The 72,089-nt window shown below is 33.0% G+C and overlaps 3 protein-coding genes and 1 pseudogene across 4 annotated transcripts; 3 read left to right on the forward strand and 1 right to left on the reverse strand.

Moving 5' to 3' along the window:
* Positions 1-2,649: 2,649 nt before the first annotated feature.
* LOC124353187 (AP-2 complex subunit sigma) lies at positions 2,650-18,533 on the forward strand. 2 transcript variants are annotated; one of them, XM_046803061.1, is made up of 5 exons: positions 2,650-2,782; positions 7,149-7,298; positions 9,430-9,603; positions 12,748-12,844; positions 17,050-18,533. In XM_046803061.1, exons 1-4 carry the CDS (start codon positions 2,780-2,782, stop codon positions 12,820-12,822), a joined length of 402 nt encoding a protein of 133 aa, XP_046659017.1. In that variant the 5' UTR covers positions 2,650-2,779; the 3' UTR covers positions 12,823-12,844; positions 17,050-18,533. The 2 variants fall into 2 exon arrangements, with proteins under 2 accessions (XP_046659017.1, XP_046659016.1); XM_046803060.1 differs by lacking the exon at positions 12,748-12,844.
* A 4,723-nt stretch (positions 18,534-23,256) lies between these two features.
* Positions 23,257-35,513, forward strand: LOC124356312 (zinc finger protein OZF-like). Its single transcript, XM_046807502.1, has 5 exons — positions 23,257-23,411; positions 24,926-25,077; positions 30,324-30,476; positions 31,961-32,080; positions 34,402-35,513. The coding sequence occupies exons 2-5, from the start codon at positions 24,946-24,948 to the stop codon at positions 35,242-35,244; spliced, it is 1,248 nt and encodes a 415-aa protein (XP_046663458.1). The 5' UTR covers positions 23,257-23,411; positions 24,926-24,945; the 3' UTR covers positions 35,245-35,513.
* Positions 35,514-37,803: 2,290 nt separating this feature from the next.
* LOC124353188 (DNA-directed RNA polymerases I and III subunit RPAC1-like) lies at positions 37,804-54,941 on the reverse strand. Its single transcript, XM_046803062.1, has 9 exons — positions 54,751-54,941; positions 49,248-49,289; positions 48,821-48,934; positions 46,526-46,658; positions 45,095-45,214; positions 43,735-43,917; positions 43,026-43,148; positions 39,130-39,246; positions 37,804-37,942 (listed from the first exon to the last, which is right to left on the reverse strand). The coding sequence occupies exons 1-9, from the start codon at positions 54,790-54,792 to the stop codon at positions 37,824-37,826; spliced, it is 993 nt and encodes a 330-aa protein (XP_046659018.1). The 5' UTR covers positions 54,793-54,941; the 3' UTR covers positions 37,804-37,823.
* Positions 54,942-64,734: 9,793 nt separating this feature from the next.
* The window catches only part of LOC124353189, a 21,775-nt pseudogene continuing 14,420 nt past the window's right edge, over positions 64,735-72,089 (forward strand).

The raw sequence follows: 72,089 nt of genomic DNA on the forward strand, positions 1-72,089 counted from the left end.
CTCGAAACTTGCCGGTTAAATGACAATGATCTCTCACTTTATTATAACTCTTATCTTTCCAACTATCAGGAGTAAAACCATACTGAATTGACCCAACATCATAAGCAGACCATTCACAGATATGACAAACGTTTGAATTTTGATACGAAATTTCTTCTTCTTCTGTCAATTTCATAGGTTTCATGTTCTTAGAATTATATTTTTTCGCTATGTATTTCGATAATTTATTGAGTTCTTCAAACAATTTTGTCGGGACGTTTTTCAAATCTTCTTCATTTTTGGCACGATAACATATCGGTTTGTAGATGCGATTGGTCACATTCGACACTAAATATAGAGTAAAAACCATAAGGAATGTGCCTCTGAATCTTGGTTGTAGTCGATCTTTGTGGATTGTTCTTGCATGTCGGAATATTTTCTAATATGCTCTCAAAGTCCATATAAATTACGTACGGATGGTTAAATTTCTTTTGATAATTAGTAAATTTAGTTGTTTGACCTGGAAATGGCATAATTGGCTTACAAACTTCATGATTTTTACAAATTTCTAAGTGATCTGTTAAATCTCCAGATTTGTAAAAATGGCTTAAACATCTTCTACACAAAAATTTTCTTTCTTTATGTTTAGACAACTGCGAAGAAACAAGCTTATTTAAATCGGTTATCAAAACATAATGAGATTTATCATCTTGTTTAACATACAATAAATCAATGTTTGTTTCAGCGTCATATTTTTCAGAAATTTGTAACGGAACAATGTTAATATTTTCATCAAAACTGTAGACATTGATAGACATTGTTGGATACTTATACTTGGAATTGTAGCTTCGTTTTTCAAATATTTGTATATCTTTCAGAGACATTGGATACTCAAAACCTGAAAATATTTCGTCATTCACAAATTTTTCGTATTGCTTTACACGTTCACAGTCTCTTTCTGGTTTTTCAATAGCACATCTTATTGAGTAAATAAAGCAAAAATCATCTCTATTTTTTATATTTATACAAGCTTTTTTATCTTTGATATTCTTTGGTAAATCGATGTATGATCCTGCATTCATCATTTCGTGTTTGTTAAGGCTCAAAACTAGTTGTTTACAACTTTTAAATGTCCATCCGGAACCTTTATTTGGATTATTCGTTTGTTCTCGATGTGTTAATTTATTAAATTGCTTAGTAATAAAGTCGTTTACGTCAAAGATTTCGTCTGCTTTGATAGTAAAATACATTAGACATGTTTGCGGTTCACCATTCACTAAAGTTCGTTCGTATTCACATTCCAAAGAGAGATAGCCCTTCATATTTTTAACATTTTCTTGAAATTTCTCGATTAAACTTTTAATTTCTGACCGCATAATTGAAAGATATTTGTAAATTGACATGGAATTGTCGTTCAAGTTTGTTAAAATGTATTGCTTGAAAAGACCGTGTATTGAGGATAAAACTTCTACATCAATGATATTTTCGGATTTTACTTTAAGAGTTTTATCAATTTCTTCGATCATTTCAGACTTGGTTTTATCGTTAGTACCGATAGCCAACTTTTCAGCTATTGAATGAAGTTTTTCATCATTAAATAGGTCGAGATTTTTCTTTTCAACTTTGAAATTTCTCTTTAATTCACGTAATTTCTCAATATTAAACATGTTTTCGTGATCGGCAATTTTATTTTCTCTAGCCCACTGTCTTAAATAATTTAGTTCATTATTGTAAATTTGCTTGTTTTTTTCATGACTTTTAGAATTATAATGGCGATCATAGTTTTTTCTTAAAATTTCTATTTTGCAGAACGGACATGATATTTTATATCGCGCTCCATTTAGATAGAAAAATTTATTTAACTAAATGGTGCTTGTAAACCAACGATTGCGCCTCTCACGGCGTGATATCACTACGGATATGACGCAGGCGAAGCGATTATCGTGATGGTCGGTCTGTAGTAGCACACCTCGACTGTCATTGAAGATTTTTCCTTTATTCGTAGCAGATTTGACAACATTTTACAAAGCACAGCTTAAGAAAGTAGAAGCTCAGATTCGGTTAATTTTTCATTCCACAGAGTAATGTACCGATCGCTTTTGGAGACGAACGACTGTAGATTCGGTTAATTTTTCATTGAGATTTGCTGTGTTATTTCTCAGCTTCCTTTATGGTACATTGAACAGTATTTTACATTGCTTTTCGGTCGGCTCCGAAAGTGCGCCAGGAACCCCATATTACTATCTACTAACGTGGAAATGTGTTTAACATTTTTAGGAAAGAATATTTTGCAAATCCACCATGTTTACTTCTTCAAATGAATCACATATAATTGAATCTGGGAACACATCTTGAAATTTTTCACAGACGCAAAAATATAGATTGGATATTAAAAATATAAGATATTTACATTTTTTTAATTTTTCACAGACGCACAAATATAGATTGGATATTACAAATATAATATATTTACATTTTAATTTGTCTGAATACAGTATCTTACTTTACTAAATACTTATGGAATAAAAGTTACCTGTATAAATGTGACTACTAAACTGTTAACAAGTAAATTTAGAGGACAAAATATATGTGGCTTCCTGATATGAATGCCAAGCCCAAAAAAAGAAGAAGAAAAAGAGCTTTGACACAACTGTCGAACTTGAATGTTCTGGGGTGTGTGTTATACCTATCGAAGATCGAACATTGTAGTGGATTGTGTCTTTTAGATAGAAGTTAAGGTAGAGTTTTTATTAGTTATCTGTAGTTGCTCTCCAATTTTATCCTGTAAATCTGAAATACAATGGTGAGTTTCAAAATTATTCTAAACTAGCCTAAAACTATTTACTGATGGAAGTGCTACTACCTGTCAGATTTCAATATCTTAAAATAATACTCAGCCCATGGTCTGTTGTAGAATATGTAGTAGGCCTACTTTTTGTTATATATCACAAATTAGTTGTAGTTTGGCGATCTTACTATTAATCATTTAGAGACTTCAGGTGTTCTATTTAATTTCACTGTCCTGTAAAAACAATTTGATAAATGTATACTTTAACCACTTCACAATGTTTGTTATTTTTCAAAAGGAAAATACTTCAAAATTAGGATAATGTTTACTTTAGCCACGCTACCTAAAATGATCTAAAACTACTTTTAACAACTTAAAATAGCCTAGTGTACTTTCGGGTCTAGAAAGGGCTGCGGTATAATAAGCGGCCACTGTGGCAATCAAATCAGCTATTGTTTAGAATTATTTAACTATAGAATATAAAAACATTTGACATAAATAACCATAGTTAATAACTGCCAGCTTTTTTTCACTTACAGAATTAACAATATTGTTTAAAATTAAGTTAATTATTATCAAAGTAAAATCATTTGCATTGTGGGTAGGGTATGATATATGGACCCGGTTTTTTGTATCGAAGAACCACGATGCTTAATATTCGCATCTCAAATCCTAAACTATCAATCCAAATAAAAGTATCTATAGTCCTCAATAACAATCATGTTTGAAATTAAAATATGAATTTAATATTTACAGTGGTCAAACAAATTATAACAAAAATTAGGAAAACTGAAGACGACCATATTTGCTCCTCTCACAGTTACAGTTGTTTCTTTCCCACAAATTTCACATAATAGGTTTTTCGGTATGAGTCCAACATGTTGAAGCCACGAAAACATGCCTTATCATCTTTCAAATCAATGTTGTGTAGTTTTCTAAAATTGACTGCCATTTTTGGTAATTGTCACATTAACGGCCGGAGCGGCAAAATACGAGTTTCACATTATTAACTTATTGGAATCGTCCTACAGAACAAAACAATACAATGTTTGACGGGGTGGAAATGAAAAATAACGAAGTTCTAGAACATCAAAAATGGAACAACTGTTCAAGCGCGGAGATATATTTCCATGTTCTACATCCACATCGGACATCACGTGACTTTGATTCATCCTTGTGTTGACGTCATCGGATGCGGGGCCATCTTTGCGAACGTAAATGAAAAATAATACTGAAATGAGCAGAATTTTGATCCAAATGAACAATGTTTTTCTTAAATTTTCGAGCTACAAATTAATTAGTTGTTATCGAGTTGAGACGAGTGCCTCCAGCCAGCAGCGCGGGCTTAGGCAGCACCCTTGGTGGATGGTTGATCCATGATCGTCACGCACTCACTCGATCCAAACTACAGTACACGATATCTAGTGAAGCACTGACTTCTGCCCTGGAGCGTTCAGATAACAGATACGCTATCAGTCCCAGCCGCAGATAATATTTACGACACACCAGTTCACTTCGATTGGTCAAACTAGTGGATGGTTGATCCATGATTGTTACGTACTCACTCGATCCATAGTGCTCATCCTCATGAACAAAAAAAAAATATATATATGGTTCTAGGGGGTGCAAGTGACAAATAACATGGTTTTAGGGGGTATATACATAAATTGTTAAGTTTTTAATGTTTGGTTTGTGTGGTACCGGTATATGTCTTGATATTAGTATACCTCAATGTTATCTGCAGTCGGGACTGATAGCATATTTGTTATCTGAGCGCTCCAGGGCTGTGGTCCAGTGCTTCTCAAGATATTGTGTATTGTAGTTTGGATCGAGTGACTGCTTGTCGGGTAGACTTTAATAAGCGACCTACACTCGTTATTCGATTGCTCTTATAGAATTGTTCGATTGTTTTTATCTAAAGGATAACTCGATATTACAATTTATTAACTTAGTATATGATTTCAACTTATTAGTTATAGTAATTTTAATGTAAATAAACAACAAGAAGCAAATAATATTTTGAGACTTTGAAAATGGCGATGAATATGAGGAAAATATACAAGATATTTCTCACAAGTGACGAGATGTGTTTTAAGTAGATTTAACATGTGGGTTTGGCTCCTGGTAACTCATCCAGAGAATTCTTTCCTCCATTTCACAAAAGCAGCTACTTATTAATATCAAGCTGGCCAAGTTATAAATATTGTAAGTTTTTTTTATGTCTAAGTCTAGACCATTAGTTGTTTTGTAATGTTATTGTAAAATTTATATATTTAAAATTGTAATGTACGAGATTCTTCTTGTTATGGTAATTTATTGTATCTCTTAATGTGTACGATTTTTACATACATCGAAGATAATAGCAATCGAATAACAAGTGTACGCCGCTTATTAAGATCTCCCGGCTGCTTGTCAATCATGGATCAACCATCCACTAGTTCGATGAATCGTAGTAAATTGTGTATGTCGGAGTGTTTTGTCTGGCATGTTAGGAGTTTAAGTTTTGACCAAAACGAGATTATTTTCTTTTAATGGTAATTGTTCTCAATTACTGTCCATTTACATATTAATATTGGGTTTTTATATGATTTATTACATTTTTTACACTTTACATAAATTTCTTTGCATTACTTTTCAATTTATATTTCTGATCAGCCCCTCTAGAGTTTGATATTTTACTGATAGATACTATTTCGAGGGATGTTTTTTCTTTTGTTGACATCAGCGTGGGCTTCGGCACTGATGTCCGGAGGCACTCGTCTCAACCCGATAACAACTCATTAATTTGTAGCTCGAAATTACATCACCATTTGGATCAAAATTCTTCTTATTTTAGTATTATTTTTCATTTACTTTTCAAAAGATGGTGGCGCATCCAATGACATTATCAGGAGGTTAAATCAAGGTCACGTGACGCCTGACGCAGAAGTACAACATGGAAATATTGCTCCGTGTGTGAAAACTAGTTCCTTTTTTTTAAGTTCTAATACTTTGTTACTGGTAGTTCTCATTTCCACCCCATGAAACCTTATATTGTTTTGTTCAGTAGGACAATTCCAATAAGTTAATGGAAGTTAATTATTAAACATTGCCAGCTATCTTTATTTAGACTAATGATGTTGTTACCAGCTTTTGTATTTCATTTATGCAGGAGAAGGCTAGTGAGAACCACAAAAACGATGGCAAACAATATGGGAACAAATTTTTAAATAGGTAGAGGATAATGATCTTGCTCCTTTAAATCCGAAGTGTCCAATTTTCAGTTTGTAGTGAGGAGATGAAAACTAGAATCGAAGGTGGAAATCAAATGTGTTTTGTTGCTAGAAAAGGCAAAACAAACACGTTACAATAAACTTACTTGAGAAGACTTTTTACACTCTGAATTTCGTTTAATGAGCATATTAACAATCATGTACTATTTTAGTTGGAATCAAACCAACTGTGACTTTTTTTAAAATGACTATAGTATTGATCTCATCAGTACGTGCAGAAATACTATTGCAGATCGGCTATAATTTTGTTGAGAGATTTGTTTTGTATGCTTATAAAAATATAACTTCTGTAATATTATTTTCTATAATCTATAATACCTATGTTTCTTTTACATATTAAAATTTAGATGTACAATGATACAATCGTAAAATCGTTAAATGTAATTCATTAAAAGTATAATCATTTGTATTTTATTTGAGTAATGGCCACAAGTACAATGGCAATGTTCATGTGTTATTTGTGACACAAGGTGTCAGACTTGTTTTATATTTGAAAATAGTAGAAAGTAACTAAATGTTACACTGCTTTGTTTGTTACATTTTATAAATATACATAGCCTAGACGGGAAAAATGGGATAAGGTGTGTGACCTTTTGACATTTGGAGTTTTGCCTCTACACGCTAGTCCTTTACACAGAACGTAGCTGTGTTAGGAAGGATTGATTCAATTCTAATGTTGAATTCAGCTCCAATTCACCGTCTGCTTAGTGCAGCATCATAAATGTGACGCTGTCACAGACTTGGCTCCTGGAATCTGGATTTAACGTCCATCTGAAGAGATCCAAAAAAGTTGGTGATGAAGAAGCTCAAAACAAACTCTTTGTATCGTTTCCACAACAGACACGCTTAGACTATAAAATCAAGTGTAATCTAGATGAATAGGTATTCTCATCAGGTGCACAAACTCATTGACTTTTATATAATTAAAATAATGAAATCATTTGATTTTTTTAAAATTTGGTACAATTAACATAGAAATCCAGAATAGCTACTGTAATGAATTTTTAGAAGTGAATAGAATTTATGTTTGTTCCGTAAGGTTTGTAAAATAATTTTAGACATTCTATCATTACTAAAATTGATTTAACAATGTTCATATTTTCTTACAGATTCGATTTATTCTCATACAAAATCGAGCCGGCAAGACCCGCCTGGCTAAATGGTATATGAATTTTGACGATGACGAAAAACAGAAATTAATTGAAGAAGTTCATGCTGTAGTCACGGTTCGAGATGCTAAACATACGAATTTTGTTGAGGTGAGTTTGTTACGTTACACCCGAACTGATTAGTGTAGCTTCTATCTAGTAAGACTTCATCACACTTAAGCATATCAAGGTTGTCCACTTGTAGATCTCACTGATTATGATTTTATGAGTATTTATAGATAGAGCTGCACTTTTCACTAATCTATAGGCTCAAGGGGGTGACAAGAAATATCTTAACTAAGCTATGTATAAATTTAAGAGCAGTAGCGAGGTGTTAGTCGTTCTCCATCACAGAACAATTTTCCAAATTATAATATTAATACAGTAATTGGAATTTCATTAAGTGTCCTCTGCACTTTGATAAATTTTTGTGGATTTCGGTGACATTGTGCGGCAGTCTCGGCATGGCACAGCACTTTTGGTAAGCTGGCACCACTTCAAGCATATCTCCCTTCCCTAACTACACTTCAACCATATCTCCCTTCCCCAATTACACTCAACCATCTCTATTTTTCTGATGATTGATCTCTAAGTTTATGTGATTATTGTTTTTTTATCGTAATTGTACTTTTTGATATAAAAAATATATAAATTTAAGTTACTTTACTAAGATGGTGTTTTATTTTAATTATGTTAATTTATGACAACTTATGTAAGGCCCAACTTAAAAAAAAACTGACTGAGCATAAATGATTTTTCTGCATTTAAATACTTTAAATAAAATGCTCTTTATATTATTAACCTAGGAAATACTATTCCTAGATAACATTTAAAGCTGATTAATACTTGTTACTGTTGTTGCTTGTTGGTGGTTACTTTTAAACGTATTGAAAAATTGAACTAAATTATATTTCCCTTTCGTAATTGCAGTTGTCAATCCACAAAATAAAATTACTTCATTTCTTACATTTCACATATATTTACAAAAAAAGCTCGGACTGAATACTGAAAAAAAAACAGCAAACTAGGTTGAATCTTCAGAGTACTTTACTAAGCACTAGCTGCCAGAACAATTTATTGAAGTAGGCCGATTAAAATAGGTTAATGGCAATAAAAATAAATAGCAATAACCAACTTCTTGAATTCAATACTTTCTTAGATTACCAGTTCTATAGTCCAAAGTATTACAATAAAACTTTATACTAATACTAGCAGTTGCCCGCGGCTTCACACGCAATTTCCTGTTAAAAAACAGTACACTATGTTCATGTATTCTTATTCTATCACATTATAAACACTCCTGAGGTAATTGATAGTCGTTCCTTCGTGAGCCTCTTTGGCGCATTATGATATTTCTTGTCTCTATCTTTCGTGGTTTTTTTCTAGGTGTTGACAAGTTATTCAGTACAATATATGGATGAATCTCAATAAACTAATTAGGTTATAAATAATCAATTTCGGTCTGTTAAAATTTCTGTGTAAGACATTTCCAGTATTATTGTGGAGTTTGCCTTGTGCTCCAACCAAGAAAATGTATCAACGAAAACCAATTTCGACCATAAAGCGTCTTCTTTTGGCTCTTTTAATTTACCTTCGATCTAACCAAATTCGATTACCTTATATGTGCAAACATTCACGGCTTTGTACAATGAGGTTGTTTTTATAACGGCGTTTAATAGTATTGTCATTACATTAGATAGTTTATTGATCACTGGTGCAATCTAAATTTAAAATTAGGCAATAACTTATTCTATGCAATCTGCATTACACTACCCGATCAAGCACTTTACAATAATAATTTTCTAAATTTTAAATGTAAACAGATGTTTCTGCCTCTTTGGTGAACTTCAGCTGAAAATATTCACAGCTGTTAAGTATCAGTTCACTTTGTATTATGTGTCATAGCGCAGTCTGCCATACCGAAGGTAAAACATTCCAAAATCAACAGCAAATTATTAATAAAAATTTAATTAAATAGACTATTTAAATAGGACCAAAATTTCGTCAAAATCGGTCCAGTCGTTTAGGAGGAGTTCAGTCACATACACATGAACACAAGAAATATATATATATAAAGATTTACATCCTAAACTTCCTTTTTATAACCAAATGTATCTATTTATTATACAGTTTTTTGACAAAGCGGGCTCAAATTAAATTTTCGTAAAATACATAAAGTGTGCTAGAAATACAATTTTTTATTGCAGTCCAGACATCTATATCACGCACATTTTGTTTTCAGTTCAGGAATTTCAAAATCGTCTACAGAAGGTATGCAGGACTGTACTTTTGTATCTGTGTGGACGTCAACGACAACAACCTCTGCTACCTTGAAGCAATCCACAATTTTGTTGAAGTTCTAAATGAATATTTTCACAACGTGTGTGAATTAGATCTTGTCTTCAATTTTTACAAGGTAAGTTTAAAAAAAATGTCCATTAGAATTCATCATAAGTTGTGGACAATTCATTCATAATTTATAAACCATTATCATGCAAAAGAGATTCATCATAAGTTTTATTTTGAGGTAAAGTATATTTCTTTAGTTTTTTCTGTCACTTTTAGGCGTGACTTTTTAAAGTTATTTCTGACAGTGTGTCAAAGATTAATTAAATTATCATTCAGAAAACTTATCTTTTGGTTTATACTGCCAATAGAACCTACACTGGGTGTAGCAATAACAGATGCTACATTTGGGCAACCCAGTGGATACACATCACAAACTGCAAAGGGATAAGTCGTTACAGGATTAGATGCAGTTAGAATTTACTTCAGTTTCATGTCTTAAATGAAAAAAATTACAATATAAGTGTTTTATGTATTATTTTAAACAATTAACTCATCGACCGTGTGCTTGACCAACGTTTTCTAGTTAAATGATGCCTGCTAATTAGCTATTCATAGTTATGAAACGTACTAAAGCATTTAGTTCACATTGTGTAATCAACACAGAACGTGTTGAATGTAAGTTTTGTGAGTTTCTATTGTAGTATTTTTTTATTATTATTGCTTTTTGTCTTCAGTTCGTATGACAGAAACTAGTAAAAATAATTAAAATCTATATAGTTGAATTGTAAAAGGAATTTTAACGTATGACGAAAATTCAAAGTACTTTTCAAAGGAAATTTCTAATTTTTAATTGAATCAGTTAATTTTATTTTAAGTTGTACAGAAAAATGTATTGGAAAGCAACTTTATATTTTTAACCGATTTAAATTGGCTCAGGGTTTAGATATGAAAAAGAGAATTTAAAACTCAGATTACTTTACTCTACAACATGATTTAACATGCCTGTCTCAATCGTTAAACTCACCGCCTTGTTGTTGTTACATGTAAATGCCACATTTTTGTGTAAACCGTATAACTATGCAATATGCCGGTTGTAGTTAGAACTATTTTAAGTTATTATTTGTTTCACTAAATATCATTTTGTAATTACTACTATATTTTGTTTGTTTTATTCAGTTGGTAATTTTACCATTTAGATGATATATCAGCTGATCGTATCAACATTATGTAAAGCAGTGTTTAAGCGTTGTGTAGAACGGCTTTGGTTTGCATTGTATTTGTTTGCACAGTGTTAAAAGTATGTTTTTGCCAGTACTGATTATGATCTAAATACTTTTTTAATGTACAATAAGTGTAAAAAATAGCGTTTCATAAGCTTCTTAGTGTGGTTGCATTTGTAGCTCTAGCCTAATTATAACATTTTTTATTTTGTTTTATATAACGTAAACAGTTATAAAAGATAAGTAGTTTAAGTGATTGTATTATTTTATAAAATTATTTCTTTTATCATATTTTAAACCTTGAAATAATTACAAATAACAATGTGCAGATGGCTAACACTCGATGTAACTCCCGTGGATGAAAGTAGATTTGTCCATAAAAAGCCCCATGTTAAAGGTTAAAATATAACTGCATTTTTTGTTGAAAGTTTGTTATTGACGATGGATGGTTTGAAAGTATAACAGGATTTCGGACATTTGCCATCGTTGAGGTTTTAAAAGGTATAACACAACGTTTCGAAGATTGGAATCTGTCAGGTTAGGTGGAGGAGATAATAATACATACAAAAAAAACGAACAGAAAGAACTAAAAAAGGGAAAGAAAAGGGTTCAAACATACCAAAGGCTGCTTGGAGTCCAGTCCAGGCGTTGTCACTGCAGAGGATGCAAGTCCGGAGCACAAATGACAAGTACGATTACTTTTTGTACGATTATGATCACTTGAAATCTCAATTATAACTGCATGTCAAATAATACACAATCAAAGTACTATTAAATGAATCAACCATATCCTAGGTACTGGAGGTGAATAACATTTATTTTGAGCCCACCCACGTAGCTGATGCATTTGAGTTACTGTAGTACAAATATCTCAGGACACAAGAAAACATAGACTGCAATAACTCCTTACATCTCGACCATAGCTACTGTAATCCACATTGTTGTAACCAGTTACAGTTGAGGAGGTGGACTCTGTTTATGTGGTTTAAAACTTGAGAAATCATTTATAACAGTATTTACTAAGTTAATTAATTACATTCAATACGTAAGTAATCCAACTTTAATACAAATTAATCAAAATCCGTGTACATAAATTCTTCCATTGTTCGCTCAAACTCATATGGCAACAACCCAATTGTCTTGATTTCTAATAATGTGAGAGCCGGAACTGGTCTTGTAAGATTTTCTGGAATGTATTTAGTTAGATGTTTAACTTACAATATTCACTTGAACCAAGTTTCTCCTAGGATTCTTCAAATATTTTTGACTTTAAAAACCGTTTCAATTATTTTCCAAAATGAACTATTATGGATTGACTATATCTCCCATACAATATTTTGTATTTAGTGGACCAGTTCACAGCTCTTAAATTGTATACTGACTTAAGCATTGCATTATTTAACATGTTGTTTATTCCGTTGTGATTTAGTTTATATTTAGAATCATAGTTTTAAGATATAACTTACATTTTAAATATGTATTGTCATATATCGTACAACATAGATATGGTGGAAAGGATTGATTTAATGTAAATGCTGAGTTTTGCTACATTTCAACTGTATCACTTCAGACAGATATGGACTTCCGATTCCAGCAATGAGTTTGTTACATTGTCAGATATCAGATGCTGCAATAAGCTTGTCTTACAAATTGCATTGTATTAAATGGCCATAGTTAGCATCACTAGAGTAAAGAGTAAAGTTAGTAAATTGAAAAGTTCATGTTAAAAGGTAATGATGTTACTGTAAAATTTTAAAACGATTGTTCAATGAAAATGGTTGACCACAGCAACTTCAGCCAAAGAATTAGATGTTGGGAGTAAAATTACAACTGTAAACATCTTAATCTGTAGGGCGATTCCATATACTTGGCACCCCCCCCCCCCCCACCACCAACATAATTATAAAAGTTAAATTCAAATGGTTATCTTACCTAATAAATCTGTGTGTACTATTTAGATTATTGTTTTCACATATTTTTATTCCAATTCCTATTATAGTAGAAGTAAGCATAAACTGTTGTTATTATCCTACAATTTTATCCTATTTCAGCGTAAAACAGCAGCACCCTTAGCCTACAACCATGGTGCAGGGGGGGCAGCCTACCTCGGTCACCCCCTCCCCTGAACCTATAATATGTTATGGTTTGGTGAGTGTACATCGGTATGACAGATTCTTACTTTTAACATAAGATGTGATATACAATTAGCCCACATTTTTTTATGGTAAATATATTGTTTTAAAATTTATTCTGTTACAGATTCATGTTTCTTGTAACACCAACATGTTTATTGTAATAATAACACTGACAATAAGTAAGAACAGCTGTTTGTGTAGGATTGTAATATGTCATTTCACAGACCTTCTATCCAATCAGACGATACTTATGAGGCATATCCAAAATGTGGATTTTTTCAACTTCTTGGCTACACTGCCTTGTAGCTTGATTTGATCAAATCCAAACTGTCTGGGACTGCTAAAGTCGTTTCTTCCCTTGCCAGAATCAACAATGTGACTTGTCTGTTGGGTTCCTGGTCATAAGGGGATCCCTGGGAATAAAAGAGCTAATGCCCTGGCCAATCGGGGCTCAGTGTCAATTATGACAGGTCCTCAACTGTTCTGTGGTATTCCAAGATGTGAATCTCGAAATGGGTTTGTGCTGAACATGAGAGAAGATGGAGGTTACATCCGGGTATGAGAATGAGCAGAATGATACTACAGTCGCCTTCCTCCAGAGTGGTGTCTAACCTTCTCTCACTAAGTAGATCGATGTCTTCTCAGGTTATAGGTCTGATCATGGGACATGGTCACCTGAGGAGGCATCTTCACAGAGTCGGCATCCTTCAGGAGGATCTGCTCTGTAGAATGTGTGATGAGCAGGATGAAACTGCCGAACACTTGCTCTTTGATTGTCCTACAATAGCAAGGGAGCGGTGCGCTATGGAGTTTGGACAAGCCCAAAACCTAAATTGCTGTTACAAAATAATAGACAGGAAAAGGACAAGATCTGACAAGCAAAATAAACCCTCTTTTACAATATTTCACCAAAATACAGACAGAGTATCTAATAAAATTGACAAGCTAAATACACTCTTAACTCAATTGAACCAGACATTGTAATTCTAACAGAGCATGGACAAAAAAAGGAGACATTAGACAACACAAGACTCTTAGGATACTCATTGGTGGCAGCATACTGTAGGAAATTACACACCAAAGGAAGTGTAGCTCTTTATGTTAAAGAAACAAAACTGAGATTGTTGACACACAAAACATTTGTGTTGAGATGCTCTGCGAAGTGACAACATTAAAGATTAACCTAGGCAAGTCATCGTTCTATATCACAGGAGTTTATAGAACAGGAAATAACGTGTAAGAAGGCCTGGAGGTCATATCGGAATCTCTTCAAGGGATTGAAGCAGAAAAACACCCAACACTCCTCATCTGTGATATAAACATAGACTGCCTCACAAGAAAAAGGACTCTAGCCAGCTGACTGACACATTAGCATAATTCAACATGTACAGAATTGACTTACCTCCAACCAGAATAACACCTACTTCTATGACCTGAATAGACAGTGTGTGTACCAACCTCGGCCAAGAAGAGATCAATGTTGAATTTTTGAATACCGTTATCTCTGACCACACAGGACAACTGTGTACAATATCCAGAAACAAAAACACATCCTCACCCAAAATGACTGTAGAGAGTAGAAATATGATCAACAGAAACCTACTAAGGCTCAAAGAACTACTGAGGCAGCAAGAGTGGGAAGGTTATCTACAATACTGATGACACAAACGAAACATACAATAAGTTTAATAATGTCCTAAACCAAGCTTTAAATCAATCCTGTCCAGTAATAAAATCAAGATATAGTAAGTGGAAAAATCACTACATTTTGAATGACCCAACTGCTCTACTCCTAAGACAAAGATTTACATCAGCTCAAACTTTGTATAACACAACAGGTAGAGAGGATCACAAGAGGAATGCTGCATTACTAAAAGAAAGACTATGACCTAAGACTCCGATACCTAAGACAACAAGATACTGTATCTAAAATTGCTGAGGCTGACAATAAAACAAAGGCACTCTGGAATATCATAAACACAGAAAGAAAATCAAAGAATGAAAAGAATCTGCTTATTAAACTTGATAAGGGAGATGAAGTTACAACTATCCCAGTAATAATGGCGGACTACCTAAATAATTTCTTTATTGATGCGGCTAAAAAGATTATTGACATGAATGGACTACACAAAACACACTTCTATCACCTGAAAATGTAAACTTAACACCATTACTACTCACGCCAACCAACAGTTTAGAAATGTCCAAGATTATTAGGTCATTAAAAACAAAAACGTCAGCTGGGTATGATGAAATCTCATCAAGGATAGTTAAGTTATGTGAAGACGAACTAATACAACCCTTAGTTAATATTACTAATAAATCATTTCAATCTGGAATCTTCCCGTCTGCATTAAAGTTAGTTAAAGTTTACCCTAAATTTAAGCAAGGCTGCACAACACAAACACTAAACTACAGACCACCAATCAACCTTTTCTAAAGTGATTGGAAAAGTAGTGTTAACTAGACTTATTGAACATCTGGTGACCTATTCTTTATTAACACCTGACCAACATGGCTTCTTAGCTGGAAAATTAACAACAACAGCCTTGATTAGTCTTACGGAGTTCATAATAGACCAACTTGAAGAAGGCAATACATGTACAGCTATTTTACTAGACTACAGTAAGGCTTTCGATTGCCTTTCTCATAAACAACTCCTTGAGAAACTGTCAACACTTGGCATACAAGGTACTTCAAAAACATGGTTCACCAGCTACCTGACAGGACGAAGCCAAGTGGTTGTAATAAATCACACAAGCAGAGGGACTATAAAAAAGATTAGATCAGTACCTAAATTTGTCCCACGCGGAGTCCCATAGGGATAAGTATTGGGTCCAGTTTTATTCATCCACTTCACAAATGGTTTTCCTAACTATATACAAGACTACAGTAAAGGACTTATGTATGCTGATAACACAGTTTTATTACTAGGGGGAAAATTACCAAAAGATGTCGAAGTAAACGCACTATAGCACTCAACATGGCCATTCAATATTGCCATAGAAATTAATTGGTTGTCAATGAAAGAAAAACAAAACAGTTAGTAGTAGGAAAAACAAAGAGGATATAGGGAGGCTGACTGAATTAGAAGAAGTCGCCTCCACTAAATACTTAGGTATAACCGTAGACGATGACCTCTCATGGACTCCACACATTGATTCTGTGTGCAAAAAAAACAGCACAGCACTGTATGTAATAACGGCGAGTGAAAAGCATAGGTGACTTAGTTAAGCAAAAGTTGCTTACTATGCGCTGCTTGAGACACACCTCCGATATGGAATCATCGTTATGGGGGAGGCACCACAGCAGGAAACATACAAAGGTTACTGGTGCTGCAAAATCGAGCTATAAGAATTCTGGGAAGTCTTCAATACAGGGAAACATGCAGGGATTCCTTCAAACAACTTAGAATACTAACTGTTGTAAATTTATACATCCTAGAACTGTGATGCATGTTCACGTCAAAGCACCAGAGGCAGCAAGGACCTATGCACAAATGCATCAATATAACACAAGACATGCATCTGATTACTGCCTGCCTCACCTTAGGCTCACAGCAACTGAAAAGAGACCAAACTATGCTGGCGCCAAGATGTGGAACGCACTTCCTGAAAACTTGAAAATGACAGACCGGAAACACTTCAGACAAACCCTCAAGAGCTGGCTACTGGATCGACCATTTTACTCGCTGAACGAATTCTACGGAAGGAGGACCTAAGACCAACAAGACAACTAGACCTAAACCTTTATTTCTTGACGCAATTACTAAACTTAAAGTTTATGTAAATAAAGATGATTTGACTTTGACAAGGGTGGTGAATTTCCCCAGGAGGACGTGATAGGTTGTTTTCGGCGGTTTGTGGAACTGCTGAAATCATAGACTGGTAGGCCTCATGCTTGGGGTGCACAAAAGGCCCTTGAGGCTTAAGTGCATGGCAATAGACCACCCCATAGAAGAAGAAGAAGCCTGATTTCTCCCCTCCGCAATTAGACTGGTTTGAGGTCAGTAAGTTGAGAACTGTCAATGTGACAATACTTTCTGTGAAAACTGTCAATCCAATCTCCCGCCAAGATCAAATCTCTTTTTATTCATTTTGAGTATTTTGAATATCCAAGAAACAGACAGGTGGACATGAGTTGTAATATTAAATGAGTGATTTTGTAGGTAATACTATTCAAGAAACCTTTCAGCAATGTTTTTTTTTACTGTTTCAGGTTTACACTGTGGTGGATGAAATGTTTCTCGCTGGAGAAATCCGAGAAACAAGCCAAACCAAAGTTCTCAAACAACTTCTGATGTTAAACTCTTTGGAATAATATTTATACTCTTCCCAAAGCGTGAACAGTGAACTCATTACATTTACCCTTGATATTTTCTTTATATTTTGTGTTTGATCCAATAATCTTTGTACATTATCTTGTACATGTGTATTTTTCATATGAGTATTTCACTTATAAGTTTGATATTGAAGTTGCGTATTTTATAAGTACATGCAAATTTATTTTACCAAATACAAGTTATTTACTTTATAATTTTTGTTTATTCTGCAACACGTAGTTGTATTTGAAGATATATTTATTATTATTATACTTTAAGAAAGTCAATCTCGATATGATCACGTCGATATTGATTTAATGTACATAACTATGCATATTACCATTCCAAAATACTATTGATTTTTTAAATATGTATTGTGTATATTTATGTATAATTACTACTTTAGCTGTAGAAGTCAAACGTTCACATCAAATATAATGTACAGCACAACAATAACTATTATTTATGTGTAAATTGTAAGTCAAAAGTATATCATTTCGAGCTCTAGAAATGTGTTTAGTGTGAATTTTTTATTGTTGTACAAAAATTTGACAAAACCATTATTTCTAACAAATGTATTAAGATTGTTTTATTATACAGTCATTAAAAAGTTTGTGTTGTTTCAATTATAAATAGTACAAGCAATAACTACCTATGAACTAATTATAATTTACAAAAGTGGTGGAATAAACATTAAACTGTTGAAGTTTTGACATTTGTCATTGCAGTTAATGCAGACACAATAATGTTATATTGCACTAATGATGAAAGCATGTTAAGATAAGTGATAAAATTAAATAAAAAATGCCTTTATCATAGATGTGGAACTTAGGACTTAGTCCTCTCTACCACATAACCTCTAAACATGACAATATAGAAAATAAAATATATGTACTCACATGTAAAACTAAAAATAAATTTAATAATTAATTAGTAGGCCTAATATAAAAATTTACAATGTAAATATCAAAATGAAGTGTGTTCATTAAAATGTAAAATGTTCTCTTTTAATATAAGTAGATAAATAATATAATGATGGAGAGTACACATTTGTAAAAGTTCTTAAAACAACAAGTAATAGTTTTATCTGTAGGTTGATTTCAATAAATATGCATAAAACTGTTCCCTACTGCAATAACCAACTAAACAACCACATTACATGTGCAAAGTAAAATAACAGCACTAACCAATTTGTGTTCTAAAACTTAAATGTTTGCATAATGGAATACATCAAAACCACTAAAACAATATTATTATACAAATTTTGCTTTTACAGACAACTCTTGCTGTGCTTGTACAATTTGTAAGTGAAGCTAATTTTCAGTGACACTGTATGTATTTTGTTGGAATTGTATTATGATTATTAAATATGGAAATATTATTTTGTGTTCATTTTATTTATCCATCCTTTTTTAAGTAAAGTATAGTAAGGCTCTTTGCACATTATACGATTCCAGGGAAAAACCGGACAGGCAATTTTTCTTAGTTGACTGTTGAAGTGCAGGAGACCTTTTACATTGTTCAGTTACAACACAAGCACAATTTGTACCGGTGTTGTAGCCATCCAGTGCTACGGGAGCCACACAGTAGCCGTATTGTCCTGCCGGCTCAGTGGCCTATGTAACCAAAGCACGCTTTTACACAGCAATTTTAGTCTTCCAAGCACTGTACCTTGCAGTGTGTATTCAGTTTATTTTGGGTTGCATTTTGGTGATGTCTTCAGTTTGTGTGTTTCAGTGGTTTATTTAAAAGTTATGGAAGGTATTGAAATTTAATATTTGATCACTAAGTGAATCAAAAGCTGTCCATCTAGTGGTGCAATTCATCAAAAGAAGCAAATGACATACAAAAGTAGTTTAAAAAACTTTTGGTCATCATTTCTCAGGTCTTCAAATAAGGCGTTGAAGGTCCCAACTTCCACACGCCTCTGATTAATTGGATAAAACCAGAATCGATTGAACCTTTTTCTTTTCCGCCGACGATACAGTAGTCATTGTGCAATGACTTGCTCATGATCCATATTAACAAGACCCCATCCTCAACAGAACTGATGTTTTTTTTTTTCAATTTGTTGGATTATATTTTTTTTTGTCCAGGCGGAATCGTGTAGTGTGAAAATCAACCACAATTTAAAACCGTTCTGTTTTTTTCCTCAGACGAGCAGAATCGTGTAATGTTCAATATACTTCTGAGATTTACAAATGGGATATTCTGTTTCTTTTCATCAAATATTTTTTCAGGTACATTAAAAGAGTAAAAGTAGATTTACAAGTAGCAATTAGAAATAGTGTCAACTATTAGTTGTCTTAAAGCCTAAATCTTTCTCAAGATAATTGAAACAGTACAGGCCATGTCACACTGCCGTGGCGTCGCGTCCGTACATCTGCGGATGGATTTTTAAAATAATCGCTAACCATGTTGTCAAATAGGACAAGTCACACTGACATAACCGACGTGGCGCAACGTTCGTCGCGTCGGCCGCCGTCTGCTGCGCTATGCGGCTGGAGCGATCCTTGGCCGACGTCGGTGGAGCTACGTTGGCCGACGTCGGTGGAGCTACGTTGGCTCGCGCATGCGCATAAAGTACCTTGGTCAATTAAATCTAAAACTTTGTCAAACTTTACTTGCTTAGCCTAAAATAAGTACGAAATTTGTCATCATCGGCTTCAAGGTCATGCATTAAATTATGGTACTCGCCAAACATCCTTCGTTTTTTATTGGTAGGATGTAACCAGTAATCTCTTTGTGCCACTGAATATAATAACACCAAATCGTCATCACTGCTGCTATTATCGCTGCTGGAATCACCCAGCCAAGGAACTGCTGAACGTTAAGTAGGGTCTCCTAGTTCACTACAAAATACCGGCATAGACATTTTATTGTGTACTGAGCTTCCACCCTCCTAGAAAGACGTGGCGTTGGCCGCGGACGCGGATGCGTGTCTGGTAGTTTGACGGGATTCGAGACCGTCGCGGCATACGCGGACGTTCATACTATGGATGGACGGACGCGACGCCACGGCAGTGTGACATGGCCTTACCTATTTTAAAATAAATGAGAATTTGTAGGCTCAATGTATGTACTTGTAAACGTTGGTTCCAATTTAGAACAAAAACAGCTGCTGTAGTAAATATTGTTAATATTACAGTTGCAGATTTATAGAATCAACCTTAATTACCTCCACCTTAGTCGATGACCAGTACAACTGGATAGACAGCGTCAAAGTAAAATGAATTTTAGAATATTTACAATATTTACATTTTTACATGGCGCCAGGGCTTATGATAGTGCATCGAAGAACTCCCCGACTGAATAAAAGGGCCTACACAATAGCCAGCTTTTAAGTTGGGTTTCAAAGTGAGGAGGGTTGGGTTCTTTGAGATTATCTGGAAGGGCATTATACATGCGAAGCGCTAAGCTAGGATAGCAGTTCTTCTTCTTACTAAGCCTACAAAAAGGTACATCCAGATGGTGCTTCTTCCTGGTGTTGTAGGTATGGAGTTCGTTTCTTTCAGCAAAGTCTGAGATGTTAAGTTTTAAATTGGTCAGGCAGGAAAGGATGTACTGGACCATAGACTGTGAGAATTTTAAGACTCACAAAGATAGGCCTACAGCTATCCAGAAACCCTGGAGGCGAGATGACACGAAGAGCTTTCTTTTGGAGGAGAAGAATATCCTTACATCCAGCAGCATGGCCCCATATGTGCAGCCCATAGCTGATATGGCTGTGGAACATGGCGAAGTAAACTGTCAAAAGATACTTATTAGTCAGCATAGGTTTCAGTCTCCGCAGTAGATGCAGGGCTCTAGAGAGTCTGATGCATACACTATTCGTATGGCTCCTCCATGTAAGCCCTGGGTCAAGAATAAATCTCAGGAGCTTAACTTCGCTCAGGCCAAAATTGTTGTCAGATCTGGAAAGAGTGCACATCATCTCCTGGGTTTTCCCCTCGTTCAGGCACAAGCCATTCGCGGCAAACCATTCCTTTGCGCTGGTAAATGTTTGTAGAGCAGCAAGCCTGGCGTTTTCTGGTGTATCGCCACGAGCAAAGATGGAGGTATCATCTGCAAACAGAAGCATGTCACCCAGCTGGCTGATGTCATTAATTGTAATTAGAAATAGGACTGGGCCAATGACCGAACCCTGATGAACACCATATTTCACTGCTTGAGGTTGGGAATGCGCTCCGCCGGTGCACAGGATCTGTTTTCTGTCTGTGAAGTAGGACCTAAAAACCTGTAAAACCATTCCATCAACACCATAGGCTCTCAGTTTATCCAGCAGTTGACTATGCGGAACACAATCAAAACGCCTTGCTTAAGTCGGCCAGAACAAGTGCAGTTGAATCACCAGCCTCGAAGCTCTCTAGGACCTGGCTAACCAAACTCAGAACCGCTGTCACAGTAGATCTATTCTTCCTGAATCCATGTTGAGATTCAGAGAAGAGATTTTCATGTTCAAAGTAGTTTACAATTTGACCTTTGATCACAGACTCATAAACCTTGGCGAAAACTGGTATCACCGATATCGGCCTATAACTCCCCATAGCCTCCGGGTCACCCCTCTTGAAGACCGGTACGGTTCTAGATACTTTAAGTGACTCAGGGAAAGCTCCACAGCTCATACAGGCGTTAAGAACAAAACTCAAAGGATAGGCTATAGCATCGATGACATGCTTCAACATAACTACATTCATTCCGTAGATGTCCTGGCTCTGAGAGCTCTTAAAGTTTTGTACAATTTGTAATATTTGCTTAGGTGTTACTGGGGACCAGCTCGAGAGATTGGTAGTAGGCCTATTAGACCTACAAACCTTGAATACCAATATTTCTTATATTTGTATGTTTAGAAATTTAGACCAAACACATCAGGGCTGTGTGACTTTATGATTTTTATTTTGGATTCGTAAAAATACATTATGGTTCATTTGGGGTAATACATATCTCATAGGAGTTGATTAAAAAACTTAGCACATTTTTATACTTGCAATAATGATTTTTTTCTGGAGGGAATGGCTTAAATTGATGATACCCCCTTTTAAAACTGAAAGTAATTATCTTCATTTGCAGGATGCACGCTTAGAAACTACGAATCATACTCCAAAAATATTGAATCAAAGATTAGGAACATCCCACAATCTCAAATCTGGATATCTCTCAAGTATCTATTTTTGTATAAAAATGAAAGGTTAAGAGCACATTGGATGAACAACACAGTTGTATTTGTCAATAATATTTAAAATAAAACAAATTGTGAACTTAAAAAAGTGTTGACAAAATTAAACCCATTTTTCCAAAGTGCAATAAAAATTGTATTTTTATTGAAAACCAATAACAAATTTTGATTGTTTACATATTTTGTATAAGTAGTTTTTAGTGAAATAAAACCTTTTGTTTCTGGAATTGTTGTAAGGTTCTTCCTACTCAAAGAAGGAAAAAAATGGTATTAAGTACATTTCTTATTATTACTTTTAATTTCTACATTTGTGCAATAAAAATATGCTATGTGTACTTTTACAAAATTGTTGTATGTATAATTATATATAATTATAATTATATATAATTATGTATAATAAATCATTAGCAACAATAGCCTATTGTTTGATAATTACAACAAGAGTATTATTTGATAATTCCTGGGTTAAAATTGCCAGTATTCCTCGAGCCACAACAAATTTTAGTGCTCAAAGTGTTAAACTACGTCTATTTCATCGTTTCATAAGAAATTAGACATGGTAGAAATAATTATTATATCATTCTTCGTTATTAAAACATTCTATTTATAATAAATCCAAAGTTAATTTGAGGTATTTTTTATTTTAAGCATAACTTAAAGCCCTTATAATATGTATTTCTAATGTTAAATATTATTTATTGTCAAAAAGTGAGTTCAATTTTTGTTATAATGAGTTTGATATTTGCTACTAAAATTACTTGACTAATACTATCTTACAAGCAAAAACGTATCAATAAAAAAAGAGTTACATGGAGTAAAATAGAAATAATTTGAAAAAGCAAATAACTATTAAATTATTGACTTGTAAAACAGCTGTCCAAATAACAAAAACAGCAGTTTGTTATATTACATAAATAATTACCAGAGATTACAATTATATTGTGCCATTACATGTTTTTATTGAAGTTTTGTTTATTGCGAGGAAACTTTCTGCCAAGGAATGTATTATACAGCATCAATTTTGACAGCATAATTTGCCCTTTGCAATATATATTTCCAAACAGCAATAGAAGACCACACCGGGTATGTATTTACTCTTAAAACTAATAATAATGACATAGTGTTAATCTAACTTGGTGATTATTTTGCTACAAAAATATTCAGTTCCAAAGGAAATATGACCAAATTAACAGTAGATGTATTAAAAAGAGGTATAAATATTAAAATGTGAGTTGTTTTATTTTAAAGGCTTTGGCTCTAAAGTGGTACATTGAGCTGTAGAGCAACTCTGTCAGCCTGTGTTATCTCTGGCAATGACAGATTATATTATCTGCACTATTCCTAGCTATACTATAATATATTTAATCATATTGGGAGGGGTGAAACACAGCGATAAAACTGAAGATTTTTACTTAAGTGCTTTAATTGTGAAGAAAATAAGTTGTCTTTTGTGATTCTAAGTTGAAATTTTTAACAAATATATTAAAACTGTAAAATGCTTTTCAATTTCTATTGGGACAAGATTGTTTACTTGAAGATAAGAAAGATTGTTATCAGGAGTAGTGTTACTGATTAGAAGAACTCTTCTTGACCTTTGCACTGCCCTTGGGTTTTGCACACCTGGACCATTCTTATCTCTAGCAATCATTTTTTATTTGGATTACTTATCAGATGTTTTATAAATCACTTTCCTTATAATCGATATTAATATTTGTTGGGTTGTAAGATGTGATATTTTCAATGTATATACTGAAATCTAATTAACTATCTTGACAGTTCACTGTGCATAGATAAACTAAGAATATATAAAATCTTGAGTGGTAAATGGAATAAAAATTTGGATGAACCCAAATGGGTTCACAATCAAACCCCAGTCGGGTCCAGTGCAATATTAAATTTTGGTGTAGCAATAGACACACTGCTAGTAGAATGTAACACCATACTTTGGAATAAGGGTGTGTGGGACAGGGTCGGAGCTTATCAGCTGTGGGTCTTAAATAATGTTAGTGAAAAAACAATATATTTTTCATATTACTTCATTCTCTTTATGCACCCTTTTTCGGTTCTCTTTCAGATACTAAATTACATCATTCAGTCCTAATAATTGAACTAAAACTATAGCTCTTGATATAATCTACTTGGTTTCACTATTATCCTTCAGCTACTATTGAATTCAAAAATTCTTTATTCGACAAATATACAACTGTATACATGAATGGTGTCAATTTTTACTTAAAACTACAAAGAAGAAAGAAAGTACAAAATTATGACTTGGTTTTTGACCTGTGTTCATTAAAATTGTATAAGGCAGCCTCAACAAGAAATGCTTTTAAAGATTTTTTGAACTTTTATTGAAAATATTTGAAATTTTGTTTTTTTTTTTTTATCGATATAGGGAGGTGGCTAAACAACTGTATTCCTGTATAAGTTGGCTACTGACTACTGTTGACTCTATTTTTATCCTGAACTATACAATGGGAAGGGTACAAAGGAATCTTTACGTTTAACATGGGAAACAGAGTCAACTAATACAAGCACATGTAAAATGAATACATTTTTACAGCAAATTGAAACTCTAAGTTATTGTTGGTTGGCAGACTGATCAACTTAATGCCAAATGGAGGAATCCGCTTTGCCTATAGATGTTTGCCGCACATGTGGAGCAGAAGATGGGGTGGTAGCTATATTTGGTGAGGAGGGAGAAGAAATGCAGTTAGCTGAGAAAATTAATTCCTACTTGCCCATTACAGTAAGTAGCTGACAAAATTTCTTAGTAATAAACATGAAACTAGAACGTATCTAGAAACACTTTTTAGCATCATTTGAACATATAAAAATGAATAGCAACATTTTAGAACACAATTAATGTGTTACAAATGTCTAAAAGAAATGCATTTGAGCTAGAATAATGTATATGAATATATTTTTTATGAATTTCCCATTTTGAAACCTTTTTTACTGCACTTAATGGAGTAACTTTAAACTTTAGATTTTAAATATTTAAATATATATATAAATGTTAATCCAAAAAAACAGATAAGTTTTGTTTGTTAATGTATGATTGACACTTGAAATTTGTTTTTGCCAATGTAGCTACTGTGTCATTTTGTAACTAAATTATATCAGTGTTATTTGAGTGTTTTAAATTAAATCTAATTTTCGTTTTTGATTATTATGTATGCATTTCTAGATTTGTTTAAATTTTAAGTTGAAAATGTACTAACCCAATGCATCCATGTTTTTCAACAAAGCTATGTTTGCATTTCTTATAATTTACAAAATCTTTGCAATTTTCACCTTGTTACATAAATATTATTTATATATATAATGGAGGTTTAATTCTAAGTACATAATAACTTTCACTTCATATTAGCTGGCAGTAAACACAGGATAAACTCCTTTCCACTGTGTCCAATATACAAGCAGTGTAAGGTTTGTAAGTTATATTTTTTATTCCAAGATTTTCATACAGATTCAGTGGAAGAGAGAACTTAAATATTTAATTTTACTTAACCCTGCAATGCTCGCGCCATGGTCTTTTTGACCGGGTCTATTTTATTTTGATAGCGACTGTACTTGTTTACTCGCGTAAACCCCTCCCCTGACCAGTAGCCTCCTCATACACTAGTTGCCACCCTGCTCGTCAGTTTGGCGTTTGACCTTGACTGAGTGCGATCGATTATTTCTCGGCCTGGTCTTAAGTTCCGTGCGCGAGTAGTTGTGTGACCCTAATCTCGGGTCTAAAATTCAGTGCACGAGTAAATACGTATGTGTTATAAAAACATCCTTAATATGTTTTAATCTAATGTAAGTGAAACATTGTGAAATATGGATCAAAATAAGGAAGAATGTATTCGAGCATTATTATTGGAGCTCATATCGGAAGGTAATGAACCTTTGGCCGATGACAGCGACGATGGAGGAGATCATGAAGAAGATACTAGTGACCACAATACAGAAACAGAAGAATCTGCAGATGAAGATGATGAACGGCCGGAACCTGCTAGAGAAGAAAATGAAATGGTAGTAGAAGAACAACAAATACAAGCCAATGCAACAGGTGGGCTAGCTAACAGTACAAATTATATCTTAGGTAAAGATGGTACAACAAAATGGTATCTTTGCAAACCACCACAAGACGTTAGGAGACCTCCACACAACATCCTCAGAATGCACTTACCAGGAGTTAGGGGTCCAGCAAAATATTGCACTGAAATATTAGAATGCTGGATGCTATTTTTCACAAACGATATGTTGAGTGATATTGTTGGGTATACTAATATAAAAATACAAATATTAAGACCTCACTTTGCTCGTGAGAGGGATGCCAAGGATACAAACATAACAGAAAAGAAATCATTTTTGGACTTCTTTATTTAGCAGGTGTATTAAAATCTTCTAGATTTAATCTAGAACATTATTCTGTCGGAGAAAATGCCACTGTGGACGAGATGTTAGAACCATTCCGTGGACGCTGTCCATTTCTTCAGTTCATGAAATCAAAACCAGCCAAATATGGCATGAAGGTATATTGTTTAGCTGATGCTAGAACCTTTTATGCTTGTAATACGGAAGTTTATTGTTCAAAGGAACCTGAAGGCCCATATTCAATTAGCAATTTGCCAAAAGGTGTGGTTTTGAGAGCCATTGCTCCTATTTCAGAATCAGAGAGAGGAGTTACAGTTGACAATTATTTTTGCTCCATCCCACTAGCACATGAGTTAGCCAACAACCATAGGTTATCACTTGTTGGGACTGTGAGGAAAAACAAAAAAGAACTTCCAAACATCACAGTGTACAAAGATCATAAGTAACGTGAGCTTTACACTAGTTTGTTTGTATATGGAGAGAAGGCTACACTTCTATTTTATAAATCTAAACAAAAATAAGTAGTCTTGCTTTTATCCACTGAGCATCGTTCGGACACCATTGATGAAACGACTGGTGATTTACAGAAACCTGAAATGCTGACACACTACAACAGGACACAAGGTGGCGTTGATACCCTTGATCAGTCAAAAGCTACGTATTCTGTTACCAGAAAAACAAACAGGTGGTCTCTATCTCTATTCTTTTCTATAATGAACATGGCAGGAGTAAACAGTTATGTAATCTACCTTGCCAATTCAGGTAAAGAAATTACAAGACGTGATTTTTTTAAGACCCTAGCAAAAGAACTCTGCATTAATCATTTGAAATTTAGGGCAACATTAGAAAATCTGCCAAGACAGTTGAAACTAAAGGTGAAGGAACTTGCCGGAATAAGAGATGAACCACGATGTCGTGCAGAAACAGCTTCTGGTAGATGTGCTTACTGCTCATGGCATCAGAACCGGAAAACAAAAGTGACATGTTCTTCTTGCAATCGGTACATATGTAAAGAACACACAACAGACTTCGGCATCAACTGTTCTGAAGACGCAGGTGACGAAGTAGAAGAAGAGGCGTAAAGAACACTATCAAGCTGTGTTTGCTGCCATTTTGTATTTTTATATTTTTTCTTTAAACACTATTTTTTTATCGTATTATCATATTCAATAGCAAATACTTTAAGCTATAAGAAACTTCATTTATTAAAATAATAATATAACATTAGATTTTCTTATGTTAGTCTTGTGTTTTGATGACAACATATTTATAAAAGGATAATATATTTCATTTCTTTAGTTGACAAAAGTGTTGTGTTAAAATATGGTTAATACGTACGTTAATAAAACACACAATAAAAAATCTAAATATTACAATAATATTTTAAATCGTATATACGCTAATTAATTTTTTTTGCAAAATATATGTTTTAATTTAGTTATTATGTGGTACTTTCATGTATTTATAAACAATACATTTTATTTGCAAAATGTTTCAATCTTATTTATAAAACCTGGTCTGTTTGACCGTGCGCGAGCATATTAGATATTTTTTTGGTGCGACTAATCCAGGGTTAATCCCCATTTCCACTCAGATTTATTGTTTCTTTGAAACAATCACTTTAAAATGTTTGACTTCTTTTGAAATCTAACAATCAATTTGCTCCTTAGCCTTGTGTATAAATCACTTTTGCTAACATAGAGCAGTAAAAAATTATCTGTTTACTTTTATGATTTCCATTGTGCGTATTTGTTTTGATAGAAGATCCATTCATTACTTCAAAATGTGTGAATAATGTTCTGCCTTCAATAGTTTAGTTTATTTTTCTATATTAATAACATGTTCATAAAGAGAAACACACATTTCTGTTTGCATATGTACTTAACAGCTCTAGTGCATAATGTATCATCTTATACAGTACACTCAAACTTTATTGAAAATTATTGATCGTTTCATGAGTATACAAGATAAACAAACACAAATTGTACATTTATTAAAATAAATAAATTTAAATAATGTTCTTTGATATGCATCAAGCATAACCTGCAGAAAAACCAAAGAGCACCTTATTGAGTGTGTAATTTGAACACATTTCTTCATAAATATCTATCTCCTGCCCGCTATTTGGAGGCAGGCGTACCCCAAGGGTCAGTTTTAGGTCCAATATTATTTTTAATTTTTATAAACGACTTACCCAAGCAGTTCAATTTATGTGACAAATTAATTCTCTTTGCTGATGACACCACTAGTTTGATTAAATCTGACAATAAAACTGAACTATCTCAAAAATTATATGATAAACATTAGTTTGATTTTTAACTGGCTTAAAGCTAACAAACTATCCTTAAATATTTCCAAAACATCCATACTTAATTTTCACTTTATTAGAAACTTTAGAGAACAACTTGAAATAACTTTTTACCAAAGTAAACTTACTTCTACAAAAAATTGTAAATTTCTTGGTGTTACTTTAGATGACAATCTTAGATGGGAAAATCACATCAGTCAGTTAAATGGGAAACTAAATTCAGCATGTTATGCTATTCGTAAAATTAGAGACTTGACTGACTTAAGAACAGCAAAAACTATTTATTTTGGCTATTTCGAATCTGTGTTGAGATATGGAATTGTTTCCTGGGGAAGTTCACCATTTATTGAACAGGTTTTCAAAACTCAAAAGAGAGCAATCCGAATTCTACGAAATTTGAAATTTAATCAATCATGTAGAGGACATTTTTTTAATCTTCAAATTTTAACAGTAAGAAGTATTTACATAATGGAAGTTTTAACTCAAACATATAAAAGAATACAGTCCAATCCCTTTATCTCCCATCATAACTACACAACACGTAATAGTTATTCTCTACCTGTTCCTATACACAGAACAACCCATTTTAAAACATCTTTCTCTTACAATAGTCAGCATTTTTTTAACAAATTACCTTTAGCATGGAGAGAGATTCCTACATTAAAGGCTTTCAAAAAAACTATTAAAGAATACATGCTTCAAACTGAAATTTATACTTTTGACGATTTTCGTCCGAATTCACCAGAAAATAATTAAGATGTGAAATATCATACCACCTAGTATTAGCTATATGTTACTTGTGTTGTAGTTAGTATTTTTTTTAAATTGTTATTTAGTATTTAGTGTTATTATTTCTTGACGAGCCTTATAACATTGTAATGTTCTATTGGGCTAATAAATCATTTCAATCATTTCAATTTCATTTCATTAATAAATGACAAAACGTAATTTATTCTAAATTTAAAGAGCTATGCAATAACAGTCCATGCAACTGTATAAATAATAAAGATTGTAGAGAAATGTCGTATCTGTAGAACATTTTATTTTTGAAACTTAACAATACTACTTATAAAATTGGCTACTAGCAAAAAAATAATCAATTTATGACATAATCAGACTAAAATACTTACTTGTAAATGAAATTTTGGAACGTCAACAACACTTTCCTCATTTTACCTAAATACTTAATAAAAATGTGTCCCATTACAAATAAAAAAAAACGTGAGGAAATCAGCAATTTTGCAAATTTTTCAACTATTTAAAATAAGTTATTATAAAATTTGTATCTTGTCCTGTTAAATACTAAATTTCTACTAAAGGTGTTACATGAGGACAAACTCCCTCTGGCTATCTGTCAGCAGTGCATCAGTCGACTTGAAAGTTGTCACCTCCTGGTGTTGTCTTGTCTGGACACAGACGATCGTCTCAGGCAGATCCTGTCAGAAGATGGGGATAGTCCTAAATTTGAAAAGGTAAGCACATTTGTATTTAATTCATTTAATATCATCTTAATAGTCCAGGAGCTGAAAGCCAATCTTGTGTAAGCAAACAATCTGGTTTTTCTTGCAATCGACAAAGGAATTTCCCTTTTGAAAAATTTGTCGTCAGCATGTCTAGTTTTAGTGGAGGTTTTTGTGTCTGTGATTGTGAGTTCTAAGCGTGGCAAGCTAAGAAAAATAAGATCTGAGAAGAGATTTATCTTTATATATATATAATGTTTGTATGTCCTTTATAGACTCAGAAACTATTTGACCGATCATTATTAAAATTTGTATGTATATGTATTTTTCCACGAAGGTTTATGTGTTATGCCCATTGATGTAACTCACCACCAGACGGCAGTGCAAAATATAAAAGTTATCAAAGTGCCTGCATATTGTAAACTGCAATTACAAGATAGTTACGTATATTAAATAGCCAAACTCTATTTGAAGTTTTGATGAGTATTTGTCTTTAAAATAAACTTCTGGTGAACTTAAAGCTTAAGTGTCGAGCAAGTTGGCTTAGAGGGTTGAAATTTGGTGCAAAAGTCAACTTCCACATCGCTATTGAAAATGGTAAACATTGGTCCGTTGATAGTCTAAATTTCTCTCTGATAAAATGTAACTCTGGTTACAGTGGTTTAATAGGTAACAATGTATATTGTGAACATTCATCATATCAAATTTTAGTAACTTATCAACATACGGAATGACATATTTTTATTGGATTGATCGGTTTTGTACAAATCTTTAATATTTTAGGTTTCATAACAAGCTTAATGGTAGGGACTATTTGGCAGTTGTGTTGGCTGATGAAACATGAGATAGATGGAATATGGGTCTCATGTATTGTAGTTTTTACATAATATATATTCACATAACGCAGCTACCGTGGGAAGGGCTGATTCAATGCGAAGGTTGAGTTTAGCTCTAGCTCACATTCCTCTTATGTGCAGCATCTGAAATCTGATGCTGTTGCAGACTTGACTCCTGAAATCTGGAGTCATGTTCGTCTGAAGGGATACAAAAAACAGAGGTGATGAAGAATGAAAAAGCTCAAAACAAATCCCTGACATTGTTTCGACATCAGACTGAAAAAAGTAGTGCACTAGGTGAAGAGGTATTCTCATTGTCTCATCTTTTTTGGATCCATTCAGACGAACATGACTCCAGATTTCAGGAGTCACGTCTGCAACAGCATCAGATTTCAGATGCTGCACGTATGGGGAAGGTGAACTGGAGCTAAACTTCAACATTCGCATAATATTTATTGCCGTGCTTTAATAAATTGCAGTATTTACTTTGACAGTAAAATGATAAGAGAAAATTACTTCTCATATTTTTCATTGTTGGGTATTACAGACCCTGAATTTGGAAAAGAAATGATCAATGTATATGAGTATTAAGCACATAACAATGTATATTGTTTCATCTCTGGATTCCATCTGTATTATCCACTCATTGTTCTATTTCAGGAGTTCCAAAATGTCCCAGACTCCACTGATGATTTGTTGATTTCAAACAAAGAGAACAACTCGAGTGCTCAGATAAGCTTGACTAACATTTTAACTCAAGATGGAGAAACATCAGGTTTGGTAAGTTGGTAATTCTAAGGAGCAAAACAGCCTATCGGCTTTTTAAATCTGTCTCCCTAAATGAGAGCGCTTTTTGTAGTTAAAATAAGAAAGCAATTTTTGCTTAAATTTCTCTAAATTAAGTACTTAATGTTTACTAGTAATGAAAAGTTTGAACTATCACCTAAAAATCGGAATAAAAAACTATGACCAGAAATGTTTTAACTTTATAAAGGAATGATCCAAAATCCGTTGTAATATTCTCTTACCCACGTTGTTTACTTAGTAACTATAAATAATGTTGGCCAAAGTAAATCTCTTTTTCGAACTTAAAAAGAAATATGCCAATGTTCATATTTTAATCATTGTTGTACATTTTGAGGTCCCCCCAACTAAACAAGTGTCCACAGCATCTTCTCTATTAGAAGAACCTTTTGTGGCTGGTTCATATAAATACAATTGAAGTCATCTGGGGACATTGAAAATTATGGTTTTCAACATCAGGAGACAGAGAGCTTGTGATTGTTGTGGCAGTTCACACAAGACAGAACATATAGTACATTCAAGTTTCCATGTATTACAAGGTGGTTTACGAAAATATGTATTTATAATTATTCATCATTTATACAAAGCATTATTCATGTTGTTTGTTTTATACGAATGCTATCCAAAAAGTAGATTACGTTTCGCTCTGTAGCTGCTAGAGACAGGATTATCACGGCCATTTTGTTATTAGGCTGTTTCTCCGTTCAGTGGCTATCCAGCCGTGCTAGTTTACTGTCGCTCCTTGTTGTTTAACAATAATAGCAGTTTAAAATTTGTGACGCAATTGAACATTCTATGAGTTTTAAAGTGCGTGCGGTTGGTAATACACGGTTTTTGTTGGCTAAGAACAATAAACCAATTGAGATTTATTGCCAACTCTGTGAAGTTTATGGGAACGTTGTGATTACTGAAGGTGGAATTCTTCCCCATCCGCCTGACAGTCCAGTACCTTGCATCCAGCAATGAAGACCTAGCTAGTGAAGCAGTGCTTTGATGACGACATGGAACTGCGGGAGGGTGTGACTACCTGGATGAAGTCTCAGGCGGCACAATTTTATAACACTGGAACTTAAAAACTAGTTCACCGCTATGTTAGGTGCCTAAATTGATATGGTGACTATGTTGAAAAATCGTATTTTAGTGTCACTTTCAAATGTATTTATTATAATTTTTTTTGCACTTTGGTTTTTGTTTATATCAAAACGTAACGTACTTTCTAGATAGCATTCCCACAATACTGATATCAGATATTATAACATTGTGATTGAACACTCTCACTTTGGAGGCATTACACAGTGACTTTCACCACCTCAAACGAATGTACTGTTCATGTTATTATATCTGTGTAATACAAGTTTTTGAGATCAAGGCTGCATCAGCCTCAATTAGCTTGAATCACTAAGACTCAATACCCAATACCTTAATATCGACACCTTCACTACGGCACTGAGTGGTTCTGATTCCGCGTAACAGTGTACAGCACAAAAACACGTCTGCAGCAGTCAACGTGTTAAGAGCTTGTCGGATAAAGCCTGTGTGGCACCCACTCTGGCTGGTATTACTTATCTGAATCTATCAAATAATGTAGAGATTATTTTCTATTTTATTGGAAGTACAATCAATATTCATGACAATGATGGTTAAATCCAGAATCTCATGTTAGATTTCAAATCTAAAACCATTGATTTAAAAATCCTAATATATTCTTTTAGCTATGCTAAAGTTAAGGTTAAAGTTAGGTTATTTAAGTTTGATAAAAAAAAAATCATTACCAAGACACTTGCTCTGTCATTCTCAAACCTTTGGAGAGCACCTGACAACATAAAGTAATCAAAGAATACTACTGTATTTTAAAGGTAGAACCAGCAACCCACAATGCTGCTTGTAGAAAGAGTTTTATTTCTATTTAAATTCGGTGGAAAAAATTCAAAATTCCATTTTTAGGTACATTATTAAAGACATGATAATTAGGGTTTGGTTATTCAATATGTGCCAAACCCAAAGGTTTTGAAATAAAATTTTATTGAATAAATATAAGCAAAAATTCAAATAGAAGTGTGGCGAGGTCCGGGCCAGAACTCAGTAAAATTGTCTGTGAATAGGACTGTAAAATTTGACTATCAGTAATGAGTTTTTAAAATTCAAGTTTGTTTTGTTCTCCATTCCACAATGATTCCACAAAACATTGAAATAACCCAACATCAATTTTCTATGAATTTTATTCTATCAGATCAGTTGCTTATAAATAATTGTCATGAAATTAATTTACTTGGATGTTATAGAACTTATTTTTTTAGGTGGCACCAAATGTATATGTGATTCCGTCCATAACAAAACCGGTTATTAGAGAAAACACATTTTCAACACCCCTAGATCGCTCATCCAGTTGTGGTTACTTCTGCGATGGTTGCAACATTTGGTACAAGCAGCGAAAAAGGTTCATGGCACATCAGTTGATCTGTCCAATGATGAAAACATTTGAGTGCCTCTCATGTGACTACGAGGCTAAAGACAAAGCTGATCTTGGAAGACATACAAAATTGCACAGTGCTATTCCAGAGGAACTTGCGAGTAAGACTTTGCAAAATGAATGCAACATATGTAAAAGAGTTCTATCGACCAAGATGGCGCTTAAACTCCACTTAAGAACCCATTCTGGTGAAAAACCCTACAGTTGTCAATATTGCAAGAAAACGTTTGCCCAGAAAAGTGCACTTAAATACCACGAAAAAACGCACATCGATACCAAACCTTTCTACTGTAGATTTTGCAATAAGGGATTCAACGGGAAGATGGTGTGGGAGAATCACGAAAGGATACACACCGGAGAGCGTCCTTATCAGTGCGTTGTGTGTAACGTGCGTTTTAGGTGTCTGGCGAACCTCAGGCAGCACCAGCCGATCCACAGTGAAGAGAAATCTTTTAAATGTCCTGTGTGTCCGAAAATGTTTCGTAGACCAGAAAAAGTGCGGATACACCTTCGTACCCACACGGGTGAGAAACCATACACTTGCCCGATATGCTATCGTGGATTTACCCAGAAAGGTGATATGATGAAACACAAACTAATTCATCCTCGACTTGATAGAACCAAAGAGGTGAAGGCTGGTGAAAAATCCAAAGAAGAACTGACGTCATAAATGTTTATTTTTACTAATAAAAACTGGTCGTTTTTATTACTTAGAGCAAATTTTCATTCGGAATAACATTAAATATGTGTATACTTGTGTTTCAATAGAATAGACATCACATTTTTTATTGTTACGCATTTTGAGTCACAGAAGAATTTCAATATTTGAGACTTAAATATTACTTAATAAGAAGTGTTACTAAAAAATGACAAATTTTAATAAACCATGTAAATAATACTGTACATAATTTGCAAAGCTATATAATGTACAATAAAATGTTTTATCGTAGTAAAACTTGTTGAGCTTTTTTATTATATCACTATAGTAAATACACTTCATCAGTGATAACAAAATGTTAATTCTCACAAGGACCCAACCTATTTCTACCTGTCTCCTGCAATGCTAAAAGACATTTAACCCTTGCCAAGTATTTATTGAGTGGGTGCACCTAAAAGTGCCAGCCCTTTTGCAGGCATTTTGCAAGGTTTTAGTAAAAAATTCATAGTTCGATTATTTAATAAGCTATCAACATGATTCTTTTTTATTTTTCTCTGAAAACTCGGGTTAATTAACATAAAATAACAAAGATAACATAACACTAAATTTAGGAATACCAAAAATGGACTTACCTAAAAAAAATTCAAAATTTTTTTTTTTAATTTCATTTTTCAACCAAATTATTATGACCAAATAAATTCATATCCTTTTCTTAGTCCATATCACTGGAAAGTGTATGCAATTGTCTGTAAATCTTGAAAAATTTATATTATTATCTTCAATAATGAGTAAGTTATACAACTTTTAAGAAACTATTGTCACATTGTTTCTGGTAGCTATGGCAACCAAAAATGGTTATATGTGAGTTTCATAATTTAAAGTTTGATCAGAAGTGTACTATGACAATTTATTTTGAAAAGAACAATTCTTCAAAAAACATTTCAATATAATATTATTTTTAAAATATTAAAGGATACAATTTTTAGTGACTTTTCAGACACCTTTTGTCGTCCGGTAAATTCGGACATTAGCACTCAAAGGGTTAAACCATCGACTTTAACCTTATGAATTAATTGTAAAGTCTGTTATCACATTCTCTCTCAAGGTCAATGGAGAAATCAAGTGAGAATACGCTTTATCTCTCCTCTACTTTTTTCCACTGAAGCATTGAAAAGCATTTGTTGCAGAGTGTATTGACAAAAAAGTATACTTTAAAATTTGTATTAAGATTCACGTAAACAAGAAACAAATCAGTAGAATGTGGTACTCTATTTTCATAATCTTTCTAAACTTTTATAATACATTCAATTGTATAAATGGCAATTGCCTTATTTAATTTCAATAAACATTGAATCGCAGAAAGTACTAGCTCCGCCGGGACTCGAACCCGGATCTCTCACTAGCCGGGTGAATGTGCTACCATTACACCACAGAGCGCTTACTTTTTTCCGATTCAATTATTTTGTATTTGGCCGTATCTGTCACATATGCGTTTAAATATGTGAGATCCAGGTTTGACTCCCGGCGGAGCAAGTACTTTTTTGCGATTCAATGTTTATTGAAATTAAACTTTATAATAATTATGCTTTGTTTCATCTTTGTAAAATTTTAATATAAAAATATTTTTACACTATTAAAAGTATGCATTGAGTTTTAAAAATTTTTTCATTAAACAGTTTTAATTTCCGACGTGATTAATTGGCATCTGCTGTATATACAGTGTTTTGAGGTCAATTCTGTACTGCCATTGTTGTAAAAAGTGCAGAGTTAATATAAGAAAGTTGGATTACTCATAGTTTTCTTTATATTCAATATTGGATGTTTTGGTTTCAATACTATTTTATAACAGTTATAAACTTTTTTTAAATCTTTACCAAGCATTTTCAAAACCTTAAGCGTTTAAAAAGTAAGAAAATACAAAGCTAATGTGTTAATTTCTAAAGAAAAATATTTAAAATATTGTTAAAAATCATGTGGTAGTACACAATTAAACACTCCGAGTTAGAGTTAAACAAATTTCATTCCTGTCGGACTTTGAATCTGTGGATTAATCTAAAAAGTTTGAAAAATACGAGTAGATCTATTGTTTATGCCAAAGTCCTGTGTTCCCTTTCCAAGGACTAAACAAAAATTAAATGTTGAATTTTTAAATTTGGAGTTGAAATTTCATTAAAATTCTGACATTGCACATTATTGGTCCCATTAATCTTTAATTATCACAGGCCAGCAATAGTGGACCTTTTTTATTATATACAATATCTCAAAAGGGTGTGTATTGTTATTACAAAATAAAGTTTCACTGCTCGGATTCAACATCAACTTATAACATTAGTTTGTGAATTTTAATAACTTTGAAAATTGTGAAGAATAACTTGATGTAATCAGTACAAATAAATTCCTTTTAAAGGCCATTTCCAGCTATGAAAATACACCAATGCTATTTATTACTATTTTTACATGTTAATTTATTTTTATTGTGAAAATAAAATTCACAGAAGACAAAAACAAATTGTTTTTTTAACCACAGTTCACTTACACTCTCCTAAGGTAAATCAGTAATTAATAGGCATATTACATTTCAGAACATAACTTTATTGATTATTTACATTGTTTATTTGCTGTAGAAAAGCTCTGCATTTGTTTTTCAACACTTTTACAGACTCTAGGAACAGCTCATCAGGCTTCAATGCTCCAACTGATTCTATTGTAACTGCAACAAAATACACACTGGTCAATTTCATTGTTTATGTGGAGTATTGACAGTAATGAGCATATTTTTACATTAATGTACTTATTAAAAATAATTCTATCAACTTAATAATTTTGGGTAATAAGCAGCATAAAATCTAAACAGATACAGTAGCAGTTACAAATATTTTAATATTACAGTGGTAACTTTTTTAAGTAATTTAAGTTGTGTTTTACATAACAATATCGTAATACTATATTTCTGTTACAAATAACACACATTTACTTATGAAACATCTTGGATTAAAAATCTACCTCTAACCACCCTAATAAAATGTAAATAAATAAAATCTTTGAAGAGTATGATATGGCCATTTTTACGCCTTGCACCCTGATTATAGGATTATTTTTCACACGTCCCATCTAGGGTTAATAATGTAGATATGTGAGCTCAATGTTCTCCAAAAGCTGTGCTCCAAAAGTGCACTCAAAGACAAAAGTTAACAATATTTTTACTGCATTCCTTACAAATGATTTTGGGAGGATATAAGTTCATTATAGTTATTTTCATTAACTACTTAATCCATAATCAATTTAACCCTTCGCATCCCACTAAATAAATCCATTAACTTTCCTATAACGCCAAGACAAGTACAATTTTTTTCTTTAAGTTCAAAGCTAATTTTTATTATAACTAAATAATAAAAGGTAAAAATAAAAAAAAAAGTTATAAAACAGTGCATTTTAATTAAAATTACCGTATTTATTGATAAAAATAAAAAGAACTATTTACGAATATGTTTATTTCAAATTAATTTTAATTTTATTTCCAAGTAGGTGGTCGGAGTTACACAAAGGGCCCTCCCCTCCCCCTGCTACAGTGAAAGTAGTTTATAAATACTTCCTTGAGAACCGTAATAAGCACGGAGCATGCAACGGGCATTATGAAGGTTTTTGTAGACTAAAAAACTCTCCAAGAGACAAATCTATAGTATCGGTTATAACTGTATTTGGCGTTTAGGTCAAAGTCTACCATTCTAATATACCCTTCCACGGCGTGGGAAGGGTTTAACAATTTATACAAAAAACTTGTATAACGTTTAAAAGACACAATCAAGTACCTTTGTGTACAGAACAATAATAGAGCACTATCCTATCAACACAGAGAAATTGTTGAGCCCACTCGACTATATAAATTCTCATACTCACATATAAAGTGGTCTTTAGCTCTCCCTAAAACAACTGTGTCCTTCAGGTCAGTGAACCTAAACACGTTCCTGCTGCATGTGTCATACCTCGCGTTGTCCACCTCAGCCACCTTCTTGCCTGTGAAAAATCAAAAATTGCATTATTATTTGAAACTGAATTTATTTTGTTCTTGTTAAAAAAATCCTCAGTTCAGTTATAACTTACAAAAATAAGTGTGGAAGAGTTGTATTGTTATTACTCATTGAACTCTTGTTTCATATTTCCTTGTCAAAACACACATTTTCTTCACATGAATTAGAAAATTACAAAACACACAGCGACCAATGGGTTATAATGTTCCAATATGTCTAGGCTGTACTCACTAACTCACGTTTATGACTCAAATGTGACACGTGCCGAGTTTTAGTTAACTCCTCCTTTCAACTAAGTAGCAGCTGACTTCTAAGATTGTGTCTGTATTGAGCAGTAACTTTACAAAGAGATCTTTATTATTTTAAACGAGTAAACTGTCTTTCTCTCAAACAAGGTGCAATAGAGAATTAAATTTTATGTACCCCACAATAAACATTCCAGTTGTATTTTTTTTTTCTCAAAGCTATTTTTAAATCTATTCTTTCCAAAATGAGATACAACTTAATCCATGTTTCCAATATGCATCCACCATCGTAAGAAAGACACAATAAGAGCAATGATCTGGATTAGTATACACTTTAACAGTTTTTATTCATTTACACTCAATTTCATATACTATGCTTGTGTACAAAACTGGAGATAGTATACTGTAATTATGAAGAAAACCATAATTATATTGAGTTATTTTTATGACAGTGTAGAGTTGGCATAGCCAGATATTTAGTAGTTAAAAAGCACTAGGATCTTGAGTTTGTTTGTGATTTGTATAAATTTTAATTTCTACACCTTCCTATTGAATTTACTTCTACTTTTCATTGTATCTGCGAGTTAGAAGGGTGATGGAGGATTGGAAGATGGTTATTGAGAACTTTTGGAACAAACGAATGGAATTTACAAAAACCATAATACACACAACTATTATAGGTTTCTTTTTATCTAAGCTTTTGAACCAAAACTACCACATACATTTCAATACAAGGTAGTAAAATTGAGTATCTTTGAAATCATTTCCAGGTTTTCCTTTACTAAACAGTGCTTGAAAAATATAAAATAAAAGCAATTTGAAAGTTTTAATAAATGCCCTAACTTACTCAATGTTGTTATACTTAAAAAGAAACTTACGTTTCTTATTGCTATTGAATAGTTCATTTTTTTCTTAATGTAAATATGCAATGAAAACAAAGTATTAATGTACAATGTAATTACAGTAATAAATTGAATTACCCCAAAACTTGTGTATGAAACACAAATAATTTATCAAAAGATACAAATATTGGGTCTAAAATCAACTGTCATGGGACTAAAACAGGCCAACCCATTATAATGGAGGGGGTGGAAAGTCCCGTCAACAATGTAGTCAGCAGATGCTGGCTGCCTTTGTATACCATATGCAACCTTTGTATACAATATGTAATATGTATACCATATGCAGCCTTTTAATACCATATGCAACCTTTATATAAAATATGCAACCTTTATATAAAATATGCAGCCTTTGTATACCATATCCAGCCTTTTTGTACCATATGCTGCCTTTGTATACCATATGCTGCCTTTGTATAACATATGCAGCCTCTGTATACCATATGCAGCCTTTGTATACAATAATACAATATACAGCCTTTGTATACCATATGCAGCCTTTGTACACCATATGCAGCCTCTGTATACAATATGCAGCCTTTGTATACCATATGCTGCTTTTGTATAACATATGCAGCCTTTGTATACCCATATTTGTCTTCAGAATAAAGATAAAGCCTTCTTTAAAGTCATAATCGTGAAGGACTATACTAAAAGACATTGAATGTAATGTTTGTGCAACAGTTAACATTATTAAAGTGTACTATTGCATTAAACTAACTTCAAATATATTCCATGGGCCTACCATGTCAATGACGTAGAGGAGGTCAAGTGTGGAGTTTGTGGGGATTCAAGTCAATGACATTACAAAGGTTAAGGATTGCGGTCATTGTATAACTATGGTTCTAGTTGAGGTCACACAACTACACGTGTTGCTTAAATGTTTGGGGAACTTGGAATATCATGATGCTTTCAATGGACATAATGAAAACTGCTTCACATGTCTGTATGCATTTTGTTAGTTATAATACAAGGCATATTCATAAAGTAAATTTAATGCTGTTGTTCTCAAGGAAGGGTTTTTTTCAACATGTTGGCTACACTGCCGTTAACAATGCTTTCGTCAATGTTACAATGTGACAATGCTTTTCGTAAAAAATGTCAATCCAATCTCCTGCAAAGTGTGATGTGTGTGTTAGACATTTTTAACACCGGTGCTGTATCGTTTAAGAGACAGATTAACCAACTGCTCTCCATGGAAGATTAAGAAAGGAAGGTTCCATGTAAAATATGCATTGTTTTTTTATGTTCGTATAGTAGTTATTTGTTATTACTATTAATTTATTATTATTTTTAGATTTCTTTATTGCTTGTAATCACTTTATTTAACGCTTCTTACTGTTAATACTTATTTTATTTCTATCTTTTTTAATACAGTATATTAACTAATTTGTCCTTAATCGCGGTTTAAAATTTATTGATTCATATCTATTTCTGCTTGCTTGCACTGCTCATTAGTACCAAATTGTTCATTTGTTATTTATTTATGTTTCATTGTTCATAAATTATTTATCATTGTTATTTATTATAATGTTTAAAAGTTGTGTGTTTTTTTCTCTTTCGTTTGTTGATATTCTAGGTTTTGTTTTATTTCTTCATAGTTGATCATTGTTAGCTCTTTCATATTTTATTGCCTTGTTGTCTGTTAGTCATCATGTTATTTTTTCATAGTTTATTATTGTTACCTCTATTGTTTGCTAATTCATTTGGTCTTTTGCATCTTACATATATTAATTCATCTTAGGTTGTTTTGTATCTATTATCATACTTCAGTACTTTGTTAATATTACTGTTTTGTGTTGCAACTTATCTATATTAGCCATTGTAACTTTGTACTATATTTTGTTAAAATGGGTTGTCCGTAAATAAATAAATAAATAAATAAAGTGTGAAATACCGTTGTCATCCATTATCTCCTTTGGAGGAACAAAACTCCGGGTGTTGAGGTTTATAATAAGGTAAATATTGCATCATTCCAAACAATAGAGCAGAGAAAATTATCTCCATGGAGTTGTAGCGTCTCAAAAACTTTTGCCCGGCATCCACTACCAATTGAACTCGTGTTGGTCTGTTAACGATTTTGGGACCCGCCTCGTGGGAATTTTCCTACAACCGAGGGTTTCTCGTATGATTTCATGTAGCATAGGAGATTTGCAGTAATATCACAGAAAAATCATTCTGCAATCGTTAGAGAGGTCTTTTCAATTTTTGCAGAATTTGATCACAATTGAAGATCTTCCTCTCCTCTGATCATCATGCACCGACATATGACCGTTTGTAAACTCGCGACACCATTTGAACACACTCATACAATTCATAGCTATTTTTACCACCATATGCTGTTTTTACCTCATTATAAACCTCAACCAGAGTTTTTCCCTTTCAAACGAGGTAAGGGATGACAAGGCGTATTTCGCACTTGGCGAGAGATTGGATTGACATTTTTTACGAAATGTATTGTCGCACAACAGTTCTCAACATACTGACCTTGGACCGGTTTCGTTGCGGAGGTAGTGTAGCCAACATTCCAAACAAACAAAAATTCCGGCCGTGACAGTCTCAGTACACTTACTTTTTTGGATATGCCTTGTATACATTACATATATTGAACAAACACTAACCTTGATCGTTTTCTACAAGCTTAATAACACCAGGAGAGAAGCAGGACTGCAGTCTGACTGCCAGGTCACCCTCCACCTCCCTGGTTAGATGGATGGTGGGCAATAGTCTATAGGAGGCAGTGGCTGTAACAGAAACACGTTCATGGTACAATATATAAAGAAAATAAAGACAAAGTGGTATGGATAAATCATACTGTGCAATGTTATCAATACAGTCAAGAATCGTACAAGGTGTTTTTGTAATTTACTCTTATTACAAAGGTTGTTCAGTATTTTTTTAAATCAGTAACACCGTGATTTCAGTTAACACAGGGTGTTACTGATTTTTTGTTTCACTTAACGATGGCAAATGACAGGAAATATCCTGTTTCTTTCACAATCCTTCCATCGTCAAAAATAACACTAACAAAAAAAAGAATTGTTCAGTATGTTCAGTGGGTAGAGTGCCAAAGAAACTTATTATAAAATTATTCAAAATATATGAAACTCCCATTATGTTAATGCCTATTTTTCAAAAAATATTCTTTAAAACAGCCCTTTTTTGGTGCCCAAAGTAAAAAAATAGTTTTACTGGTTTTAAAAATTACTCTTGAATGTGTCTAATAAAAAACAGATTTGACTTTTTCTACTATCAGGTGAAAATAACTAAAACATGTCTCGTAAGTTTTTAATTATTAAACATTTTCACCAAATTCAAGTCTAAACTCACCGACAGGAGAGAACTTGGCATGATCCTTGGCAATGCCCTTCACTGCTAACAGCTGTACGTTGAGTTCCTGGCCAGGTCTCATCTTGGCGATGAGGATGTCATCGTGTATCGGCCCCACATCTGTACTCTTGTACAGGTCACTCTGGCTGCCGATGGGCAACCACTTTATATGTTTACTGTACACTGAAACAGACAAGGCGTTTGAAAATAATCAACAAACTCTGTCCAATTTAACAGAGACTATATTTTAACTCACAATTTGAAATACGACAAAGTTAGCCAACTAAACAAGTTAGCCAAACTAAAAAAATCTTTTCAACTCTCTTTTAAATGAAATACCTTCTCTAACCGATTTAGTTTAAATTGTTTTATAATACACTCATCCAAGCTTAACACATAAAATTATTTATGGCTTCCAGTGATAATAATGCACATTCACATTGATCTACATAACAGTAAGATTTAATTATTAATTTTTAAAATGTATTTCAAATAATTATTCAATTAAATTAAATTGGAGATTGTTAGTAAACATAACAACAATAAACAGCACCATTTTATTGCAACTCAACTAAGTGAATTAACAGATTATATATATATATATATAGAATGAGTAAAAAGTCGGGACTTCCCGCCCTCTATTTTATTTTAAAGTTTATATAAGGAGATATTCTTTAGGTAGTGGTGCAATGTGGAAAGAAAATTCCATTTGGTGATTTTGAAAATTTTTTGTGTTCCCCAAAAATGCAGGATTTCACTGCTACACTTGTCCCACTACCAAATAGTAGGAGGACTTTAGTTTGAACATTTGATTTGACTTGGCAACGTGGTGAGTTATTAAAAATATTGTTTTGGTAATTCTAGCTCTATTACTTCGGATGGGAAAGATATAGCAGTCTCTAGTAAAGGTAAGTAGCCTGCCCTTACTATTCTATCTAAATTTGTCAGTTACTATTTACTTATTAGTAATTAATAATATTTAGTTACTATTTATACAGTTATCCATATCGAATTCAGAATCGAGACCATATATTGCTATTGGAATCAAAATTGAATTTTTGGGTATCACCCATATTCTTTCTTACAAGCCAGTGATTTTTCTACCGTACTATATTCTTATTTCTTGCTAGTACAAGAATTGGATTTGATTTCACAATCCAAACCACAATTTTGGTATTAACTTAAATTTTTCTAGAATCAGCCCATATGCTGATACTTATATCTGCCCATGGGGAACAATGTCAAAGTTTTATCAATAAATTACTGATATAAAAAAATATACATTAAACTGCATTTAAATTCCACAACATTACTGCTATATGTATTTATGTTGCAAATGTACTTAATTACTCCTAATTACCATTGTGATTAAGATAAAGATCATCAGCCCTATTGGATTCTTTTCCGGCAGCTGCGTTTCTTGAGCATTTTATTTTCAGTTCGAATTTTAAAGTATCCTGATCAGTAGGTTCGGCATCGGCTGAAATCAAGTTAAATATTTTAATGTTAAAATTAGATCAAATGCAAAGTTTACCACATATCTTACACAAAATTCCATAGTCTCAAAATATTTTATAATAGGTAAGTTTATAAATGAGGTGTTATTTTGGTACGAAGAATATACTAAATACTAAACGCTGTATAAGCTCAGCATTGCTGATCTGTAACTCGTCAGATGAAGCAAACATAACATACTGCGAGAAGAATTTGTTCAAACGTAAACTTATTGAAACTAAAAGTAGCAGATAGAAATGTGAAACAATTTAAAACAATAACATTAATGACAAACATAGCAATTATATGGCTGACGATAAATGGTTCAGAACATTAACAAAAAACCACCATGGCCGTCTAAGATTTGTTAAAACTATATTCACCTCTTTGGTTGGGGGAATCGGTCTTTAAAGTTAGCTAGTCAAAAGAATAGTGCAACTCTTAAAAAATTAAAACAAACGTTAACAAAATCGTAGAAAATAACAAATTGGTATGTTTTGCAGATTCAAAGATTGTGCACAAATAAAGTAGGATTAAGTGTTTTTGTAAACTATGAAAGGTGAGTAGTTCTACTACTAAAGTAAACTATTTTTGAGAAATAATAAAAAATGTGTTTCAATTTTGCTACTAATAAAGAGGATGTATTGATTGTCAGTATTTTAACCCTTCCGACGCTGTAGACGGATGTATTATAATGGTATACTTTGATCAAAACATCAAATACAGTTATATCCGATATTATAGATGATATTAGAGATATAATTAGATATTATATTAGAGATATTATGTCTCTTGGAGTTTTTTTTTTTTTTTTTTAGCTCACAAAAGGCCTTCGAAATGCCCGGTGTATGCTGACAAGGAAGTATTTAGAATTTATTATTATTGTTCATCGTGTGGTAGTGTTGTGATTAGTTTGAAATATTTATCTTGTTTTATAGTAAAATGTTATAAAACTTTTTATCAGTTTAACTACATTATACAATAAAATTGAAATTTTTTTAAATATACTGTTTTGTAAATAGTTATTTAAAATTTGTATCAATAAATACGCTAGTTGTACGTAAAATGCCCTGTTTTATACTTATTTTCTTTTGCTTTTTACAAAATATAGCTATAAAAAAATTAGCTTTGAACTTAAAGAAACCAAATTTTTTTTCTTGGCGTTATAGGAAATGTTATGGATTTATTAGTGGCGTGCAAAGGGTTAAATTAAATGTTATTAAGGTTTTAAAAACGTGAGTCTTGAAATGTAACTTTACCCCTGGTTCACTATAAGAGTATTGAATTTTCTATTCACCTTCAGGCTTATACTCAAAGAGGCGGGAGTCAGCTCTGAGAGGGATCAGCCCCAACCTGTGAGCCAAGACCTCATCTTGTAGCAGACTTGTGTTGTTGTAGACCAGCACCTTCTCAATAGCCATGCTGGGAACCTGGACAGCGTAAAAGATTGACATTATGGAATATTATTGATGTTTTTAATATTTCTCCAGAGTGATAAATTATTAACAAAAATAAGTGATACGTTAAAACATGTAATGGGTCAACTGCAGTCTATGACATTAAAATATTAAAATTAATTAATTAAAAAAATTAATTAAAATCATATTAAAATTTCAATGTCAAAAGCACATAAAAGGGTATTTACATTTGAAGCTTTCCAAATTATTTTAACACAACAGTAAATTATGCAAAGATCGGTTTGTTGGTAAACAATGATCCAGATAAACAGTACAAACACAGTGGATTACAGATTGTAAGGAAATTTATTTGAATTTTGAGTTTAGCTCCACTTCAACTTCCTTTTATTGCAGCGTCTGGTATCTGACACTGTCTCAGACTTGACTCCTGGAATACAGAGTCATGTTCGTCTGAAGAGATTCAAAGTCAACGATGAAGAAGCTCAAAACAAAACAAATTTACATTGTCAGAAACATCCATAAATAGGTGAAGTGATCTCATTATCCCATCAGGTACACAATTGGATCTCTTCAGACGAACATGACTCCAGATTCTAGGAGTCAAGTCTGAGACAGTGTCAGACACCAGACGCTGCAATAAAAGGAAGGTGAACTGGAGCTAAACTCAAAATTCAATTGAATCAACCCTTCCTACCATAGCTAAATTATGTGTAGAAATTTATTTGCTACAAATATAGAAGTAAAGCAGAGCCAATTTATTATCTTGTTTACTGATTCGTAAAAAAACTCTGTCAGTCTCTTTTGTTTAACTTTGCTACTGGGAGAAAAGTTGGATCATAGTGATGTTTCAATACCTTCATTTTCACTGAAGTGTCCAAATATCGCTAAAAATAAACCAACAAGGTCATAAAATTGTCCAATTCTTCATAATCAGAATCGTTTTCACTGCCCTCTGTTACCGTTGGAGAACAAGCTGCTGAAACTGTTTCTGCGTCGATCATGGTGATTCTATTGTTGGTGTGAAACGAATGATTTACAACTTCTAAGTTCTAAACTAAGCTGCCATACCATACTGTGCACCTGTGAATAAATGACGACAGGTCGAGACAGGAACAACAGACATCTGTTCGACCCAGGCTGATTAGCCGTCTTGGCCGCGGTGATATTAAGCTATTATTATAATTTGAGCTCATTTCAAATTTCATGATATTCACTTGGGAAAATATACTGAAATAAGAAACTTAGCAAGACGAAATTTATTTAGTTTTTGGAAATTGGAAAGGCAATAACTGCCAGTAGTAAATAATATAGTAGTAAAATATTATGTAGAAGACAATCATGTGAAACTTTTATTGTAACCCAGTAGTTTATACTGACTTAGAAATTAATGTGTTTCTTCTGATGCTAGGATTGAGTTGTGTGATAAAGCAACAGAATGACTTAAACATTTTAAGCTCAAAACCTTGATAAAACTCAAAATGTAAGAAACAAAACAGCTTGACAACATTTTTTACACTCTATTCTTTTATGTGATTGCTACAAAAACAAAATTATTATGCTAATCAATATCATTTTAATTCTACAATAGGTAGTATATTACCAGTAAATTCTTTTCTTTTGTGTGTCTATGTCTGTTTATGGTTATTATTTGTTTATGGTTTTTATTCTTTCAACTGTGGGAAATTCAATATCCAGTTATTTTTGGAGAAAGTTTACACAGCAATATCTATATTTTACAAATTTGTCATTAATTTTTTAATGTAAATGATTTTGTGTTGTGCCTAATGATTTGAAGTGAATTACAACACATATTCCAATAACTAATTTAATTTTGCAAGGCCTTTCGGAATCAAGGTTTTCATTGTTAGGCAACTTCACAAATAAATAAATATTTACATTTTTTTAAACAATAAGTACAAAAATCACTATGGTAAAGGATTACATCTTCAAAACAAGAAATAAGAAGATATTAATGAAAAAATATCTATAGTTCGGTTTAAATCGTCTTCAGGAAATAAAACAAAATATTGATAAATAGAGCTATAAGAACTTTATAAATATTAACACAGAAAACAATATAATGTATTTTAGTATTTCTTTTTTTGGTTTTCTCTGTTCTCTTACTGTTTTCTCTTTGTTAAAGAGACTAAATTACTTTTACGATTACTACTTACTTCAGATAACAGGATCCTCCTGAATGCGTTGGCCAAAGATGTATGAACACCAATTAAGTCAAACTCTATTTCTTCTGCATTGTACCGAACAACATTTATTTGCAAATCTGTTGGCTGAAACATCCATTTACACACAATTATAGGAATTTTATTAACTACCAGGTAATTAATGGATAAAAAATATTCATAGGACTCTGCCCGTAATATAAATGTTTATTTTATTATCTACTGTACTTTGTTCATTTAACTGTTTTTCCTCTCATTAATATAAAAATGTTATATGAACCAATATAAAGTTATGTGACACAATTATGTCAATTAATAATAAAAACAACTTATACAGTTAAATTATTGATAATCTCTTCTTTAAAAATATCAATACACACTAAAACTGTTGAATTATACTTCTTATACAATAACGTCTTACCTTTCTGTAAAAGTCCTTGGGATCTGGACATCTTGGTAATTCCTGGAACATTTATGACATACATTATTCAAGATGTGTATCTTTTGTTGTACACAGAATTGCTACAGCAAAAATGTTGAAATAGTATCTTTTATGGAACAAAAACATACAAACATTTTTGTTCCTATATCCTTTTTACAATTTATTATTCGAGTTTTGAGTTTATTACCATAGGTATGCATAAAAGTGATAAAACATGTTTTGATGGTTTACATAGTAAAATTCTGCAGTAAAAAAACTAAAAGCTCTCATAAATTTGTGCACATCAGATTCCTAATATTGTTTCTTTTCTAAGTATTAACCCTGGAACTGGCCATCATTTTTCCCAAAATGGCAGGCACTTTTTGGTGATTTTTGTAAGGGTTTTTGTATTTTAATCACTGCTCATCTATTTTTTTAAGATACAAACATTTTAAAAACATCAATGTCTTTAGAAATAAATGCAGTTTCTCAAAAAAATATTGAAGTTTGAATCATTGAATATATTTTTATTTTTTTACAGATTAACGTAAAAATATTAGTAAAGAATAAATTTTTCTTAAAATGTATAGCACCCTCTCAGGTAATATGAAAGTTTTTAGAATAATTCTAAAATATACAAAAGTTTTCTTATATATCTCAATTACAAATTACAAAAAAATATTTAGGTCAAAGAAGTTTATTGGTACTTTTGGATAATATATCTATAAAAATTACAAAATCTGAAAAAAGTTTGTATAGCACTATTATGTATACCATTGTGACATTTTGGAATCTATTGGATGAACAAATATTTTTTTCTAAGAGATAAATATATGTAGAAGAGAAAAATATGATATTTATAGAAGTTTACATTGTATAAGCTATTTTTATATGGCAACACATTTTTTTCTATTTTTACAAAAGTCAAAATTGTGAAATAAATGCCTAACTTTTTTAGCTAACAATTTTCTTTTCATCCAAATATTATTTATAAAGATAGAACGTTTATTGAAGTTTACAAAAATGTACAACAATGTATTTTTATCTCTATTATTTTTTTGTTAAAAAAATAAAACAAGGGATGGTCATAGAAATAAAACGCTAATACTTTCAGAAAAAGTAAAAAAAAAATTACTTTTATAATAAATACCTTTGTATAAATTTAAATAAAAATTTTATTTTAATTAAAATTAAATTGTCTACAAAATAATAAAACACTGAACCTACGTGAACATAGGCTTATTTTCAGTTTCACAAAAATCCAACCTATTCGCTAAAACTTAACCTAACCTCTACATTTTTCACTTCACTAATTAAAAACAAAAACAATAAACAAACTTTTATTTATACACACTAAATAACGAGAAGTCTAAAAATATCCAAATAAATAGCAAGCAATACACTAATACCGGCAATGACGTAATAACAACAAAGAAATCAACACGGCAACCATGCGATGCGTTGTTCTTCTCTACTGGCTGAGTCGGTGATTGCGCAACAGAACAAAAATAAAATACTAGTTCATAGTCTTCGTTGTCTATTATACTGTTGCTTAGAGCAATTCTTCTTCTTTGTTTTGATATGATTTTTACTATTTCCAGACAACGATAAAGTAACAAAAATAACAAAATTTAATGAAGCTATTTTCGACGCATTAGGCATTTTGAGATTTTACAAAACACGAGCTTTTCAAACGCTTATTTTATAAACATTTATTTTCCTACTGGCTATTGAAAAGATGTTTCTGAAAGCCAAGAATACAATGTTTTCGATGACGACACTTACGATCGTGTAGAACGTAAACTCACGACAGGGAATTTTTACAAACATACGGTAATTTTAGCGTGTTCGGAAATTACGCAAACAAATGGCGATCGGAAATGCGAACATCCAAGTTTAGAATTTTATAATGAGAGATTTAACTTAACTATAGAGCGTTTTATGATATAATATGAAACCTTTAATCTTTATCTTTATATTTACGTATGTTTTTACTTCAAACAAAGTAAAAATAGACTTGCTGTGAGAGATCATATTACGACATAGTTAATGCGTCGAAAATAGCTTAGTGCCATTTTGAAACTGTAGTTAATGCGTCGATAATCGCTTAAAGCCAGTTGTAGGGTTTAAAAACTGATTACTGCTTTTAAGGCAATATAATCATAAAATTGTCTTTGTAAGGATATAGTTTATTATTACAAATTGTATTATAGGTTATTTTATACTAAATGGGCTTCTGACTCATAACATCCCATACTTCTATGTTAGAATTGTGAAAGAAACAGGATTTTTCTGGACATTTTCTACTAGTCTAAATATTATATCGTGTAACGAGTTAGTTAAATTTTTGTATATTATGTGTAAGTAGACCCGATGTAGATTTAGTCTCAGTTTACTTGCAACTTCATACCAGCATGATGCCAGTACTTTTTATTGTTTATTTTTTTATTTTTCACTTCTAACGGCAAATCCATTATACAATTTCAATATCTTAATCTAAATAACTTAAACATACAAATAATAAATATACAAACTTACCAGGCTACAATTTACAATAAAAAAATAAATACATTGATATTAATATACATTGATCTGACACTCTATGCGTAAAAATGATTGCTGCTTCAATAGACAACTCCGGTTCTGACAAAATGCTCAAGCATATAATCAACTGGTCATAATAGACCAATAATATATTCAATAACATATAAGTTTTGTCTCAACCAATCAGTTACTATACAATTTATTTAACAGCAAATGAATATAGTGAAACAATAAGAATAATAATATAACAATATATAAATAAATAACATAATAAACAATAACTATAATATATATAATATAACATAACAATAATTACATATTAGCGTAAACATTAGATAAAACAACAACTTAAATATTAACATTAACCCCAATAAATAATCCTAAAATAATATAACAATAGTAAGGTAACAGGTCACAGATTCACGGGTGAGAGTGTGTGTGTGTGTGTGTGTGTGTGTGTGTGTGTGTGTGTTTTAACTTCTGTTAGGTCAAAGAGGCATGTTTTCATTACATAGAACATTATTGAGGTCCTTTCTGAATGAACCTCTGGTCACCATAAAAAAGTCCAAGTGCGGAGCGATTTTATTTCCTAGGATTTGGACTCTGTTCATCGTGCTGTGGCATTCGTAATTACTGCTCAGACTTCTTCTCTCGAATAAATCCCTAGACCTAGTTCCAGGGAAGCAGCGTAATCCTACGTGGCCAAGGATGGCTGGACAATCTACCAGTCCTGTAATGACCCCGTATAGGAACAGTGCATCCTGAGAGTTCCTCCTGCACTGAAGGGAGTGAAGACCCATCAGCCCTTTTATTTCGTTAAGGGGGACAAGCCTAAAGGGGAATCCCAATCGACACCCAACAAGCCGCAGGAATCTGTTTTGGACGTTCTCCATCTGCTTCACAAGGCCCACTTGGTTGGGTGTCCACACCACGCTACAGTACTCAAGGATGGATCTGACGTTGGCACAATACAACACCTTCAAAGTCCGCAAGTCAGTCATAAATCTGGAGGTTCGACTCAACAGCCCCAGCGATCTTGAAGCCCTCAAACAAATGCTATTAACATGGTGTGTTGATCTTAAATCTTAAGATCCTTGACATCAGCACGACGAACCAATACTTTCCCCCCGAAGGAATAGTCATGGTTAATCGGGTTCTTTATTTTGTAATTAGTAACGACTGAACATTTGTCGATGTTAATCTTCATGCTGTTTTGCTGACACCATTTCTCGACACCGTCAGATCTCTCTGGAGATCCGCGCAATCACTCTGGGCTCTGATGTGATAGAAGATCTTGACATCGTCGGCAAACAGAAGGTGTTTTATCTTCATCTTTTTGCCAATGTCGTTAATGAACAATACAAAAAGCAAAGGTCCTAGGTGTGACCCCTGAGGCACTCCTGATGTTGCAATAAACTCACGAGAAAGTGAACCGAGATACTTGACCATCAGCCTCCGACCACACAGGTAGCTGGCGAACCATCTCAACAAGGGGCCAATTACTCCATAGGCTTCCAATTTGGCAATCAGATGCTTATGGCTCACCCTGTCAGATGCTTAAGGCCTTGGAGAAATCGACATAGACAACATCCAGCTGACTTCTATCCGCAAAAGCTCCAACGATTTCCTCTTGGATAATCACAAGGTTACTAACCGTCGATCTTCCCGAAGTGAATCCATGCTGTTCAGGGCACAATACGTTTTTGAATAGTGGATTGATCCTTGCTAATATAAGTTTCCCAAATAGTTTTGCTAGCGCTGGTTGGATAACAATGGGTCGATAGTTGGCAACGTTCTCATGGTGTCCTGATTTGTGGATTGGAACCACATAGCCAACCTTCAACACGTAAGGGAAGGTACCAGTACTTATTGATTTGTTGAACATGGCGGTAAGAGGTCCACATAGCAGAACTCTGCAATATTTCAAAAGTTACTGAGATTGGATTGGCTGGTAACACGTTACCACGGTAACGGAAACGTAATATCTCAACATGTTATTTTGTAATAGGTTACTGACAAATACCATACGCATACACATTGTTAGTTGAATTACGTTATAGACTTTTAAGCTTGTATTACAGTAAAGCTATGTTATTATATGTAGGCTAAAAGAAATATACACATTTTTATATTATAGAAAATAATACAACTTTATTTATAAGTTTGAACAGCGTAGCACTTACAATTACTATATACAGTAAACTTGTCTGACAGCATTTAAATCATTCTAATCAATACTTGATTCAATTGTATCAATGATTCAGGTGTTGGGCGCTTATTATACTGCACCCGCTTGCTGACCAAAACTGATTACATTATTTATTTGCACTTTACCCTCGTATTTACAATAGATTAAAAACTAAAAAACTTTTATTATAACAAAAACAACAATAAACGTTTGTTTACATTAGTAGAGAATTCATTCAACTGGAACTTTTATTGCTCGTCAAAAACCTAGTAAATGTAGCCTACTTGGAAAGAATGGCTGTAATATTGTTTCAAAAAGTTCAAACAAATCCCGAGATGTACCAGCACAATGCAGAGCCAGTAGAAACTCCAAACTTATCTCATATACTTTAATCTCATACTGTTTCTCGTCAGTGAAATGAGATTTAATATGCCATCCGGGCAGTTCCCATGATTCCTCTGCTAGCAGAACTGCAGCACAACGGGCAGTGTCCGAGTTTCGGGGGTTACATTCAATATTTTAATTTTCAACATATGGTACAGTTCAAATAATTTTGTCAGAAGTGAATGTGTAAAAAGTACTGCAAAGGGCAAAAGGTAGTCTTGCAAAATTTGGCATCATTGCCATAGATCAAATTTTAACCTGTTCTAATATCACTGACAATGGCATGATTATTCGAAATAATCTAATATGATTGCTACAAATAATTTTGTCAGACAACTAATTTAGGAATCATTCCTGATTAATTTATTACTAGTCTAATAAAATTACCTTTGAGATGTTATGTTCTCTGAGAATGTATTGAGAATCCATGTTTCCGTTCTATACTTGTAACCTTCAAATTGTTATTTAACCGTATAATTGATACGTATATACTTTTTATACTATTTAAACTGTATTAATTGCGGTAACACCTCTATATAGTTAACCACAATTTGTATAGGTTATTAATAACAAAAACAAGACAAGAATAACTGGAACAAGCATGGCTGTTTTTTTTTTTTTTAATTCAAATTTACCAAACAGTCCAGTGGGCTATGATTTGTACATTAAGCCAGATATTGAATAGCAAATTATTTGATTTATAATCTACAAGTAAGTATCCGTGGTTTCCCACATATATACCTGTTGAATAACAAAGCCAAGATAGAAATATGTTTTAAATAGCACACCATACACTCGTGGGATAAGTGATAGTCACAGGAAGATATTCCAATCCCCTGATCCATTGTAGGAAAGTTGGAGTTTAACTTTAAAAAGTGGAGTTTTAAGATTATGAAGTCTTACAGTAAAACAGTGTTTATAAATACCTATGATATCGAATTAATCTGCAACATTACATGAAAAGCTACAACGATTTCTGTAATACTTCAACTATTTTAGGAATAATACAGTGGGGAGGAATATTGTATTCTAAGGCTGCAGTCTTCATAGTTAAAGTTCTTACGATGCTCTATGATAATTTTTAAACGTAAGAAGTCATGTCCTACATGATAATAATAAAATAATGGAGAAACATGTTTAAGCTTGAATGGTACGAATTACAATTAGATAAAAGTTTAGGTATAGCCAGTGGGCAATATGTTTCTGTGCTTGGTCCCAAGGCACAGAACTAAAAGTGACAGAAGGTACGTGCCATGAGTGCCGGGATGTGAGGGTTGCATAAAGTAAGAGTTAAAATGACGTTCGGCAACACACTTGTGCTCTTGAATTCTCGAAGTCGTGAGTTGCATTATGTGCAATGATGATATTGGGTTCAATTTCTCCTGCCTGGAGTCCAAGCAGTTTTCGAGTATGTTCATTTTTTCTTTGTATTTTCTTGTTCTTCTTTCTTTTATAGTGGCAGTCCATTACCACACGTTGTATCTTTTAAGAACATGCAGATGTACTCATTTTATTTTCACGTGACGAAGATGATGTTATGTGGAGGATAGATTACAATCTTTAAAACGTAGTGCTACACATTTTGTAACATGTATCGATTGCAAATGTCCGAAGTCCTATAATCGTGACAAAATATAGTTTGTATGTATTGTTAACTTAGTCACTCAAAATACTAACTAGCTAATAAAAAATAAATAGTACAGTATAAGAATGGTGTATAGTTTTAACATTTAAATCACACTAAATTAAATACTTACTGTGACTGTGTGTGTGTGTGTGTGTGTGTGTGTGTGTGTGTGTGTGTGTGTGTGTGTGTGTGTGTGTGTGTGTGTGTGTGTGTGTGTGTGTGTGTGTGTGTGTGTGTGTGATTTTGTCGTCTAAATATGGGTAGAATTATCATACAAACATGGGCAGAATTATCATACAAACATGGGATGCATCATAGTCTGTAGTAACTGTGTATATATTACCTCAGAATACCTTTCATTACTGAATCGTACTTAAAGTAATTCGGTAGATGTAATAGAAAGTATATTACCACATTACTATTTATTTTAGAAGAATTCAAAAGCAACTACAGAATAACATAGACTTGAATGCACCCATACATTATGAGACTTGAAGCCGAGTACACCATCTTGGTTCGGTGTAAGAAGTCCGAACAGCTCAAAAGTTACACTGAAATTTCAGTGCGCGTGTATCAATTACATTGTTTAAAGTGTAGAAACAAATGAACAAAGTTTGTGTTTTGAAATAAATTTAGGATTGTGACGTGAAAAAGTTGTTTTTATTTTTAAGGAAAAGACGAATTACAGCGAGAGAGATTCAACTAGAGAGTTAAATTTTAAACATCGCGTTTTATGTTTCAATTAGCTTATTTACAAACACTCTTTAAAACGAATAAAAATGGAAAATGAATCTTTTCCGTGATGTTGAAAGGAATTTGTCAAATTATATGATGATAAAGCATACATTTCAAGAATTAATATTCTCCATAATTCGACATTTGTACAAAGACCTTAGTCGAGCAGAGAATCCAATCTACATAATGTCAAGAGTTTATAGTGCTTTGTTCACTTTTCTTACGAATTGCCCTTCGTTCAATCTATGGTCAATCTTAATGGTTCATCTTAAAGGGACCTCAAAGAGAGGGGTAAATGTTTACTAAGTTCTTCTCGCTTGAAGACTCTTGGAGCAATTGGATTTTGTTTAATAGTACTAAATGTTAATAAAACAATACTTTTCTCCTCGCTTGTCTTTTCACAGTGTGTACCTTCATCGCCATCTTTTGCTTTTCATAGCAATGTTTTATTGAGACCTATAATCTTTTGTACGTTTGGGGTACTGAAGGTTCTCAAAAAACGTAACGTTAAGAAGAGTGCTCATCCTGATAACTTCGCCGCTATTTCTTTAATATTACAACATAATCCCTGACAGTTGTTTTCAATTAGAAATATTTCCTAATTTACTACTATTTAAAGAAGATATTGTTTAGTTTTATGATAACAGGGTAGTTGGGTGATGCCTTGATGTATTTTGTCAGCTTTTGACAATCTTTCCAATACCATTTTCATATCTGAATTGAATGTCCATGGAATTCTGGGCTCCTACTCTCGGGTGAATGATCTGTCAAACAGGCGTTTGAAAATGAAAATACCGAGTTCTTTTAACAGAAATCCTATCAAATCTTGTGGTTCATTTGAGATTCTCTAATGGTTCTTACTTATTTATTAATTAACCAATGACATAACGACCATACTTATAAGACTAAGTGGAAATAAAAAAAATTTCAGACGACGTTAAGATCTTATTGTGGTTTCTAACTAGTAGTACTCTGCACGTATGCAATCTAATATTAAGCCAATGGCGCAGTGTAGTGGGTACGGCGGTTATCAGAAGATAACCAGATCAAGCAACGCCGAGCGTGGCCGCTGATTGGACAGGTGACCGCTGAACGATCCTGTCCTTACAAACGGCCCGCCTGCCCGGCAATTGGTGGTGGTTCAGAAGTCACCTTTAAGCCGTTGGTCCCCAGGTTAAGTGTTAGAGAGGGCTTCTTAGCCCTAACTTCGCCTGGTAAAATAAGACATTCTTTACTTTACTTTATTAACGCTACCTTACATTAGTACAAAACTATTATCATGAAGTTAGACTTCAAGCTAGACGCTCATCACGAAGTTTCGCCGAATTCAAGCATTACAAAGTCTTTAGTATAAAAGGTACCTAATGAGTGGTAGACTTTCTGAGATAATGTTCCCTATACGAAACCAAGAGTTATTTCTCCTGTTGATTTCTCCTTAATGTACACAATATATTAATTAATTAATCTATTTTGATTGATTGATTGTCTATTGAGAGGAACGAGGGTATTGGGTTTTATATTCAGGACGACTTGAGGCTTGGCGGGCACTGGCGTGTTAATAACATAATACTTCTCTTACAGTGGTGGCCAGCTTTTGCATTATGCCTGTTTTCTTTGGTCTCCATATAAACTGGGTCTTATCGACAGACTTAACCTTTCTTAGAAATTTACTCACTACTCACGCAGTTTCGTCTGCCATAGAAAATTAGTAGGAATGATATAGCTTGGTGACCACTTCCGTCATGTAAATTGATATGTTATAGGAAAGAGTTCAAACTATTTCGATATGTATTCTCGCTACCACTCAGCACACACTCGGATAGGTTACACGTATTGATGGTTGTCTTTCTGTATTTCTTGTTTTATTTATGTAGCTATTGTTGTTATTGTTAATTTATTGCATGCTGAATTTAGTTCATTGTTTTTATTTGTGCGTATTTACAAATATGATATATTTCTATAAGGTTCGTATATATATATATATATATATATATATATATATATATATATATATATATATATATATATATAACATATATAATTATATATATATATACTAGCTGACCCGGCCACGCGTTGCTGTGGCTCAGTAACTATAGATTAAATTAATATTTTACTCATTATCTAAATACAATTAAATTATTATTCACTAATAAAGCTGAGAATAATTTAAATCTAAATCTATAAATGAGGTAGATAACATTGATTTTGAACAATTGTTTTGATTTAAAGTTTTTTTCTTAAATTATTAAAATTGACAATTATCTCAATACTAATTTGTGCACAATATTCTTGGTTAATCTGTCTTTTGCTAATACAAACAAATTTGATGACTTTCCCACACGTGAACAGGCCACATACAGTTGTCCATGACAAAAACACGTATTTTCTAAATCTAAACCGCAAGTCAATATTGTTTGACCTTGCGATTTGTTTATGGTCATCGCAAATGCTAAACGAATGGGAAATTGAAGCCTTTTGAATGGTATTGAACATTCTGACGCTATTAATGGAATTCGCGGCAACAGGACGATTTCGCCTTTAAACTTTCCAGTCAAAATTGTTGCTTCAAGAATATTTCCAGTGATCCTCTTGATAACTAAACGTGTACCGTTGCATAATTTAGGCGGGTTTAAGTTACGGAGAAGAATAATTGGTGAACCAATTTTTAATTGCAGATTGTGTGGTGGCATTCCTGGTAAATCCAGAGAATTTAAAAATTCGGTGGGAAAGTTTACGGCTTCGTTTTCGTCAACAACTGTATCGATTGATTTAAAAGGCATCAAATCACTGGGTAATAATTGTTGTATCTGGAAGTTAATTTTGTCGACATCAACGTTTCTTGCTGCTAAAATAGCACGATTACAGAGCCAATCATGATCTAAATAATTATTTAATATATCCGGGAAGACACTCTCAATTAGTTCACTTTTCGTCTCAACAACAGTGCAGAAATTATCTGGTAGTTTGATATACTGAGTATCTTGATACAGTTCAACTTCACCGTTTCCAATATCCAGCAATTGCTTACAAAAAATACTTGTGCCAATGGATCATTTTGCATTTGTACTCGCATATTCACGGTCAATCGAAGAGTCTCGACGTTTCGCCATAAAAACGATTGTTTTAGACATGCGTTAATTTCGTCGGCAAAAGTAGAATGAGGAATAACTGGTAATGTCTGTCGGAAGTCACCAGACAATAGTAAAACAGTACCACCGAAAAGTTTATCGTTGCCTTTCAAATCTTTCATACTTCTATCCAATGCTTCAAGTGAATGCTTATGGGCCATTGTACACTCATCCCAAATTATAATTGCACACTTTTGCAACACTGAAGCCATTCCACTTTTTTTTTAATGTTACACACTGCATTTGGTTTGTTGTGAATGTCTAATGGCAACTTCAATGCTGAATGTGCTGTTCGTCCACCATCTAGTAATGTGGCAGCAATGCCTGGCGATGCAATTGCCAATGCAATTTTTTGTTGCGACCGTATCTTTGCAAGGATTAATGATATTAAAAATGTCTTCCCGGTTCCACCTGGTGCATCTAAGAAAAAAAATCCACCTTGTTTAGCATCAACAGTTCTTATAATTCGATTATAAATATTTTCTTGTTCAGTTGTCAATGATGGCTCATTATTCGCAATAATTGAAGCTAAATCAATTTCATTGTAATGTGTTTCTCGTTGCAAATCAGTGTTAAGTAAGTCAGTGGCCGGACGATTAGGTGCTGGCATACCATAATGACTAAGTGGTAAATTTGCAATTAAAATACATAAATCTTCAATCAACACTAATGCTTCATTATACATCTCTGGTGTGAAATCTAGATTTGGACATTGATTTGTTTGTTTGGCTCGATACAGGATGTCTTCAGTCATATAATTTTTATATTTCTCCCATAAAGTCAATGAATGTGTTGGATAACATGTCGTCAAGATTATTGCAAATAGTTGACGCATACTATTGGGTGTGGATGTTAACGCTGCATCAGCAAGTGTCAAGTCCCAATAATTGTCTGCCTCCAATAATTTCAATTCACAACATGCATCTTGATATGTATTGAACACGCGACCATTAACTGTGCGCAAAAATTCAAAAGATGTTGGTCCAGGAACATTTACCAACAACAAACGCAAAAAGAAACATTCACGTTGTTTGGGATGTACAGTGTAAAGCCGTCCCAATGTCTTGGCTTTAAATAAACCTGGTATTGATGGATGTTGTGTTCCTTTTTTACGTGGTTCCCATTTTTTGCTTACATTATTCCACGTAAAATAGCATGGAACTTCGGTATACAATAATGTTTTTGCGAATTGGCCAAACACATCAGATTTTTGACACAAAGTAAAAAAAATCAGTTAAAGTCGTCTTTGGTGGCTGAAGTGCTTTTTGGACAATATTTTTTTCAGAAAAATATACTCGCTGACCATTTTCGAGATGTACTGCAAGATGCTGAACAGGAGGATCTCTTTCGTGTATGGGAAAACTAAAAATATGCCAGATAGCCTCGTTACTACTAATATATCTCCCCATTTGGTATCGTGTTATTTCGTCATTTCGGTTAATATTTTGTACTTCGAATACGGCCAGATCACTTCCTTTATTAACGTATTTGCAAATGTACTTAATGGATTTCACGGAACTACAAAACTCGACATTAATATGAGCCTTATACGTTTTGGAAAGCAGTTGTGAGTATGGAACTACCCACTGATTATCAATTTCAACTTGATTTGTAGAATTTGACATTTGCATAAATGTACGGCCACCATGGTTAGTGTCTCTACGGCGATACAATGGATAACCATCGATATCCGTAATAGTATCATTCGTAAATGGTTTTGGGAAACGTTTCTTACATTTTCCATTCTCCATGCATGGCGACGTCATGTTAAAAGTACCACATGGTCCATGGATCATCTGACTGGTAACAACCTCAAACAACTCTGGGTCAGTTGATGAATCCGGAATTTCAGCAGAAATTATTTGATCTATTTCTTCTGGACGAATTTTATTTTCAAGCCAAATCAAAATGTGAGCATGAGGTAAACCTCTCTTTTGCCACTCAATAGAATACAGCCAGCAACACGTATTACCAAAAATAGAATATTTAACGATTAAATCAATCATAGATTTCAATTTTTGTTTAAATACACGTGCAACGATATCATGGCGATGTATTGATTGTTGACCTGATAATAACAAAGTTTTTATTTCTTCTCAATTTGGGTTACACGTAAATGTAATGAACAAATCAGGTCGACCATAATGACGTACGTAAGTCATAGCATCTTGCATGTATTCTTGCATATTCCGTGGACTGCCTATGTAGCTTGAAGGTAAAATAAATACAGTTCCAATATCATTGATGCTTAAGTTTTCGTCGACGTTTCCGATAATAGCATCTCGTAAATGGATGTATTCCTCTGATCGTAATTTAGCTTGATTGAATCTAATGAATCGTAAACGTTCACTTTCGATCTTAGCGTACATATCTACAACGTATTGATGGTACAGCTGACGATATCGTAAGATATAATTGTCTTGATTAAATCTAATCATCAATCGGTGCGCATAGTAGTTCATTGAACTAACTTTTTTATTTGTTTCATTACCAGTGACTGGATCACGCTGTTTGATGTTGATGTGATATTCATCTTGCCCTTGCCAGAATATCAAAGGATACTGAAGTGCGTCATATGAACGATGTATATCCGAAATTACACTAACAATTCTATCTCGACGTGTAATTCTAATGTCTCTGTTGTTAGATGGATCACCAACCATAATAATAGCAACTTCATCTACAGTTGGCGCGTTGAACCTGCCAGCATGTTCCCCGGATGGTACTTTATCGGCTTTGATGACAATTTGACAATTGTCACTTATTAATTGTGGTGATACCCTTTTAAATAGCTGAATAAGATGATTATAATTTTCGAAAAAAACTTCCAACGATTCCACAATTGCTCTTTCTTGTGCTTCTTCTATGAAATTATGCAGGCACCTAGTTGTCACACGATCCTCACAACTGCCCATAAAATAAATTTGAAGAAACTTTGAATCCTCATCAGGCATCGGCATTAGTGACTCAATCTTATGATACACTTGGCCTTGGATTTTGAATGTCGTTTCAAAATTACGTCCATCAGATGTTAAATCGCAAATCTTAGTTGCACCAAAAGATGTCATTTGAAAGCAAGAATTAAATTTACGTGTCTTACATAAAAATAATTTCGAATCGTCTGATTCGCCAGCAAGAAGTGATTTCAAAGGTTCTGGTGGAGTAGGAAGAAGTGGCAGTACAATTTTTCCTGATGCACAACACATTCCAGTTGTTTCATTTCGAAATTTTAACGCGTGGCAATATTGACATATTTTATCCATCGCACCAATTGTAATTTTAGAATGTGCCGAGTAATTAATGTCTGGTTCATACTCAAACGCAAGGCGAAATAATGATGCACGTGTTAATACACGACTGGTTTGTTGCCTCGTTCTTTCGAGTTCTCTAAATCTGGCTATATTCTGTTGTCGCGCAGTTCTTGCCCTTAATACATTTTGTCGCAGACGTTTATTACGCTGTTCTTGAGATTCTTGACTACGAATTTTTGCTGTTCTAATTCGTTGAGCTGCATTTCTTGCTGCAGTTTCTTCTTCTGATTCTCGAGCTCGCCGAGCGCGCTGGAGTCGTACCTTTCTGCTACACGGATTGTTGAGGTTAGATTTCTTCCGCGGCATTATTCTGAAACTGAAAATATTTATAATTGAAATAAATTAATAAATTAGATCGAAATTAATGAATGTATTAATTAACAATTATCAGATTAAAAATCAAAATAAGTATCTTTCCGGGAGATAGTATTTACTCGTTTAAAAAGGAACTGAACTGCAGTGACACTCGACGCCAGTATTTATATCTGGGCCTTGAATTTCCCGAACGTTCTAGTGCGCATGCTTCGAGAAGAATCGATTGATCGATTGTTCGAAATAGTGACTCTCGAAGGTTCGAGAGAGAGCTTTATTTAGATTCAGAGCAGATCTCGAGAGCGAATGAGATACTAAAGCTTTGGACATTCTAATCAGAGATGGCGACTCGATAGAATTTGATCGCCAGATTTTGAGACTTTGATTCGAATTTGGCGCTAAGACTTTAATAATTCTCTAATAAAAGTAGTACAAAAATTTATCTGTTAACAATGATAATAATATTGTAACATAATACACAGAATAATTATAAAAATATCAGTCACAAACAATTAAAATAAGTACGATTATGTCGTGAATATAAATAAATATTACGTGGAATAAAGTTGTAGAATTTATATTCTAAAAAACAGAACACAGCGCTATCTATTGGGTGTATTTGCAACTTAGATGCCAAACAATATTGAAGAATTTGATCGATAAATGAATTAAACCGCCATCTATGAGCACTTCATAAAACTAAATAGTAAATAAACACTTGCTTAATAAACATTTAATTAATACATTTTATTCGTTTATATTCACGACATAAGCGAATAATTCAGATAATAACTATCCTATCTTCTAAGTTAGACTAAATTACGGATACATGTGAAATTTGATTGAAATTGGTTCAGTCGTTTTGGAGTTTATTGGCAACATACATCGTGACTCAAGATTTTTATATATATAAGATATATATATATATATATATATATATATATATATATATATATATATATATATATATATATATATATATATATATATATATATTAATTCGGTTCGTTAACAGTAGTAATGATTAGGGGTTATCCATTAGAGCGTAATAAAATAAAATAGGTATTAATAAATATTAATTGTTTTGGGACATGTTTCTCGCTACTGTTCATATTTTTTAAAACGTCATTGAATTATTCATCATTAGTGTATTTGCCTTTGTTATATTCTGCCTTATTGATCAGTTTAAGTTTGCATGATATCCGGTTCGCCATTACTGTAAAAAAAATTTATGTTTCCGCCCGGTCTGAAATTACTCTTCCAAGAAAGAACAGAACCCCGCTCTTTTCTCTTGTCTTGTGCCGGTGGTGCGCCATTCTTCATTGCAATTTTGCTTGTGAAGTATTTAAAGTTGATAATCCAATTTACATTTTGTTTTCATAGCTTCCATTATTTATATATCAGTTCTTTTCTTTTTGACTGGCAAGAGTTAACAGCAATTTCATTTTTCAACAAATTAGGATGAGTTCATCTGAAAAATCGGTAGGCCTAGTTTATGTTATAAAACTAGCTTAGTCGCCTTATCTTGATGTTAAAATTTATAGAGCAATTTATGCATTGGATCATTTTTTATAATTTAGGCTAGGCTATTAGTTATGTTATGATTCTATAGTTTGGTAAGGGCTGAATATAGTCTGTAAAATTTAGTTGTGAGTAGAATATCATAAGCAGCTCAGTTTTTTTAAGTTACGGCACAGTCTAGTATTGTCATTGGTAATAGAAGTAGCCTATACACAGTTAACTAAATCAAAGTCATAGGTTTGAAATTAAGAGGTTTGATATAATATATACAATGTCTTGATATAATAAACATTTTAAGGAACCATCAAACAAACAGTTAAAAGACAGGCAATATGAATAATCTCTAAATGTGTTTTGTTGTTAGTTCCCTTTAGACAACTTGAATTTTTATTTAGCATAAATGTAGCCTAGTCGCTTATAAAATACCTATGTTTACTGGGTGGCCACCCGACTGGGAATTTTTCTGAGAACCGGGAAAATTACAAAAACAATTTTTTTATCTCCAAGAACTTGTAAATTAAGACATAATATGACAGCTTCTTGAATTAAGAATTAATTAATCTTTAAACATCGTATTATACCCAACGTGGATCGTGAAATTGTGAATGAAGATTGACATATGTTTGCGAGCTTCATCTGAGGGTTGCCTGCACTAGTTTAGTGGAGTTCATTTTGGTCAGTTCTACTCATGTGTCGCGGTAAGCCCCCTAAAAATCACATAACAATGCATTGGACAATTTAAAATCATCCGGATTTTTGCACTAAACGACTAGTACACATCAAGTGGTAAACCGGCAGAGTTTTACCGGAGCTATAAATAGGCTTAATAGTTTTGTTAGTTGAATAATATATGTATGACCGTTCTTCTTTGGGGCGGCCTACTGCCATGTACTTTAGCCTCAAGGGCCTATTGCGCACCCGGTTTTTTGAGTACAGCAGAATAATTTGAGTTGGATTTTTACCAGGCCTGATAAGATACCTTTTGGAGAAGAAAATAGTGGGTAAGCTATTAAATAAAGGCACGTTTGCGTTCCAAGATGTTGCACAGCAATAACAGAATGAGCAGAGGGCTGAGCAGCAGGAGAGAAACAATTATTTTCTAGAATTAGTGGTGGATAAGTGGCATCCTGTAGTACCGTCCTGCCGCTCGCATCTATCGTGAGTGTTCTCCAAATGTACAACAGAAACATTAAACTGTAAGTCACCGTTCGATCCAGTACTTACCACTTGAATCGCAGGTGAGACCTCGGTTGGTCTATGAATAATTGCTCCTCTCACACACGTTCAGATTGTCATCAAATTACATAGGTTAAAAAAAGGTGTTATGTTTTTATATCACGGTCATATCCAAACCTCGACTGAACTGCATTTACACTGGCACTCTCGTGAGTAAAATTGTTTATCTTGTTCACATCATGCGACAGTACAGTAGTTGTACAAATTCTCTCGCAACTTTACTTGCCTGTATAAACGCAGCTTATGGTATTGCCAGTCTACAAACGGTCAGCTGACCGAATCAACCATGCATGTCAGTTTCATCATCATCAACTAGTTCTCTGATGAACTGTTTACCTGAACGACTTCCCTGCACACGTGACTATCGGTCGCACTAATTGAACTGTTCAAACCAAACAGTCCAACATGTATAAGGAGCCTTATGTCATGTTTCGTAGTCCATTACTATAATCTAATGAACACATTGTGACAAACCACAGCCTTTCATGCGTTTATTTATTTTGTAATTGTGTTTTTTCTTGATTGAGTGATTCTATTATTTTATTATATTTAAGACTTGATAAAATATTTAGGAGCCAGTAATTGATAACATTAATTGGGTACTTTGGGATTATACCGACCACACCAGTATGAAGAACATAAAAATATAAATTTATAGAAATAAACATGATAGAACGAAAAAACAACTCTTTAATTACAAACTTACAATGATTATCAATTCGAGACGTCAGAACCAGAGGGTTCTATCTGCATTTTAACAAATTTTACAGTAGAGCGTTTTAAAGTTTAAGACCTTCTGCAGGGCAACTTTATATTGTACTGAAAGAAATTCTAGGTTATAAATAATCAACAGTTTGTTAGTGTTTACAAAAACCCCAGTTTATTGAAATATTAGTAAAATACAATTTTTTAGGCATTTTTAAACAAAACAAAACGTGCAGATGGAACCTTTTGTCCCTGAGTACAAATCAATATTTAAAGTCCAAAAGGTCCTTAATTCAAAAACTGTATTTAAATAGTCTACATCAACTGTAGGCATCCATTTCATCATAGATTTTATGTCTTTAATCTTGTCTGAAGGTAATTTCTTCCTGTCTCGCACTACGTTTGCTCCCCAGAGAATTCTCGGCAGAGTAGTTGTTGCTCGTCCTGTAGATCTGTTCGACTTATTTTTTTTCACCAAGTTAATGCAGTTCCAAGGTTCCAAAGGATCATGGCTGGTTTTAAACTTTACTGATAGTAAATTAGATTGGCAAAATTGAAGTTGGCACACTTTAGTATAAGGGCAATCTTGATACGCAAGGTTCTTGCTTTGTGCTTGGAAGTCGAAGAAGTCATTTGTCAACATTTGGATTACTGAATAAGGTGACTTTTTATTAGATGCGATGATTACTCTTAAAAGAGAAACAGGGGACCAAACCTCAGTTACTTTGAGTGCCTTTTCAATGTTGGAATGCACATTATCTACTTCCTGTATGCATGAATGGCCTGGAGTAGAATATTTCATTGTTACTCGTTCAATGTGTTTATTTTTTGCCATAAATAAAGAAATGGCATATGAAATGACAGAGTTTCTGTTTTGGGGAACACAACTGTCACTCCACAAAATATAATCTTTAACATCTGGAAACGCTGAACTTATTTTTTCCATTATTTTTACCACTGCACTGGCAATATCATTCCCAGAACGACCACAAAGCGCTTCATGCCAAAATGCGCAATAGCCTTTTTTGTCTTTTGAGCAATGTGCAGTTAAGTTGTATACGTTCAACTTTCTTTTGTAAAAAAAACAGCTTACGTTAGCCCTAGGTAGCGCTATAACATTTTGTAAGTCAAAACATACAACGACTTCATTACTCTCTCGGTCTTTTTTTCTTTCATTTCTCATAAATGTTTTATTGAACATATGATCATCATATTTGGCAGCAAGCTCTTCTGTCATTCGATTTTCTTTTAGGGACATAGAGTATTCTTCGCACAAGTCACATCTGTCGGACTTGGGTAGCAAAAAATCCAAATTATATTCATTATTGAAAATAGATCTATACATTGATATGGATAGAGGTTTCACCTTAAGTTCCTTGCAATGTTCAAGGTACATGTCAAACATTCTACTGATATTTAAGTCAGGGCTAAGATATTCTTTTGCTGTTTTTGCCCTGCAGTAATGGGACTCGACTTTTGCAAAAGATTCAATATGTTTCCTAAGAATATCTTTATCAGCTTTTTGCGTCCTGTCTTTAGTTTTTTTTCCTCTTTCGTCCGATTTCGGTACTTCACTTGATTTGTCCTTATTATTGTGAACATTGTAAATGGTCTTCTGACTCACTAAAATAGTTTGGAGAAAAAACTGTTTACAAACTCTAATCTTTTCGTTGTTTATATGTAAAAAATATGAAAAGGAATTCTTTTTCTGGGGATTATTTTTCACCTTTGTTCTTACTGACATTTTGCACTCTGTATTTCTTAGTATGAAATGATATTTTTCATTTTGGTCTATTTTATAATAGCTCAGCATAACAGCTTCACGCTCATCTTTGCTTACTTTATTACTACATTTAAATTTACATTTGCAGTCTAAGTGTTGAAGGTTCTTTTGAGGAACAATCTTACCACATGAGCTGGTGTATGATCTACCCGTTTGTCGCCTCTCCTTCCTAACATTTTTCTTCCAATTCTTCGGATTCCGCTGTCTTTTTCTAGTTTTTTTCTTTTCCTTCATCGGCGTTAGTTCATCAGAAGTGGAGTCTTTTTCTGATTCTGTTTCACTGTAAGGAACTAGAGATCGATTTATTTTTCCACTTTGGTTCACTGTTGGGCTAACATCACAAACAGAACTATAGCTTCCTTCATTTTCCAGAGCTGGATCGGTATTGTTCGTTTGGGCTTCACTGGAAGTTTTATCCGTGTCGTCTGCATCAAACAACCTGAAAATAAACAAACGATGTTTAGAACATAAAGCCAAAAGTCAACGATAAAGCTTTTTTAAAAGGCCAAAGCATAAAAAACATCATGTTTACATAATAAGTTTACAGTAGTTTTTAGTTATTCTCTGCAAGATGGAGACATACTAGGCCTACGCCATGGTTAAAACTTCAAGTTAAGTAACATGAATATTTTATGATGACTAACTTTTGTTTATAACCGTCAAATCATTGTTAAAATATAACAGTTAACCCACTAACTGGCAGTTGAAATGCGCCCGAATGTCATAGATTTTTAAAGCGATTTTGCAAGGGTTGACTATAAAATCCGTCAAAAATAGTCAATTACTGCAAAGCTACCTATATTTGATATTAAAATGACCACAGATATAATCTAAACAAATCTAAAATAAACAAATATATATATTCATACCTTTTACAAAGTCTTCGTCGTTTTGGGTTTGGTGAAAGAATACAATCCTCTTCGCTGTTACTGTCGTCAGGTGAAGGTATATATTCATCATCACTATTGATGTTTTCTATTGACAAACTATCATTTAAAACTGTCATCAATCCATTTATTTATGATATCACCATCCATTTTAATATGTTTACAAACACACAATGAAATTACTTTTAACACATTAACACGACAACATAACCTTACCAGCAGTGAAACAATACTATTCCCAGCTGATGCAGATAGAACTGTCTGGTTCTCAAGTTTGCCAACTTATGCAGATGGAACTAAATTTCCCTGCTTGTAAAATATTAACTGTTCATAATTACACAAAGATTGTGTTATATATTAGTACAAAAAGGCTTAATGTACACATTAATACAATAAAATGAAAAAATCAAAAAATTGCAGATGGAACCCTCTGGTTCTGACGTCTCGAATTGTTAATGGGGCCAGATTCCGTTATATGCCCCCAACAGTTAAAAATTTTTCAATGAACTTAGAACGTTATAAAACGATGTAGTTGAGTAACAGTAACTAACATTCCATCAATCAACAAGCATTTCCAGGTATTGTGATCGGTATTGTTGTCGCTGTTATCTTTTCTTTCTCGATAATCCTGATTACGGCAGGCCGCGCGGCATCACATGATTATTTAAGTTTTTTGCACGGTACATACTGTAATAGCCTTCCCATTACAATTCAATTTATATTTCTGATCAGCCCCTGTAGAATTTGATATTTTACTGATAGGTACTATCTCGAGGGATGTTTTTCTTTCGTTGACATCAGCGCGGCTTCGGCAGCACCTTGGCCTTATATATATATAATTTTGTTTACTTGTAAATTTAATTGGTAGGCCAAATCTAACAACAGTAAGTTAGGTGCCATATTGCAGTACACACACACACACAAATTGTACCAGGGACATTTATCACAAAATAGTGCTCTAGGGAAATTTCGGTTTATCAAATAAATTCTTTATCCCTTCCCTGTTATTAATATGTTTCTTTAATCAGTATTTTCCATTCTTTATTTTATGAATCTCATTGAAACATTTTAAAATGTGTCTCTTTTTCAGAATGAAAACCGGGAGCCAGAACAGCTTAGAAAGCTATTTATTGGTGGGTTGGACTACAGAACTACTGATGAATCTTTAAAGGAGTTCTTTCTAAAATGGGGAGAAATTGTTGATGTAGTCGTTATGAAGGACCCAAACACTAAAAGGTGAGTACCACTAAGTTTTGAAATTATTGATATGCTGGTTATTATATTTATTGTTTTGTTATTAATTTATTTTAGTGGAACTTGAACATTTTTTAATCAACTACTTTGTTTGTAGCAACAACATTCTCTTTGTTATTAAAAAGTATTTGATCTCTAGTCAAAAATGTTCTTTTTTCACTGAAAACTGCTCTTGAAAAGCACAAAGCTGGTTCTCTGGCCCAAAAGAGGATCAACATATCTAATCAAACCACGATACAGTAATAAATATTTTTTTAACTGCTAACCTACCCGTATCATTTTGTTAACAATGAACAGTATAATACAATGATAATAAGTAACTAAGGTAAATATTTTCATTTGGATTTTTTATCATGAGTGGGGAATTTCTTTTGCGTGAGGTAAAAATGTGTGAGTGTGTCTGGAAAATATAGTTAAGTGTATACATTTCAAATACTAAGGTTAGCTCAAAGTTCACAAATTTAGTCCAGTCTCAGAAAATGTATAGTTTTGTATGAGTCTTTGCGTAAATAAATTGGTTTTAGTGCAAAAACTGAAAGTAGTATGAAGAAGCATGGGTTTTTCGATATCAAAAACGCAAGGTTGTAAAAATGCTTATAAATTAATATTGTTATAAACATTTGTAAACATAATTATATTTAGTATCATTTTATTTACAATAAACGATAGAACACTATAATAGTAAATATTGTGAGAAAACCTAAGGTTTTTACTATTTATGGTTAGTAGAAACCAAAATTGTTAAAATACTTTTCTAAAAAAAAAAGGGAATAATTACCAGTAAAAACAGTTAATTCTAATAATGTTTTGGGGTTTTGTAAAATTTTATAATATCCTAAAGGTTAATTTTTTTTAGTTTTGTGTATGTATATATATATATAGGAATATTTAGTATAAAACACAAAAATAATGACATTCTAAAATTACGCAGCTGTTAGAACTATAAAAAACAAGTGCTGTGTTCAGCAACTCTTTACCATTCCAATGGTATATGAATCATGTCAATAATAGATTGTTTACATATTATAACAAATTAAATTAAACAGGCTTGCCCGTAGGCCAAATCAATGGAAATCTGTTGATTGGCATTTAAGGAATGAAAATGAACAACGGATGTTCATTGAGTGGCAGTTGGAGAGTTAAAACTTAAAAGGTTCTTTCTTTGGTTTGGAGAGTTAGTATTTCAAGTTTTGGAAAATTTTATATATATATATATATATATAT

This window comes from Homalodisca vitripennis, chromosome 1, assembly GCF_021130785.1.
Source record: "Homalodisca vitripennis isolate AUS2020 chromosome 1, UT_GWSS_2.1, whole genome shotgun sequence".
NCBI lineage: Eukaryota > Metazoa > Arthropoda > Insecta > Hemiptera > Cicadellidae > Homalodisca > Homalodisca vitripennis.

Coding starts and splice junctions, on each gene's coding strand:
- LOC124353187 (XM_046803060.1), top strand. Junction 7,299..9,429: donor AACATACGAATTTTGTTGAG/GTGAGTTTGTTA, acceptor TTTTGTTTTCAG/TTCAGGAATTTCAAAATCGT. Junction 9,604..17,049: donor TTGTCTTCAATTTTTACAAG/GTAAGTTTAAAA, acceptor TTACTGTTTCAG/GTTTACACTGTGGTGGATGA.
- LOC124356312 (XM_046807502.1), top strand. CDS start 24,946: ATGGAGGAATCCGCTTTGCCTATAGATGTTTGCCGCACATGTGGAGCA. Junction 25,078..30,323: donor ATTCCTACTTGCCCATTACA/GTAAGTAGCTGA, acceptor TTTCTACTAAAG/GTGTTACATGAGGACAAACT. Junction 30,477..31,960: donor ATAGTCCTAAATTTGAAAAG/GTAAGCACATTT, acceptor GTTCTATTTCAG/GAGTTCCAAAATGTCCCAGA.
- LOC124353188 (XM_046803062.1), bottom strand. CDS start 54,792: ATGGATTCTCAATACATTCTCAGAGAACATAACATCTCAAAG. Junction 39,247..43,025: donor GCTTGTAGAAAACGATCAAG/GTTAGTGTTTGT, acceptor GATTTTTCACAG/GCAAGAAGGTGGCTGAGGTG. Junction 37,943..39,129: donor AGCTAAAGACCACTTTATAT/GTGAGTATGAGA, acceptor ATTTTGTTGCAG/TTACAATAGAATCAGTTGGA.